Source organism: Schistocerca americana, chromosome 1, assembly GCF_021461395.2.
Source record: "Schistocerca americana isolate TAMUIC-IGC-003095 chromosome 1, iqSchAmer2.1, whole genome shotgun sequence".
Taxonomy (NCBI): Eukaryota; Metazoa; Arthropoda; class Insecta; order Orthoptera; family Acrididae; genus Schistocerca; species Schistocerca americana.
In genome coordinates, this window is record NC_060119.1 from 1,064,052,508 (window position 1) to 1,064,124,596 (window position 72,089).

General features: G+C 43.3%; 1 protein-coding gene across 1 annotated transcript; it reads left to right on the forward strand.

The window, feature by feature from the left end:
* Window positions 1–31,688: 31,688 nt before the first annotated feature.
* LOC124596324 (piggyBac transposable element-derived protein 2-like) lies at window positions 31,689–32,390 on the forward strand. The gene has a single exon (XM_047135428.1). The coding sequence runs from the start codon at window positions 31,689–31,691 to the stop codon at window positions 32,388–32,390; it is 702 nt and encodes a 233-aa protein (XP_046991384.1).
* Window positions 32,391–72,089: the final 39,699 nt, after the last annotated feature.

Here is a 72,089-nt window from a genome sequence, read left to right on the forward strand (position 1 = left end):
ATATCCATGCCCGAGGCAGGATTCGAACCTGCGACCGTAGCGGTCGTGTGGTTCCAGACTGTAGCGCCTAGAACCGCTCGGCCACCCCAGCCGGCTGCAAGGTGCTGATGGAGTCATTGGGTAAGAATAGTTTCAGACCTTTTTGCTAAAAACCGAGGTGATGCTGATAGGTCGATATGACGAGCTCTACGAGTGTGGTTTATCAGGTTTCGGGACGAGGAGGACTTTGGACGTTTTCCACTGCTCTGGAAGAAACTGTATACAAGATTGTATCGTAAAAAATGGCAAGGGTTTCGTGATGAGCTCTCAGACATTCCTTGAGGTGCTGTGTAAGTACTGGAAGCTAGAAGCGAGAGGTGGGATAGTTGTGTTAGCACGCTCATACACATAAGGGTCGATCGTGCGCTCAAAGTTGGGATCATGTGTGATGACGAATCTGTCCTCCAGGTAGGATGCGAAGGGTTGTCTTCGGTGAGGTTGCCTGGAAGCGGTCTGTAGTTATGGAAGATTGGATAGTTGGGAGTGGGGTTGTTTCTGTAGGGTCTACGGAATGCTCTCCAACACAGTATAGTGTTTGTAGGTGTTTCGTTTAGTTTAGTGAATGTCATATGTCAGTCCCGACGTCGTTTGGTTTGTAACTGCAAACGTATCTCTGGAGTTACCATGTCATCGTCACGAGTACGAAGGAATTCTCTGTAGATGCGACGGGATTCTTGGCGCAGGGTAAGAGCACGTGGGGGAGGTGGAAGGTCGTAGTAAAGAGCTCGGAGTGGATAATGTTGGAAATGGCATCCGAGACGGTGTGTGTAGGAAGTCAGTCTCACTTTGGATGTCGTCAAGATTGTTCCACAAAGATCTCTGGGTTTCCTGAAATAGCTATTTTCCAGGATGAGACGTTCTGCCTTCTAGTGACTCGTGACCGGACGTGAACGTGGTCTTGAGATGCGGCCAGTGACCTCTTGCTGTTGCTTGGCGAGGTGCCTGGTGGTCCGTAGTTCACGGGACGCCTACTGGATATCTGGAGTATACTTGAAAATCTCGCGTGGCTGCGACGGACCACGTTTCCGTGAAACGTCCGTTATAGAAGTCTTGTGTGTTGTGGTTGGTGGCCCTGGGCGAAACAGCACAACAGAATTCGTTGGAGTCAGCGACAGCCACTTCCGATCATTGTAGCGCAGAGGGTCACCGGGCGCCCAGAAAAAATGCAAGCCTCTCGTGGCAGGTCTCCGAACTAAGTGTCAGGAGCATTCCGGAGTTTCGGTGCCTGGACACTAGTAGAAAGAAAAAAATAAGATGCAGTTTGTGGGCCAAACGCCCCTTAGGAGTAGACCCTGAAGGATGGAAGAAGTGAAAGTAGTCCATCCTGAAAAATACGGGTTTGAGGAAACAGCGCAATCGTAAAATTACTTCGGGCAGTGCTACTGGATTTTTATTAAAGTAGGAGTCCGCCCCCGGTAGCTGAGTGGTCAGCGCGACAGAATGCCAATCCTAAGGGTCCGGGTTGGATTACCGCCTGGGTCGGAGATTTTCTCCGCTCAGGGACTGGGTGTTGAGTTGTCCTAATCTTCATCACTTCATCCCCATTGACGCGGAAGTCGCCGAAGTGACCATAGTCACAGGACATTTTTTTACTAGAGTAGGAACCAGTGGGTAGCATAATCCTACCAAAATTTTATTTATATATATATATATATATATATATATATAAATGGTTCAAATGGCTCTGAGCACTATGGGACTCAACTGCTGAGGTCATTAGTCCCCTAGAACTTAGAACTAGTTAAACCTAACTAACCTAAGGACATCACAAACATCCATGCCCGAGGCAGGATTCGAACCTGCGACCGTAGCGGTCTTGCGGTTCCAGACTGCAGCGCCTTTAACCGCACGGCCACTTCGGCCGGCTATATATATATATATATATATATATATATATATATATATATATATATATATATATATATATAAGGTCCCTGAAGAACAGTTAGCCCAGATATTTTGTTCGAAGAAAACGCATCGAGTGTCACCTAAGGACGGACCTACATCTGATGGTAATTCCAGCTCAGTTGCACAGTTCGTTTTTTAATTGTCCTTCTTACCCTGGCAAATTCAAAATACTATCAGCCTCGTAGAATGTGCATTTAAATGATGGTGTGATGGAAACTACAGACGTAGACGTTGTTAGCTTAAATGAACGTCGTTTATGATGCATCGTTTCGTCATCTCTCACCTTACTGATTTGTATGTAGCGCGAAGCATATTATCCTGTTACGAACGTTTCATTGTCGTGTTAAATAGTCACTGATGACTGGGGGAGTGCCAGATTTTATCGTCTTGAAGAATGTGTTGCATAGTGGCTATGCAGACTCAGAACTATCCCGGCTGTCCTCGTGCCAACAGCATCATTGTAATTTCAGGTGGGAATAGTTAACGAATTAAATTTAAAAATGTTTCTCGGTCATTCCAGTTAGCGACTACTGTATGAGATCCGAGATTTTTGGAGTGTGACAATGGTATCTTTGCATTTGTCTTGGAACTGCAGTACACCAAATTAATTCGACGACACAGGGTTTCGACATTATAGTATACTATGTTTTACCAGAGTAGTGTACTATTTATTTGATGGTGTACGAACATCCTCCTGAACTCTATTGGCTTATTGATAATAGTAGCTATGCCACACTACTTGTCGTGCAACGTACGAAAGACTGCAGACCGGCTAAAGATCGGGTAGGTTTTAACAGATAGAGGACGTGCGTATGGACTAAGAGTACTAATAAGCAGAAGGTAGGTCTCTGTTATCTGTAATCGATGACGTGTCCCCGTTAATACTCCGCTTATGCCTCCAGACAGCCCGTTCTATTACACTTCACTAACGTTTCAAATGTGAACTGCATAACACGATTTTTGTTTCATGACTGATTCAAGGTATCAAAACGAAGTTTTCGGCAAGTGAGGGCGTAGAGTGGGACACTTAATTTTCTTAACTCTTGTATAAAATGAGATAGTGAATCAAGTATGCTCTTTAAATGGTGCGCTGCACAGTTTTTAATGGGATTAGACAGCCCCTTAAAAACCAATGCGGTGATGTATTGCTTGTTACCTAGCGGTGTTTTTACCGGAACAACCGATTCCGAAAACCTTCAATTTCAGCTTTGGTACGTTTCTCGGATACATTTGGAAAAACTGTTACTTCACAGTACTTTCCCTATCAAGAACTCTCTACTGCCGTTAGAAACAGTCCGTCGTTCCATTAAAATAATATCTCCGTTGGCTGGTACAGGACTCACGAGGATTAAACGCAACTACCTCTCTCTCCATGCGATAATTTGCAGAAATCTTGAACCATTCACTATGTTAACCTTGTGTATTTAGAGATGCAGATATAGAGATAACAAGTCAGACAGTAGAGTGGGAGTAGTGCTATCTAGTACGTGCCAGCGTACCGATGCAAATGTGCTGTGATTACGTTGCTATCTCCGGCGGTACTCTGTTTATAGAGCCGTGTTTATAGCGTCGTGTTCCACAGTAGCCTCGGTCCCACATGTTGAACGACGCAGTACACGTAAGCCCATTAATACCGTGTCACTGCTTACGTACAACTAACAATGTATTGTCTACAGTGACTATGTTGAGTAAATGTAAAGGTAATCTTTACATCCATGTGATACATTCTGTACTACAAGGATTCACCGTGGTGTTCAGAAATTCTTCTTCCAGTGTAATTTAAGGGGACGGGAAAACTGGTAACATATTGTGACGGAATTTTCCTGCCGTTTCTTCTTTCTTTTCCTGTAATGAATGTTATGCTTGTACCTGAAAAGCGAAAAATTTCTGTAAATGCATGTGCTGTATATTTTCTGTTAGAGGGTGCTATGCCCAGAGGGATTAATATGTGTGTAAAATCAGACGGACAAACAGGTGAATGTAGGTGGAAACAAGGAAGGAAGGAGAAGGTTTTCGCGCGGTTTTTCTGGGTATCGAATCCTATAAGCATTTGAAAGACCCAATGACTAACAATTAAATAAAAATTGGTACAAAGGATTGAATAAAGAACGTTTGATACTGATTAAAGTTGTTGCAATTATGCAGTCAATTTATGAGCATTATAGAGTTAAAGTGTGAGCTATAAACGTTGGAAGAATGTTGAGTTCTACTGAATTATGGCAGGGAATGACCGCTTAGTTAATACTGCTACTGTGAAGGCATAAACATAGAATTGCTTTATGGATGGATGATGATGTTTGGTGTGCGAGGCGCTCAACTGCTCGGTTATCAGCGCCCATACAATTCCCAATATTTTCTCAGTCCAGTCTCGCCACTATCATGAATGATGATGAAATGATGAGTGCAACACAAACAGCCAGTCTGCAGGCGGGGAATATCCCCAACCCGGCCGGGAATGGAACCCGGGACCCCGTGATACAGAGGCAGCAACCCTAGCCACTAGACCACGATCTGTGCACTTTACTGATGGAACCCCAACACTTACGTTTCGGGCTATGCTGTCAAGTATTGTAAAACGGTATTGTGAGTAAATTGAAACTATTAATCCCAGCTGGATTCATACATTGCTCACAATTTATTTGTACTTTCGAGAAAAGTTGTTTTATTCAAACCAGTTTGTACCCCAAGAGCGTAAATAATTATTTTAGTATATATTCCCAGGAGCTCAAGAAAATCGTCACGCCATTTTCGCTGCCTCAGCGGAGGCAGTGCTTATAGCATCACTCGTCATCTTCACAAGTCACGAGGTAGGAGGGGCTTCTTTGTATAGATATATCCTAACGCATCGAACAACGCTGACGGTAAAAGTGGAAAAAATAAACAGAGTCAAGTGTGCATAAGGAGAGCCAACCTACAGTGTCATCTCTTAAGTGTATAAACTAAGTATATTTAGAAGCAAACACGCAGACGAAGCTAACTAACTCGACATTTTGCAAATTTACTTATAATGCAACATATGTGGCCACGAAACGTAACTAGCGACTAGTTAAATGATACAGGCTTTGGCGTTAATAACATAAGTATTTCAAGTTCGTTAACAATGTGAACCAGAAGATACGTGATCGCGGAAGCGTAACTAGCGACACGTTGAATGATACACTCAAATGGCTCTGAGCACTATGGGACTTAACATCTGAGGTCATCAGTTCCCTAGACCTTAGAACTACTTAAACCTAACTAACCTTAGGACATCACACACATCCATGCCCGAGGCAGGATACGAACCTGTGACCGTAGCGGTCAAGCGGTTCAAGACTGAAGCGCCGAAAACCTCTCGGCCACACCAATGATACACTCCTTGGTACCAATGACATATTTAATTCAAGTTTATTAATACGGTAATTCAGGAGATACGCGTGACCTATTAAGAATTTTCTTGTTTCTGTTAGGGAGGTACGGTACTGAATAGAACTGGGGAGTAGATGAATTTGTGGCACAAATTGACTAGAAGGGATCGGTTAGTAAGACACGTTTTGAGACTTCAAGGGATCATCAATTTAGCCTGCCTTAGTGGCCGAGCGGTTCTAGGCACTACAGTCTGGAACCGCACGACCGCTACGGTCGCAGGTTCGAATCCTGCCTCGGGCATGAATGTGTGCGATGTCTTTATGTTAGTTGGGTTTAAGTAGTTATAAGTTCTAGGGGACTGAATACCTCAGAAGTTAAGTCCTATAGTTCTCAGAGCCATTTGAAAAAATGGTTCAAATGGCTCTGAGCACTATGTGACTCAACTGCTGTGGTCATCAGTCCCCTAGAACTTAGGACTACTTAAACCTAACTAACCTAAGGACATCACATACCTCGGCCCGAGGCAGGACTCGAACCTGCGACCGTAGCAGCAGCACGGCTCCGGACTGGAGTGCCTAGAACTGCACGGCCACCGCGGCCGGCGAGCCATTTCAACCATTTGATCATAATTTAGTATTAAAGGAAAGCGCGGAAGGTTTAAATCGTAGAGGGAGACCAAGGTATGAATACACAAAACAGATTCAGAAGGATGTAGGTGCAGTAGTTATTCGGAGATGAAGAAGCTTGTAGAGGATATAGCAGCATAGAGAATTTCATCAAACCAGTTTCTGGTCTCAACAACAAACAATAGGGATATAAAGCCCAAGCAGTCAAGATCGAACTTGAAAATTTCTTTGCATGGATTGATTACTAGATTCATCAAATGATCCAGCCATTCTCAGATGTAAGACATAAAAAAAACTTTTTCCATGTTAGCAACATACAAGAACTTTAAGAACTGCACAATATAAGCCGTTGTATGTTGCCAACGTCGAGAAAAATTCGGTTCATATTTTAGATCTGAAGGTGACTGCATTGTTAGGCGATAGTAGTAACCGATCCTTAGACCTGAATATAGCTAGGTTATTAGCGTAAACTAATAATCAATCCAAATAAAGAAGCCTTCATGTGCGACCTTGACGTCTTGGGTTTTATATCCCTAACAGAAACAAAAATAATTTGCAGTAGATCGCTCATATTTCCTGATTTACAATGTCAACGAACTGGCATTAGTTATGTAATTGACATCAAGGTATGTATCATTTAACGTGTCGCTAGTTAAAAAATCCGCATAAACTGTTGTATGTTGGTAACGTGGCAGAAATCCATTTCGTATCTTATATTTGAAGATGGCTAGAGTTTTAGTCGAAATTAGTAATCAATCCAAATAAAGAAGAAGAAACTTTCATGCACGATTTTGACATGATTGGTTTTAAATCCCTAATGTAAATACATAATGAACGGTATGCAGTTTTAATTAGCAAAAAATCAATTTTTCGGTTTACAGGTATCGATTGAAGCATGTGTGATGTTAATTTAATCAACAGTGAGAGAATATTATCCGTGACAGTAAAGGAAGAATAGCCCAGTCATAAAGATATCCAACAGAGTGGAGTGATCCCCACAGACAGCGAGGTCGCAGAATTATTCGGCGTGATAAATGTGAAATGGGCGAGCATGCAGTGCGGAGTTTTTGTAGTGGAGCACTTGGCCAGCAACAGCACGCCAGGAAACGCCATATCAGGTCGTGGAGAGGCTGACTGACACTGACAGACACCGTTAACCACCCGAATAGGGGAAGGGGATACCAGTGACATTGGCGAGCTTAGTAGCACAGTGTGTCAGCCAAAATGTTCAACAATGAATCTCAATCTGCTGTTTAATTCCTTTTTAACGCATATACTTATAGAGAAATTATATTGGTTGGATAAAAAGTAGTAGCACCACTTCTGTAATTCATACGAGACTTTACTGATAGGCATTTTTAATATTCCCTCAGTATAATAGCCCCGCATCTCCGTCATGTTTCCCCACACAGATGGAAGACATCGTACACCGCCATTGCGACCATCTTTCTCGATGTCTCGGAAGGGCCGCCCTATTGCACGGATGATGTCATCATGTGCTGTAGCGCATGCTGCGAAGAGTTTTATTCATTTTGGCGAATAAGTCGTAACAACTTTGTCTCAGATCGGGTGAATACGGTAGACGTTCCAATATCTCCCATTCCCACACACGCGGGAACTCCTATACGGTGTTCAATGTGTAGCATCGTGTATTGTGGTGAAGGATGGTTGGACACAGTCCGTTGTCGACCCACATGCTGCAGGGAGGGAAGGAGCTCAATTGTCATGTTGTGCATGGGAGTACGTGCTGAATAGAGCCTTTCTTGAATGACATCCCTATCATCCCAAAACACTTCCAGCAATATCGGCGCCGTTTGGTATGGCAATGATGCATCACCGAAACCACACGCCGTGCTTGAAAACATTGTTGTGTGCTCCGACCACTAGCCACTTCTGTTTTGATCCATGCGTGTTCTTCTTGTTTCCTAAACGCACTATTAGGGAGCTTGAACTGACTTCCCGCTCTTTAAGACAATGTAGATTGCAACTGACTCAAACACAGCAGTTGTTGCCCACTGCACTATTTCAGCTGACCCACCATCAGCTACTGACAGTATGCATGTTATCGGATACACATCCCCCATGTAATGGCAGTGTTGCCACTACTTTTTATACAAACGTAGCATTAGTTCAGCCTAACTTAGGAAGCCAAGTTCTTCACGCGTTATGGGTATGTTTTCGTAGTTAGAAAATAATAATTTAAACAGAAGATACCGTCACAACTGTTGTGGGGGTGGAAAACAGCTTCGCCGCGCGGGATTAGCCGAGCGGTCTGAGGCGCTGCAGTCACGGTCTGTGCGGATGGTCCCGGCGGAGATTCGAGTCCTCCCTCGGGCTTGGGTGTGTGTGTTTGTCCTTAGGATAATTTTGGTTAGGTGGTGTGTAAGCTTAGGGACTGATGACCTTAACAGTTAAGTCCCATAAGTTTTTACACACATTTGAACTTTTTGAAGAACAGCTTCAGATTGAACACCATATGAAGCATTTTGCGAAATGTTGAATAACAAATGTAGCTTCAACGTTGGAAGAACTGTTGCTCTAGAAAGCATCTGGGAAGAGCTCTGCTTTTTCTGAGAGATATACGACTAAATGTACGTCTGTCGCAAGGATGATTATTATAAGAACTACTTCTGGTCTGTTGTCATGTCGCATAACAACCCTTTTAGTTGCTGACTAAAAGTGATAGTTTTTTGTGTACTAAGTATAATTTACCAATTTAAACAATATCGTGGTTGTTAAATGCAAAATATTTAAATGTCGTGTTTGTAGGGCCTCCCGGCAGGTAGATGGTTCGCCTGGTGCAAGTCTTTAGATTTGACGCCACTTCCGCGACTTGCGCGTCAATGGGCATGAAATGATGATGATTAGGACAACACAACACCCAGTCTCTGAGCGGAGAAAATCTTCGACCCAGCCGGGAATCGAACCCGGACCCTTAGGATTGACATTCTGTCACGCTGACCACCTTTTTTTTTCTTCGTATATCCATAATTAAAACGGACTACTTGGGACGTCAGCGGGTATAATATATGTTAAAAATGACGTAATTCCTCCAGCTGTGTTAAGGTGTTGGTCTTATTGGCAACTAGTTTCGATGTTGTTACAACATCATCTTCAGGCCCTAAATACAGCATACCATACATAAACAACCAATGCAACAACAGTAATTTATGAGTTGTTATGCAAAACAATTCTATTATAACCATATTACATAATGGATAATTTTTATGAAACTAATTAAATTTTTGGTCATTTCTGTTGAAATTCCATCCCTCTGGACGTAGCCATTTACGTGGTATCACAAAATACAAATGAAGCTGTATATGCAAAATCGTTTTATTATAAGGTAATATCAAGTATTAAAAAATGGGAGTGTATAAAAGATTAAGCGACAAGCCGTTGTTCTAATGGATAATAATATAGGCGCGGAACTTTGTATATTATTTTTTATTTTTATTTTTTTAAAATAATGAACTATATAAAGGCGAACATACGCGTTGACCATCAGACATATGTTAGGTAAACGTTGTTTACTAGAAGTGAACGGTGGGCAAGGTAGAGTTACGTTTGTAAAATTCTGTACTATTGTCATACTAAGGTAACAGTGGCGTAATTTACTTAGACAACTTCGTTCCTAACACCAAGAAAGAAATGATAAGGGACCTAAGTGGGTCAGCCAATGATAAGGCTGCTTTAGAATATATGTACGATAAATGTTAGAAGTTGATTCGGAGTAGTTTGCGTCGTATCTGTAAGAGTTACGTATGAATGCATCGAATATTCTGATCCTCGATACTATAAGTGGACTACTTCCACGATATCGTATCTTTGGCGCTGAAGTTGTCTTAGTTACGATCTTTGAACCACTAGTTTTAACTTCATATCAGTTACTACCTGCCTTCCGCATGGAACACGCCTATCTCACCACTGACCACTAGTGTTGAACACTTACGGTTACTTGTAAACAAGTATGCTGATTTACTTGTAAATGTTATCTACTTAGACGTCCTACATGTCGTAATAACGGAGCACAACCATTTCTCCGTTGCCTACTTAGACGTCCTACACGTAATAACAACGAAGCACGACCGTTTCTCCGTCCGCTTGCCGCGTGTTACTGTTACATTGCTTTAGAATGACGCAGCTTCCTTTTAGGTTTAATGTCAACAGGTTGACGGTACTTGAATTTTTTTCCCCTACGTGAAGATATTGTTCTGTTTTGTACTGATTACAAGTTATGGTTCACGTGATTATACCTACGTTGGAGTGCAATATGTTGTTTCTTCGATGAGTGTATGTATGCGTCGAAAAGTCTGGTTCTCGGTACTGTAGGTGGAACACTTCCACGATTTCGTATCCTTGGTGCTGAAGTTACCTTAGTTACAATTTATGAACCACTAGTTTTGATTTCGTACTTGTCACTACATGCCTTCCGCATGGAACACGCCCATCTCACCACCGACTACTAGTGTTAGCGACTTATGATCGCTATCCACAAGTATGATGAGTTACTTGTAAAATGTTGTCTACTTAGATGTCCTACGCCTCATAATAACGAAGTACGACCATTTCTCCGCCCGCTTACGACCTGTTACTGTTACATCACTTTTAGTATGACTTAGCTTTCTTTGTAGATTCAACGTCAACTTGCTTGCCGATACTTGAACTGTGTCCCCGCGTGTAGATATTCTGCTGTTTAATACTGATTATAAGATAGTAGTTCACGTGTTTATATCCGCTTATATGTTCTAACTTCGATGAGTAACTTGCCCTCCTTAGACAGATTTTATACTTGCTGCATTATCAACTTCCGTTATTATAGTCAGTCTGTCTTAATCAGTAAATTGGTCTTACAGTCAAAATAATTGTACTTCCAACTTTCATGCTTGTTTCTTGTAAATCAGTGGGTAACCGATATGCTTTAACTACAAAATATATAAAACTGAATTATAAAGATAAGTAAAATGAATGAGTCTCCATGTTGTAGTAGTGATTGGTCCAGTAGACTATTTGCCGATAGTAAATAGAGATTAAGCGCATCAATGATCGTAATTAACTGGAATTGACACTCGACGAGATCACATACTTAATACATAAGTTACACATCATGTATTTTACTGAGTGGCTGTGTTTGTGTGTATTTATTATAGGAACAACAAATAGGGTACATATATGACCGTTTATTTCATTACCTAGATTGCTTCTGTTTAGAGCATTGTCATGTACCTGATCGTGCTTTTGACCATGTAAACTTACTGGAATTGGTTATTTTAGACTTTCGTGATAGCCTTCGATAAGACACCGACATAGAAATTATTTCAGTAACGTTAACTTATACTTTCATTGGATTGAATAGTTTTTTAAATTGATTGGTTTGTATTTTACACTATTGACTACCTTGTGTTAACTGGGTTTCACACTATTTTTTTCGGTCCCTTATCATTTCTTTCGTGGTGTTAGGAACGAAGTTGTCTAAGTAAATTACGCCACTGTTACCTTAGTATGACGACAGTACAGAAATTAGCAAACGTAACTCCAGTCTACCTTGTCCACCGTTCACTACTAGCAAACAATGTTTACCTAACATATGTCTGATTGGCAGTGAGTGTGTTCTCATTTTTGTAGTTCATTATTTTAAAAAAATAAAAATAAAAAATAATAACATACCATGTTCCACGCCTATATTATTATCCATTAGAATAACCGCTTGTTGCTTAAGCTTTTATATACTCCATTTTTTAAAACCTGGTATTAACCTATAATAAAACGATTGTGCATATACAGCTTCATTTGTATTTTTTTCATTTTGTCCGTTGTTAATCGTTTTTTGGTCGTTGCGGACGTCACATGACCTCCGTTCAAGTTCGTTGTTCATCCTTTCACTCAGTTTTTATTACAAAGGCGAACCAGCTCTCTGACCGCACACGCTGAGCTACTGTGCCCGCGTCCACTCAGCTACTGGGGGCGCACCTTAAGAACTTAAACAAAATGATAAAGTGATCCTATTATTGTGAAAGACGCGCTCCTGCCGTCGTAGCGGAAGGAGCTCTCAGCCGGTGATGGCCGGTGCAACGGTAGCTATTGGGGTTTAGGCCTCGCTGACCGCTCTGCTCTACAGAGAGTTCCTTTCGAGGCGCCAGTAGCGCTCGGTTGATCGGCGGAAGGTTGAGCTTGCTCCCTTTCGTCGAGAAGCCGCGTAGCTCGCGGAGAAGCTCTATTGTCGTCAAGAGTCACTGACTCACAGTAACCCGTAACTTCGGTTACAAATCTAGCGAGACTCTCTCGTTCTTTGTTAGGGTTGATCAGTGCCAGGGGCCCGTTCACGTCGGACCACCCCGCGTACTGTAGGCCACTTCTCTTCCTCCGCACCTCCTTTAGGTGCCGCGCCACTGCACCAACGGCGCACGGTAGGCCGTAGGGTATTCCCCCTCTTCGTAGGACCTACTATTAGCCTTTTCTTCTCAGAAAAAGCATAATTGTCGTGCCCACCCACACCAAATAAAGCTCCTGCAAACACACGATGGCAGATTCCGCCGGTGTTTCCCCCGCCCTAACCCGCAGCAAGGCTGCAGCTAAAGAGGCGCGAGAGTCGGCTGTTCCCGTCGACGTCAGCGTCCCGCTTGCCGCTGTTGAGGAGGTGTTGGCCGACAAGGACCGGCAGATCGCTGCGCAAGCGCAGGAACTGCTGAGCCAGCGTCGATTAATAACCGACCTCTGCGGCACAAGTGAGTCCCCCACGCGGACAAGTACACTCCATATAACATTACATTCACCTGCATCTGGTGACTCATGCACCACTGTCCCACTGCGGCAACCGACTCCAACGGCGGAACCGGCAGCCGCAGATGCGGACACAGAACAACACTACACTGGGCCCTGGCAGGTGGAGGGCCCACGACGCAAACAAAGAAACACCACGCAAACAAGCGAGCAAACACCCTCGCAAGGTAGCCGAAAGGCGCTGCTACCTACACCAAAACCCGCGCTTCATGTTAGGAACACCAATGCTACAACAACAAACACGACCCGACCTGCGGTCAGCAACACCACACAAGCACCAACCGCAGCTACGCCCACACAACAGAAGACTGGTTTTCCCCCAGTCGTAATCCAGAACTACGGGGACCTCAGCGTCCTCAACACAACATTCGCGGAAAGGCACTCACCTTGCACGCTACACACGAAGTACTCTGGGGATAGGGCCTCACTGTACGTATCAACTAACAGTGAATATAAAGATCTCCTTATCTTCCTCAAAGAAAAGGAAATCGAGCACTATACGTACAGGACCGCCGAAGAACGGACACAGCAGTACGTGGTAAAGGGGGTGGACCCCAACACCCCAAACAACACAGTACAAGCGGCGCTTAACTTCCTTGGATTCGACTGCAAAAGTGCTTCCAGGATGACAGGCTTCCGCTCCCACCACCGTCTACCACACTACCTGGTTGAGATGGCCGATACGGCCGCCTCCCGCGGCCTTCTCCAGATAAAAAGCCTTCTGCGGATGGACGTAAGGGTAGAAATCTACGAACCGCCACAAGTCCCCCAACAATGTAACAACTGCCAGCGGTTCGGTCATTCGGGCCTCCGCTGCGGCCTGGCACCCCGTTGCCGCGGATGCGCTGGCAATCACGCTTCCAACGCATGTACACTAATACATGAAAACATACGCCGTTGCGCCAACTGTGGCCAAGCCCATGCGGCCAACTACAGGGGCTGCAACGTATACAGAGAGGCGCAGAGGCGCAAAAACCAACAGTCGAAGCCACCCAACGTCATAACACGACCAAGGCCCGCACCAAACCCTGTCAGGAACGGAGTGTCGTTCGCCATGGCTACACGCCCTGGAGGAGCAGTGCAGGCCGCGGAACCTCTGCGCCCAGCACACACACCTATCACAACCGCTGCGACAGCAACACAATTGTCTCAGCCAACACACGACACTGCACCCACACCGGTACCAACACCAGCCCCCAGAAACAACACGACCCCACCCCCTGTAGCCACTACCTGCGAACCTACACATGTCACACATGAAAACACACTAACACAGGGAGCCCCAGAACCGAAAACCCAGAGAAGGCGTAGGCGAACACGTGGAAACAGGAGCGGGAACACGCGCGCACCACAACAGAATACCCAGCGACAACAAAACGATGACATACAGACACACAGTCAGCAAGCCAGCAACACCAGCACACACACTACTCCTCCCCCCAACACATCTAATACACAGCCACCACAAAATGTTCCACGCAACAACACCACAAGCGCCAGCCCATCCATAACGCCAACACCCGCACCAGCGGCCGCTAACACCACAACTGAGCCACAGGCCGACACACACAACGCCAACACAACATCCGGGGGTTTATTGGAAACACTATTCCCCCGTCACACGACCACCCAGATCCTTCACAAGATCTGGGCGGCCGTCGCCACACTCCTTACACAGCTCACGACTGCCCAACCCGGGCAGTACTGGGCTGCCATACAAACAGCATTCACCACACTGTTTACACACATACATGGATAACACACCACACCCCGCCCCCATCGCAAACAACCAGACACTGACACAGATCCTGTTCTGGAATGCAGACGGGATCAATAACAAAAGGGCGGAATTCGCCGCGTTCATGGAGCGTAAGGGTATCCTTATCGCACTGCTGAGCGAAACTAAGCTCAAACCACGCAACCAACTAAACTTCACCGGCTACTGCGTCTATCGTACCGACCGACCAGACGGCTCCGGTCACGGCGGAACAGCCATCATCATACACAAAGACATAGAACACACAAACATAGTGCTCCCCGAACTCGAAAAACTAGAGGCAACCGCCGTCAGGGTCGTGTTCAACGGAGCCTACACTACACTGGTGTCAGTATACAACAGCCCTAAAAACATCAAAACACGCGACATCAGCACAATACTCAACACATCACCGCGCGTAATAGCCGCTGGAGATCTTAACGCAAAACACCCGGACTGGAACTCACGAATACGAAACTCCAACGGCAAGAAATTATACGAACATGCACTAGGACGAAACTACATCACACTAGCGCCGACCGAACCGACGCACATTCCCTACCGGAGGGGACACAGGCCAGACGTGCTAGACATGGCTCTCATCAAGGGCATAACAACGACACTCAACGTTGTCGTTGAAAACGATCTGCCCTCAAATCACCAACCCGTTATACTATACATTGAAGAAACACTGCAGAACATGGAACAACGCAGGATGTTAGACTACAGGCGCGCGAATTGGACCCAGTTCAAGGAAGCGCTTGACAGTCGCATCCCACCAACCCACGCGTTTAACGAGACAGCCCAAATTGACGAGGCAGTCGAAACCCTCACCGGCGCCGTCCAGGACGCAATAGCCAACACCATACCAATCCGCACGCCACAACAACACAGTGCTGCCCTGCCCCAGGAAATCCTGGGCCTAATCTCAATGAGGAACCGCCTCAGGAGACACTGGCAGCGTACCAGGCGCCAGCACTTCAAACGGCACATTAACAGGCTCCAGGGTATAATCCGGGAAAAAATACAAACATTCAAGACACAACAGTGGGACCAGAAACTCGAAGGGCTAGACACCACGCGGCCTGGCGTGTGGCAGCTAGCCCGACACTTCACCAGGGAGAAACTGTACACCCCCACGTTACAAGGGCCAGACGGACCAGCATATTCGGCGGAAGAAAAAGCGGAACTGATGGCCCTCACACTCGCAGCGTCATTCACACCGAACCTGGATCCCTCAGACCCAGCATTCACACTTGATACGGACCAGGAGGTCACACGCATCTTGGCCCAACCAGCGCGCAACAACATCCGACAAGCTAGTACAGCAGAAATCAAATGGGCCATCATGCACACCACAGCTAGGAAGGCCCCTGGTCACGATGGCATTCAAAACCGTGTCCTCCAGGAGTTCACGGACAAAGCTGTAGACTACCTTGCACACATTACGAATGCCATACTCAAACACCAACACTTCCCCGCCTTTTGGAAGACGGCCAAGGTCCTGATGTTCAGGAAGCCGGGGAAAGACCACTCCCTCCCACAAAATTACCGACCCATCAGTCTGCTGAGCGCGCTCAGCAAGATCGTTGAGAAGGTAATATTAAAACGACTCACCAGGCACTGCATCACAAACGACACCCTGAGACCGGAGCAATTCGGTTTCAGGAATCACCACTCAACAACACAACAACTCCTCCGCGTCGTTGAATACATAACACACGGATACAACACAAGCAAGGCAACTGGGGCGGTGTTCCTGGACATCGAAAAGGCTTTCGATCGTCTATGGCACAACGGCCTAATACGCAAACTCAGTGATGCAGGGTTCCCCGACGGGCTCGTACGTCTCATACACTCATATCTCACGGACAGGAGTTTCAACACTGACGTGCAGGGCAAACAATCGACACGACATGGTATACAGGCAGGAGTACCCCAAGGAAGTATCCTAGGGCCCTTACTGTTTAACCTCTACATCAACGACCTCCCAGCTACACATAACACGACGGTAGCAATCTACGCGGATGACACTGCCATCCTTGCGCAAGATTGGAAGCCGTCTAACATTAACTCACGACTACAGACCGCACTCAGAACGGCGGAGCCTTGGCTGGTGAAATGGCGTGTTAGAGTAAACGTCGACAAGTGCGAGGCCGTTCTGTTCACTAGAAGACCGAAGCAACTGCGCAAACATCAGCACTGCAACCCAATAACACTACACACACGCCCAATACGTTTCCGCGAGAAGGTCAAATACCTCGGTGTCTGGCTGGACAGGAAACTACTCTGGGGGGACCACATTCAACACGTGACCAACAAAGCTAACGCGAGGCTCAAACAACTCTACCCTATGCTTAACAGGCGTAGCACACTAAACAGGAGGGTGTCTAGGTCCATGTACATGACACTTATTAGACCCCTGATGACGTACGCAGCCCCTGTCTGGGGATACGCTGCGCCAACTCGCCTGCGCCGTCTGCAGCTCATACAGAACAAAGTACTCAAAATCATAAGCAACGCTCCGCGCTACACACGCATCGCGGATCTTCACCGGGAATACCGGCTAGATACTATCTTGCAGGTATTCCAAAAACTCTCCACACGACTGTACAATAACACGAGACACTCGCGCAACCCGTTTATCCTTTCTCTGGGTAACTACGACCACAACCATAGATGGAAGCATAACAGACCAAAGACATTACTGGCTAGGAACTGAACATCTATGGTCTATAGAACGCTAACACGACAGTACTGGCGAGCCCCTGCAACACAGTTATTACTGGAAACCCAGATGTGCGACTAGCCGAAAAACAGGCAACCGCAGGGAAACCGTACTGTACACAGCACGCAAACCAGCCACACACACCCCCCTACACAGTCCGTGAGCCGATCTATGACCGATCGCCCACTAATCCACAACGACCTTGAACTGTTGCAGGGACGCAGCAACCGCAGCAAGCGCCGCAACAAGCTCCAACAACGACAAAGGTAACGATGCACGATACCTCGAACTAACACAACCACACCTTGCATGCACTGTCGCAGATAGCAAGCCGCTACTGCCCTTACTACCCGTCCTACTGTCGCAGAGGTTTTTTCCCTTGGCGCTGGCCTTGGCACTTTTTTTCCTCTGCTCTTACAACCGCTACCCTTCGATCGCTTTCGACCACTTCTATCTCCTGATGGACCATGTTAATGAGTAGTCTTACCCAGACGCATGGATAACATCACAGCCTGCATCCTGTGACGCCTTGATTCAAAACTAACATGCATACGGAGGTGACAGTAGAACTTTTGTGTTGGTCACCACGTTGGTGCGGCGTGGAGGGGCCCCATCCTTGTGAAAAAAAATATTATTGTGACACGAAGGTTCTGAATAGTCCAATCAATAAGTTATTCCTTCTTCAGTTTCAACATTTCGTTGACAGGGTACAGCAACTATATTTAAATTCCTTAAAGCGTTTGTTAACGGTTCAGCCGACAGTTGCAGTATTAATTAGGCGACTAGATTCGATACCCAAAGATTTATTTTCAAGTCTGGCCAACTTGGTTTTCACTTCGTAAGATGAGTGTGTGGACTGTACCATCCATCCTCCAAAAATTTAAAGGGCATGTTGCCACTCAAGGTTTATTATTAAGATCAGGCGCTGTCAGTGCAGCCTCAGAAGGCCAGGCTTGAAAGTGAACCTGTGACGTTCGAAACAAGTCGCCTAATAAACACTGCAACGTTTCACAGACCCATTAATAAACGCTTTAAGAAAAGAAGACACTCCACTAAAATTCTTCACTCTGTGATCGCAAAACGATGTAATGCAACTATCGACTTTTAGGATACTATTGCAAGCATTACACTGATAAGCCAAACATTATGACCACCTCCTTAAAAGCGCGTTGGTCCACCTCTGAAAAGCACTTCAGTAGTGATTCTGCGTGTCATGGATTCGACAAGTACTTGGTAGGTTCCCAGAGGTTTCTGGCACCAGATCCATACGCACAGGTCAAACACTTCCCGCAATTTAAGAGTGGTTGGTTTGTGGCCGCTGAGCTGGCGGCCGACAGCGTCCCAGTTGGGTTTCATCGGATTTGGATAAGCCGAATTTGATAGCCAAGACATCAACGTGAGTTCAATACCATGCTTCTCAAACCATTGTAGCAAGATTGTGGCCTTGTGAAACGGACAACTATCCTGCTGGGCGATGCCAATGCTGTTTGCAAAGACATCAAACGGAAGAGGTTACAGGGGATCCCTAATAATGTTGACGTAGTCCATAGCTCTCAGGGTGTCTTCGATTACTACCCCAGGTCGTATGAGGCCCAGGTGAATGTTACCCCTAGCATAGTACTGCTCCCACGGGCCTGCGTCCGTGACGCGCAGGATGTTTCGAGAAGCCGCTCGCCTGGGCGACGGCGTTACGGGACACAACCATCGATCTGGCTTAACAATAAAATGGATTCACCCGAGCACACGACACGATTCCATTGATCCGCAGTCCAATCCTTATGACTCCGTGACCACTGTACTCGTAGCTGACAATGTTGTTGTTGAGCCAACACTGGGACTTGTACGGGCCATCTGTAGAAGTACACCCGACAACGCACAAGATTCTATTGATCCGCTGTCCAATCTCTACGACTCCGTGAACACTCTACTCATAACTGACGATGTTGTTGCGTCACCATTGGGACACGTACGGGTCGTCTGTAGAAGTACACGATGTTCAACACTGAGCGCTGAACGGTGTGTTCCAAAACACTTGTGCCTGCACCAGGTTTGTAGTTCGTCGTTAGATGTGCCACAGATCGCCGCCTATCCTGCCTTAGAGAATGGTCCAACCTTAGATCCCTCCACTCTGTGATCAGTATGGACGCCCTACATCTTGTAATCTAACTCGTGGTTTCATCATCCTTAAACCACTTTCCGCAGACGCTTACGACAGTAGCACGCGAACCACCGACCAGCTTCGCCGCTTCCGAGATGCTCGTTCCAGGCTCCGAGCCCCGACAATTTGGCTTTCGTCGAAATCGTTTATGTCAATGGATTTCCGAATTTTCGCACTTATCATCGCTACAACGATTCTCCATTCGTCCCAGTTCTGCTCATATTTCCCTTACCTGTGACGTTCCCTCAACGCCACCACGCAGCACTCAGTGTCGCGATGGGCAGTGGTCATAATGTTTTGGCTCATCATTATAGCCTGCTACATTATTGAAATAGATGGCTCATCTTACTAGATGCTTGTATAATTCATTATGCTTTCGATAATAACGATTCAGTAAAGCATATGACATTCACTTCAGCAGCCGTCGCTGTGATTTCCAACGTGACACCAATAAAAATTGGTACTAAGCAGCATCGTTTATCGAAAATAGTTCAGTAAATGTTTTATTGAACTGCGCATTCTTTATTATGGCTGTGCTACGCTGTGGCTGTTATGATGACAACTAAGTGTCCAACACGTATTTTAAACATTTTCTTATGCCTTCATCTCCCATCGGCGCAGCTTCGGTATGGTGATTAACGGATTGGGCACAGTTAATTTAAGGTGTGTTCGGGTGCCCTTCCTGTCCCATCCCATTAGCCCCTGCGATGGAATGCGTGTATATCAGTTGCCTACGTGCACTGTTAGTTATCTGAAATCGAGCGAGTGGTTTTTTTCATGTTTGCAAATCGCGTAATTGAGGTGGAACTTGAGTTCCAACTAGGTATTCATCTACTCGGGAGTGAGAAACCGACTAAAAATGGCATTTAGGCTGGCCCTCATACCGACCCGTCGCCGTTAATCCACCAGGCGTGTTAGATCCGGAGACGGGGACTGCTTAATACGCACGGCTATCCGGGCCAGACCTGGCGACCCCCCCCCCCCCCTCCCCCCTACAATATGTGAATATTAATGTCAGAGTCAGAGTTGAAGCTGGCTCTCTCGCATTGCGGGTCTGATACCCATATGCACATGGACTACGTCAGAACAGTTTTCTATTCCCCTCGTATAAAAGAGTAACGACGTTTTACATAGCACAAAACACTAATTGTACTCACACCATTGCATAGTACTACTAAGTTTAGTTTTCTAATGTGCCGCGAACGTGAAATCCGTAGTACGTCCTTCTTCCCAACTCGCCCAGTCGGCCCCTCCTACTGCTCTCGCACCGATGCGGGGTTCCCAGAACTTTTGCCACTGAATACCACTTGGCACTTTTAAATATCTGGGCATAACAATGTAAGTTTTTCACTTTTTAATGGGCCCCTAATGAGTGAGGGGATGGGAGGTTGCCGAAAGTTGAGCGACGGCTGCCGCAAGATTAAGAAACCTTGCTCAGTGTTGACAACTATTATCTGCGGCAGATATGTGACATCCATAAATAATAAGGTTTCGTTGAAGCGTATGGTACGTATCTGTAGCAAATAATATGAAATTAAATTAACCCGGTTCTCATACCAATATTCAAACAGAGAGGAATGACATTTCAAATACATATTAAAGTTGTACAGTAGCTTTCCTCATATCTGCTATTAGATGTTGGTCTAGGTTTTTTCTACAGCATTCTTGGGTGTAGAAGCTTCCTTGCTTAAAAACCGCCTCAAGTCAAGAATTCGCTCATTATAAATGCACACTCCCGTTTCAGTAGCAAGCTTTCGTCCTATCACTGTGCCTTTTAACGTAATGCCCAACAGAGCGTCAATGAGGACAAGAGACGGTTCACTGAGTAATATAGACACTGGTATCCTGCATACTTTGGCAGCAGTTGCAAAGCGGCACGAAAACATTCGAATAACCACAGACAAGTCCCGATGAAAATATCGCCACCATCAAAAGAATCTGAATCATTCCCTCCTAAGGCATCGACTACTAATGAAAGGAGAGGTGGAGAAGGTGCAGCCCGACCTTTCCAACCCTCCTGTATCCTGCGTGCAGTCCGAAACAACATCCAGTAAATCCATCTCTTTAACATATTTCAGATCTTCTTTTATCAGTCAGTTTTCTCACTATCAATTTATTTTGGAAATAATGTAACTTAAGGGATTAATTTCACTTATATCTGCCGGCCGGGGTGGCCGAGCGGTTCTAGGCGCTACAGTCTGGAACAGCGCGACTGCTACGGTCGCAGGTTCGAATCCTGCCTCGGACTTGGATGTGTGTGATGTCCTTAGGTTAGTTAGGTTTAAGTAGTTCTAAGTTCTAGGGGCTGATGACCTCAGAAGTTAAGTCCCATAGTGCTCAGAGCTATTTGAACCATTTTTCACTTATATCTGTAACTGTCTAGTTTACTGGTTCACGAGGACAGCAAATCCAAGAGATACATAGAGAAACCCTTCCGTATTACAGCAGGAGCAGTAACAGTCTGCTATAACCAATGGATCTGAAATAATGATTGGCTGATTTGATTCGAGTTGTGTTTAGTGTACAGTAAAGGGCACAAGCGATTTGTCAGTCGTTTTTCACACGGAAGGACCATTAGCCCAGCGTGGTATGTTGAAGTTACTGCCTTTGTTAGCATACTAGACGTACCTTTGTGTTCTCGAAACGAGAGTTATGTTAAAATTGTCTGTAATTACTACGCTGTGGACATGAGCATAACTGTATATGTATTCTACAGGGAATTGTAAATGCCAATATGATGTAGGTAACTGTTCTGCCGCGACAGGCTGGAGCTAGGTGGTGGAGTGGTGATGTGTTGGGTTAGCTAATAAACACGTAAAACTTTAAAGGTCATTTTTCTTTCAGTCATAAGTCCTGTGACTGGTTTGATGCGGCCCGTCACGAATTCCTCGCACTCTTTAAATTACAGAGACAAGCCAAAAAAGTATGACCTATTACTTAACGCAACGCAGCAGTGACTTCGCGTGGTACTGATTCGATAAGCGAATAGTAGGTTTTCGAAGGTATGTGGTCTAGGAGTTCCCATTAATGACAGGCCAGTGTTCAGTGTTAGTTGGAGTGGAACTATAGCCTGATTTCAGTCCCGGATGTGCTGTATCAAGTTCAGATCGTGTGAATTTGCTGACCACGACATCAAAGAATGTTCACTAACATGCTCCTCAAATTTCTGTGACACGATTCTCGCCCTTTGGCAAAAAGAGTTATGCTGGTCGGTTTCTTTGTTTGTTTCGTTTTGCTTTAGGACGCAAAAAACAACTGGGCTCGTACGCACCCAAGTCAAAACTATAGAACTCAAAGAAAGAGAGGAGTTGAAACATGACTATACGTCATTCCCGATTGACATACAATAATAGAAGACAGCTAAAAACAGGCAGGGGGAAAAGGGGCTAAAAAAGACACCACAGAGAAACAGAGGTCTAAAACTGAAAATTAAATGGCCTTCGCCATATTGCTTTGGCGATGAATAGAATAAGATACATTATCGGTAATTGGTGCTGTTACGCATCTCTGTGGAGTATGATTCAAGCCTCTAAAAAAGAAAAAAGAAGCATTTTCACGATTTTTCCCTGCACTTAATACTGCTGTCGAATGTATTTACAGCTAATTACCGAACAAGTATAAACCAATGACCATACTACTTACCTGAACGCACTTTAGTAGATAATTCCTTTCATTCGTCTTTCCTGAAGTGTTCTCATCATATAGTGTCGCTGTATCAGTTGTTTGCATGCCCACAAATTACGAAGTCTTGGCGTGAAATGTCATGAATGGGACAGTATCACCCTTCCATGCCACAGTATACTAAGCAAGCGTCAATTTTATAAAGATCTGTTGCGTTCTTCAACATATTACGCAAACCGTCAATACCGCTCTCAGACGGTCAATATTGCTGTGCTATACGAAGTATTGTGCAATTAATATTGAGCATATGAGGACCCCTATAGTTGCCAAGCCTTCCCTCACCACGTTCTGAGGTGAAACGTGATGCCCCAACATCTTGTCGCCTACTCCAAGATTAACCGTCCATCAGTTACTGTCATAGATGCTCACTACAGTAACACTCGTACAGTCGACGTATTTCGCCGTTTCTCAGTCGCTCGTTCTCCGTGTCGAGCCACAACAACCTGTCCATTGTCAAAGTCGCTTATGTCAGTATACTTCACCATTTGCGACCCTTGCCGCTGCTAGAATTGTTCCACATTAGTGTCTGCTCTGCTTATTTGTGCGTACTTCGCTTACCGTGAGACGTGGCTAAATCAGCGCCAGAGGCCATTGAATCTCGCGGTGGATTGTGGTCATTATACTTTGGCTCACCAGTGAATGTTCGAACGTCAGAAGACAGACGTCTTCGTATGATATCAGTAGCAAAGCATAAGAAGTGTTCTGCATTCCTTGACACACGATTATTGCTTTGTTATTCACTGGTGCTACACGACAGAGGTAAATTTGTCCCCAAGTTATGATATGCAACAAAGGGAATGCTTCTACATCTACAGCTACATCCGTACTCCGCAAGCCACCTGACGGGGTGTGGCGGTGGGTACCTTGAGTACCTCTATCGGTTCCCCGTCTATTCCAGTCTCATATTGTTCGTGGAAAGAAAGATTGTCGGTATGCCTCTGCGTGGGCTCTAATCTCTCTCATTTTATCCTCATGGTCTCTTCGCGAGATATACGTAGGAGGGAGCAATATACTGCTTGACTCCTCGGTCAAGGTATGCTCTCGAAATTTTAACAAAAGCCCGTACCGAGCTAATGAGCGTCTCTCTTGCAGAGTCTTCAACTGGAGTGTATCTATCATCTCCGTAATGCTTCGTGATTACTAAATGATCCCAGTTCTAAGCAAAGAGGGGAAAGCAGAAAGGTGGAAGGAGTATATACAGGGTCTATACAAGGGCGATGTACTTGAGGACAATATTATGGGAATGGAAGAGGATGTAGATGAAGATGAAGTGGAAGATACGATACCACGTGAAAAGTTTGACAAAGCACTGAAAGACCTGAGTCGAAACAAGGCCCCGGGAGTAGACAACATTCCATTAGAACTACTGACAGTCTTGGGAGAGCCAGTCCTGACAAAACTCTACCATCTGGTGATCAAGATGTATGAGACAGGTGAAATACCCCCAGACTTATAGAAGAATATAATAATTCCAATCCCAAAGAAAGCAGGTGTTGACAGATGTGAAAATTATCGAACTATCAGTTTAATAAGTCACAGCTGCAAAATACTAACGCGAATTATTTACAGACGAATGGAAAAACTGGCAGAAGCCGACCTCAGGGAAGATCAGGTTGGATTCCGTAGAAATGTTGGAACACATGAGGCAATACTGACCTTACGACTTATCTTAGAAGAAAGGTTAAGGAAAGGCAAACCTACCTTTCTAGTAATTGTAGACTTAGAGAAAGCTTTTGACAATGTTGACTGGAATACTCTCTTTCAAATTCTAAAGGTGTGAGTGGTAAAATACAGGGAGCGAAAGGCTATTTACAATTTGTACAGAAACCAGATGGCAGTTATAAGAGTCGAGGGGCATGGAAGGGAAGCAGTGGTTGGGAAGGGAGTGAGACGGGGTTGTAGCCTCTCCCCGATGTTATTCAATCTGTATGAACAAGCAGTAAAGGAAACAAAAGAAAAGTTTGGAGTAGGTATTAAAATCGAGGGAGATGAAATAAAAACTTTGAGGTTCGCCGATGACATTGTAATTCTGTCAGAGACAGCAAAGGACTTGGAAGAGCAGCTGAACGGAATGGACAGTGTCTTGAAAGGAGGGTATAAGATGATCATCAACAAAAGCAAAACCAGGATATTGGAATGTAGTCGAATTAAATCGGGTGATGCTGAGGGAATTAGATTAGGAAATGAGACACTTAAAGTAGTAAAGGAGTTTTGCTATTTGGGGAGCAAAATAACTGATGATGGTCGAAGTAGAGAGGATATAAATAGTTGACTGGCAATGGCAAGGAAAGCGCTTCTGAAGAAGAGAAATTTGTTAACATCGAGTATAGATTTAAGTGTCAGGAAGTCGTTTCTGGAAGTATTTGTATGGAGTGCAGCCATGTATGGAAGTGAAACCTGGACAGTAAATAGTTTGGACAAGAAGGGAATAGAAGATTTCGAAATGTGGTGCTACAGAAGAATGTTGAAGATTAGGTGGGTAGATCACGTAACTAATGAGGAGGTATTGAATAGGATTGGGGAGAAGAGAAGTTTGTGGCGCAACTTGACTAGAAGAAGGGATCGGTTGGTACGACATGTCCTGAGGCATCAAGGGATCACAAATTTAGCATTGGAGGGCAGCGTGGAGGGTAAAAATCGTAGAGGGAAAGAAAGAGATGAATACACTAACAGATTCAGAAGGATGTAGGTTGCAGTAGGTACTGGGAGATGAAGGAGCTTGCACAGGATAGATTAGCATGGAGAGCTGCATCAAACCAGTCTCAGGACTGAAGACCACAACAACAACAACAACAACAAATGATCCTGTAACGAAGCGCGCTGCTCTCCGTTGGCTTTTCTCCATCTCTTCTATAAGCCCTCTCTGGTACGGATCCCACAACGGTGAGCAGTATACAAGCAGTGAGCGAACAAGTGTACTGTAACCTACTTCCTTTGTTTTCGGACTGGCTTTCCTTAGGATTCTTCCAATGAATATCAGTCTCGTATCTGCTTTACCGACGATTAATTTTATATGGTCATTCCATTTTAAATCACTCCTAATGCTTACTCCCAGATAATTTATGGTATTAGCTGCTTCCAGTTGGTGACCTGCACCATGCGTCAAATCGTTGCAGATCCTTCTGCATTTCAGTACTATTTTCTATTGTTACAACCTCTCGATATACTACAGTATCATCCGCAAAAAGCCTCAATGAACTTCCGATGTCATCCACAAGGTCATTTATATATCTCGTGAACAGCAACGGTCCTACGACTCTCCCCTGCGGCACACCTGGAATCACTCTTAATTCGGAACACTTCTCTCCGCCCGCATCTCGTGGTCGTGCGGTAGCGTTCTCGCTTCCCACGCCTGGGTTCCCGGGTTCGATTCCCGGGGGGGTTAGGGATCTTCTCTGCCTCGTGATGGCTGGGTGTTGTGTGCTGTCCTTAGGTTAGTTAGGTTTAAGTAGTTCTAAGTTCTAGGGGACTGATGACCATAGACGTTAAGTCCCATAGTGCTCAGAGCCATTTGAACCATTTGAACACTTCTCTCCATTGAGAATGGCGTGCTGTGTTCTGTTATCTAGGAACTCTTCAATCCAACCACACAATTGGTCTGGTAGTCCATATGCTCTTACTTTGTTCATTAAACGAGTGTGGGGAACTGTATCAAACGCCTTGTGGAAGTCAAGAACCACGGCATCTACCTGGGATGGCCCTCTGAGTCTCGTGGACGAATAGCGCGAGGTTTCACACGATCGTCTTTTTCGAAACCCATACTGATACCTACAGGTAGATTTCTAGTTTCCAGGAAAGTCATTATACTCAAACATAATACGTGTTTCAAAATTCTACAACTGATCGACTTTAGAGATATAGATCTATCGTTCTGCACAAATATTATACGTACCTTCTTGAAAACGGGGATGACCTGTGCCCTTTTCCAATCTTCTGGAACGCTACGCTCTTCTAGAGACCTACGGTACACAGCTGCAAGAAGGGTGGCAAGTTCCTTCACGTACTCTGTGTAAAATCGAACTGGTATACCATCAGGTCCAGCAGCCTTTCTTCTTTTGAGCGATTTTAATGGTTTTTCTGTCCCTCTGCCACCTATTTCGATGTCTACTACTCTGTCATCTGTGCGACACTCTAGAGAAGGATCTACGGTGCGACCTTCCTCTGTGAAACAGCTTTGGAAAAAGACATTTAGTATTTCGGCTTTTAGCCTGTCATCCTCTGTTTCAGTACCATTTTGGTCACAGAGTCTCTGGACATTTTGGTTTTTTCCACCTACCACTTTGACATAAGACCAAAATTTCTTAGGATTTTCTGCCAAGGCAGTACATAGAACTTTACTTTCGAATTCGTTGAACGCTTCTCGCATAGCCCTCCGCAATACATTTCGCTTCGTGTAATTTTTGATTGCAAGGCTTTGGCTAAGTTTATGTTTGTTGCGAAAGCTGTAAGTATTTCATAGAGGAGTTATACTGAAGTTTGGAAACAGTTCGAAACTATGCTAACAGATGGTGCTATACACTGTGCACATCTTACAGTATCAGAGTCCATAATTAAACATGTTCTCTGCTAGCAGTCTTAAGATTCACATCAAAATCTTTTCCAGGTGTTGACCAGTCGCAGTACGGTGGAGCGCAAACGAACAATGAAATTTGCGTCACATCCTGTAGTGTCTCAACGGAATGGATTCAGGCGCAAAAAAGATCACTGATTCGAGCTAGTCCAGTGTGGTGAGATGTTTCCTGTAGATAGTGTCTTCTGATGTGCCCAAGGAGTAAGGTCGGGTGAATACGAAGGCTAGTGCACCCATCCACCAGTAAATTTACAATGACTTTGCTCCCGATGTTTTAATCAAGAAAGCGAAAAAAACTGCAAAGTAACGCTCACTAGTGACCGTTACCGAAAAAAAGGCCTATAACAGCTTTGCTGCATGCCGCAGCCGAACCAGTAACTATGAAAGAATATAGTGATTTCGCTTCATACAGATGGGGATTTTTGGAACCCCAAAGTCGCCAGTTTCTTCACGACTCCATACAGTTAGAAGTTTGCTTCACCTCTGTACCATTTGCAGCCAACATCAGAACCTTCAGTATCAATCATTATGAGAATATCGTTCACAAAGTCAGCCCTTTGTCGCACAGCTCGTACTGGTATGGCCAGGTGGCTTTGGATATTGAATGGAAATCTGTGTAGGCTTCTCTGTTTTCTACGTGCTGGAACACTTCAAACCAGTCTCTGCTGCAATTCTTTGGACGCATTTCCTTGGATTTTGCTGAATTACTAAAGAAATCATGGCGTCATTTTCAAGCCTAACTATAGTTTACTTGGGGCCTAAATTACCCAGTAGACTATCAGCCACGATACCTATCCCTTGGAATTTGGCCAAGAACTTGGGAATGGTTTTCGCCACAGATCCTTTTAGAACTTTAAATCGTTTTTGAAAACTGCAACTTGTTATCGTATTGCTGTGTTCTAACCTGTGGTATTCCAATACCAGAAAAACATGTCATTCAGCGCGGTCTATGAATTCAGTGCTTTCCTCCGGTACGTTAACCTCCTTTAACATTTCAACGGTGGAACTGGTGACTCCGGACTGTAGCGCACCATTTAGAAGCTCTATGTATAGCGATTACACCGCCATCTGTTAACAGCCTTTCGAACTATTTCAAAACTTTTGTGTAACGTCCGTACAACTTTGTTACAGCTATCACAAAAAAGTACCTTCAGTTCCACTTGTCTATCGTTCTTAGTTTTAGAGATATTTAATTTTCAAATCAGGTATTCCTTTGCTGAACACCCTGTACATTCCTGTTGTACAAAGTTTACGACGACTTTATGTATTTGGGTGATAGGTGTATAAATGTATATAGAACTGTAAATATAAAAATGATTGGGCAATGAATGCTGTTATGCACACGTACGTATTTTATTGATGACAATGTGTCTCCCACCGGTCTGGTGATTAGACAGAACATCGTTTGCCTTGCGTGACCTCAAACTGTTACTATAAATACGTTTAACGATCTTGACTAACAAAAGATTATTTATAAGAATTCAATAAGTTTTAAAATTCATGGATCGCTTATTTTCAACCTATGTCACGAAACAACAGAGGAGCAATAGATTCAACAACTGCATCGCACGATGCCCACGAGAAATACAGGCTGCTGCGTTTATTTCAAGAAGGCAGGCCTCAGCTCACTCGGTCGCTCAGTTCGACAGACAGTCAGCGTTTCTACATCAGTTAATTCGTAACTGGGTATTTACGTACAAACGAAAATTGCATTTCCTAGTGTAATCCGTTTTCATGGTGTCTTATTGCTCATTAGTCCTCCAATGATCGGAAGTCCATAGGCCTACTAACAATTTGTTACGCTGTACTGAGGCACAATACAATTAAAATAGTGCTAAAATCGTTATCGGTTGAATGAGGCACCACATCTTGTATGAAATGAGGACTGTTAAGCAGAAGAGACTAAATGCAATAAACAAGTCTTTATACTACTGATGTCACCATAGATATTAAATTGAAGCATAATGCCAAGTTGTTTAATTTGTTGTAGTACAAGTAATCAGTAAGATTTCAAAACGAAAGATTCCAGCGGAAGATGTAATTCAAGTTAACACGGAAACACCCAGCTGCGAGTTAACAGGTTTTGTCCGCTGAGCTGAGCGAACTATCTCTGGCCTATTCTCGTGCAGTAAACACCGCGGCCTGTCTTTCTTGTCAGCCCCGTGCGGGTGACGCTAAAGCGACACATTACGACATTACAGTGCCTGGGTTATTCTTATGACGACACAAAGTTCCTTTGGACATGTATGCTTATATAAAGGAATAGCCACTGCGGCGGCTACAGCAGTTATGAAACATATTAAATGAATTCGCAATTTCGAGTACTACAGCCATTATGAAACACATTAACTCATTAAATACCAGTGTCCTATTTTGAGGACAGAGCACATATTTATTTATAAATACACAATAAATTATTAATTTGCGACTATTACTGTTCTACGTCATTTGTTGGTGCTTTCTATAACAAATGTATGCTTACAGGAAATTAAAAGCAATAAATCCTACCATTAATTGATTATTGAATACTAAGGCACACTTTTCGTTATTACAGGTACTTACTTTATCGACAATTTAGTAATATTTGAAATATGTGGAAAAGATCTTTTTGTGATTATTTATAGTCAACAATGTGTCTTTTAAACTACTGGCACTGTTAGCTCAATTGGAGTCATATTCATTTTTGTCTGTTGTTATAAAATTTGGTGTACTCGAAATAGGACACTGGGACTTGGTGTTATCATTTCAGTTATTTGTATTGCTGCACGTTCGAATATGAAACGCTGCTACTACTGATGTATTTTATTTTTAGAACGTGGTAATTTTACCGGATTTTGTTGCTGAGGTAAATAACGAACCCTCTTTTATATATATATTACAGGTTATGAAGTTACTTTGAAATTTAGTGCGTATTATGAAAGTATATTTACGAAAACGTTACCCATTAGTAAATAATACAGTTCCAGATGGACAGAGGTATTTACACATTCCCTTTTCTGTAGTTTGTGCTAATGTATTATTCTTTCATTTCACTTTATTTTATTTCATTTCATTTTATATAGATCATAATGGCCTTCAGACGAGATAGATATCTCACTAATGAAGAAACAGAAGAAATAATAAACATTGACGCATTCTATAATGCGGTGTCACATGATCGGGACCATATTGCTATCAATGTATGTCCTCCTGAAGTAGACTGTATGACAGACGAAGAAGAAGGTCCAGACGATGTTACTGGAACCGTAGAAGTCTCAGATGTGCCAGGGGCTATTGAATTACATTATGTTGCATCAGAGAATAACGAAGAAACTGTATGTAAAACTTCACTGCCAAGTACTTCCCAAGTTTCCAGAAGTAAATCGAAGAAGAGACGTCTTACTGTTGAGAAAAGCAATTGAAAAAAGACAACTCCAGTTTATACAAAGCTGTCTCAAACTAGTGAGCATGACATCAGCACAAAGAGAGAGGAATTGAAGGAACAACTTTCTTCCTTGACTACGAAGGAGATGTTTGAAGAACTGATGAACGAAAACATATACGAGTTCATAGTGAAAGAAACTGTGAGATATGCAGTAAATATGAAGAATATGCAGGATTTTGTCCTCACAGTTGAAGAAGTTAAGGTCTTCGTCGGATTTCTTCTTTTTGCTGGATACCATAAGCTCCCTGATGAGAAGCTATACTGGTCTGAAGATGAAGATGTTGGCATACCAATTATAAAGACAGCTATGTCAAGGAATAAATATCAGAAGTTGAAAACATTGCTTCATTTTCAAGATACTGATTTAGCCAATGAAAACAAATACGATCGCAGATTCAAAATTAGACCTCTCTTGAAAATGATAAATGAATCTTTTCAAAAATTAGGAATATTTGAGGAAAATTTGTCAGTTGACGAAATGATAGTCAAATACTATGGACGAAGTGGGATGAAACAGTTTATCCGTGGTAAGCCTATTAGATTTGGCTATAAGTTGTAGTCTCTTTGTGGAGCAAGTGGCTACTGTTTCAAATCTGATTTATACTGTGGAAAGGATCCCGAAGATACTGCAAGGGATGACCTAGTATTGGGATCAAGAGTAGTCCTAAACATGCTGGACTGCATTGAAAAACCTGAGATTCATTGTGTGTACTTTGACAATTTCTTCACTAGTAGAGATCTTCTGATTCATCTGAGAAATTTGGATTTTCGAGCAACTGGGACTGTCAGAGAGAATCGAGTTGGTGACCGTCCACTACTGAGCAGCAACGAACTGAAAAAGACAGTTAGAGGAAACTATGACTACCAGTTCGACAGGAATTGTGAAGTCTTATTTGTTCGATGGCACGACAACGGATGCGTTACAATTGGTACAAATTTTGACAAAGTGGAACCTTCGGGAGCTGCTACGCGCTACAGTCGACAAGCAAGTAAGAAGACACAAGTGGAACAGCCTGTCGTTTTGAAGTCGTATAACGCGTACATGGGAGCTGTTGACCACCATGACTGGTTAGTTGGAAAATATGCGACGAAAATTAGAGGGAAAAAATGGTACTGCGTCCTATTTACACGTATACTGGAAATGGCCCTTGTAAATGCCTGGCTATTCTACAGACTAGTACATGGGGAAAGTGCACTGGATTTACTGGATTTCAGACGTGCTGTTACAGTTACATACCTGAAATTGGACACTGGAAGACCGAATATTGGACGTCCAATGGAATACCCATCAAGTCAGTTGAGAGTGATACCAGACATCAGATTTGATGGAATTGGTCATATGATTGACAAAAGCCGCCGAGAAGATGTGTAAGAGCTAAATGCAACGGGAAACCAAAAACATATTGTGTTAAATGTCGTGTATGTTTGAAGTGTTTTGTACCATTTCACAAGAAATAAATAGTTAAGACTTGAATACAGTTTAGTATGCGATACGATACTGTTAGATCCCATCGTCCTATTTTGAGGACGGCCATTATATCAGCTTGTATAAATATTCTATTGCTATTTTTGTACTTATTGTGGTTCATACATTATGTACTTCTTCTCTTCTTCTTTCGTTTCACCCTCTTTGAGGTACGCTGGATCAATCATTTCTTTGTGCGTTGTTCTTTTCTTAGGGCCCAGTATTTCTTCATTCTTTCTGATCTTCTTCTCCTCTCTTCTTCCGAGATGAAGGATTTGGACTTTTGTGTGGATTTGTCTTGGAACCTTATGTTTTCATCTTTAGTAATTAATTTAGCAGTTCGATCAATAAGTGAATTTTCTGAAATATTTAATTCCATTAGGTCTTTCTCAGTTTCTTTAAACCAGTTGGGCTTCGTTTTTCGGTTACAGAAGAAGTCAAAGATTTGTTTAGTTAATCTGTTGGCATTAATTCTGAGAAGATCATAAAAATTTATTCTCCTTTTTCGCATAGTATCTGAAAGTTTTTCAATTTTCTTGTAGAGAGTTTCATTATTAATGTATATAATCTTATTGTCTTGAAATTTTGGCCCAATGATTTTTCTTAAAATTTTTCTTTCCTTTATCTCAAGTTTTTCCATTTGGCCTTTGAAATTCATGTTAAGTGTTTCTGCTGCATACAGTGCTTCTGGCTTAATCACTGTCTTGTAAGGTGTAATTTTGGACCCCCATGAAAGGGATTTTTTGTTGTATGTATTTTTTGTTAGTTGGAAGGCCAATTCAAGTTTATTTTTTCTGGATTCCATTGCTTTGCTTTCCCCAGCATTCCAAGTAATCCATTCTCCGAGATATTTGACTTCTTTTACTATTTCAATCTTCTGTTCTTGAACTTTGAGGTATTTACATGAGTGCTTGATGTTTGTCAATATCTTAGTTCTTTCAGAGGAGATGTGAAGACCAATTTTAGCTGCTTGTTTCTTCAGTTCAAGGATTCGCTCCCGTGCTTCTTCCATTGTTTCAGCAAACAGGGCCATATCATCTGCAAAAGCAATGCAATTTACTTTAAGGTTCTTCTTTTTGCAACCCAGTCTTATACCACTCTTAATATTTGTGTTCCATTCTCTGACTACTTTCTCCAGGGCACAATTGAACAGCAACGGTGAGAGCCCATCGCCCTGTCGCACTCCCGTTTTTATTTCAAAGGGTTCCGATAGTTCGCCCATAAATTTAACTTTCGAAAATGTATTTGTAAGGGTCGCTTTTATAATATTAGTTGTTTTCTTATCCAAACCCATTTCTTCCAGGACTGATAACAGAGATTCTCTATCAATCGAATCATATGCTTTTTTGAAATCAATGAAGGAGATTGCGTATGTCTTTGCCCTTGATTTTTGGTAAGCCATGATGTTTTGAGGTTTAGTATTTGTTCCGAACATGATCTACCCTTTTTAAAACCTCCCTAGTATTCCCCGATTTGCGGATCCAATTGCGGCTCTGCCCTGTTCAAAAGGACTTTAGAAAGAATCTTGTACGTTATATCCACCAGTGATATTCCTCTGTAATTGTTGGGGTCTGTCTTCAAACGTTTCTTGTGGATAGGGTGGATGAGAGCTGTTCCCCATTCTGCGGGGATCTCTTCTTCTTTCCAGATTTGATCGAAAACACACTTTAGGGATGTAACTGCATTTTTGTCAGCCTTTTTCCATAGTTCGGCCACTATTTGATTTTCTCCGGACGCCTTGTTGTTTTTAAGTTCTGAGATGACCTTCTGTAGTTCTTCAGTCGTCGGTGGTTCTGAATCCGGCTTCTCACGGTTGTTTGGAATGGATTCAAATTTTTCAAGGATGGGTTCACAATTCAAGAGTTTCTCAAAGTAGCCTGCTAGTATTTTGCAGTTTTCCGTGTTGTTGTGAGCGATGGTCCCATTTACATCTCGAAATTGGAGGGTGAGTGCTTTGTATCTTGATAACCTTTGTTTGAAAGTTCTGTAAAAGCTCCTTGTGTTGTTTTTAGCAAATTCTTCATCAATTTGGAGGAGAGTTTTGTTTTCATGTGTCTTCTTAATCCATTTTATATTTTTATCTACCAGTTTTCTAACTGTAATGAAATTCAGTCTACTTTCTTCTGTTTTCTGTGATTGCCAATTTTGCCATGCCTGTTTTCTCGTTTCAATGAGGGCATCACATTCCAGCGACCACCAGACATGTTTTTTACTTTTTTTGTTAGGTGCTATCCGTTCAGCTGTAGTAATGAGGTTTTCCTTGATATCCCCCCAGCTTTGTGTCTGAATGGTTTCTGTTGCTTTTGTGAATTCATCTGATTTTAATATCTTTTCTGTGCTATACTTCCGACCCTTAATTTGTTTCATGCTGCGTTTCCTGTTTGGAATGACTTTGAACTTAATTTTAGAAAGGTAATGGTCTGAATCCAAGTTTGCACCCCTGAGTACCCTAACATTCATGATTTCTTTGCTAGAAATCTTCTTAATTGCCACATGATCAAGTTGAAATTCCCCAAGGCTGGGATTTGGGGATACCCATGTTTTTTGTCTTCGTGGTAGTTTTTTGAAAGCTGTGGATTTAAGAATTAAATTGTGTGCTTGGCAAAGTTCTGTTAGTCTCACACCATTTCTGTTTGTTCTCTTGTGTGCAGGATAGTTTCCAACTATTTTCTTATATCTTTTTTCTTTACCAATCTGTGCATTAAAATCTCCAAGAAGAATGGTGATGCTTTTATCTGGAATTTTCTGAATAATGTCATCTAGATGATTCCAAAAGGCCTCCACTTTTTCTTTGTTTTTCCTATTATCCTCGTTTATAGGGGCATGTGCATTGATAATTGTGTAGATTTTGTTTGTGCTTGTGAATGTAAGACTTGAGATTCTTTCTGATTGGGAATCAAAGCCAACTATTGAGTTCAAGATTTGTTTGTTGATTATAAAGGCTGTACCAAGATGTGGTACATTTTTCATTACTCTCGGTCCCACTTTCCCTTTGTATATCCTAAAACCTTCGGAATGGAAGGTATCTGTATCCATGTATCGTGTTTCGTGAATGGCTGTTATGAGTATGTTGTGGTTCTTTAGCGTATCTGTTAGATGTTTTAGTTTTCCGGTTTTCAACAATGAGTTTGCATTGAAAGTTGCTAGGTACGTTGATTGCCTGTATTGAAATTTGGATGAGATTCCAAGACACTCCGACTTGTCTTTGTGCAATGTTGCAGACTCCCCAGAATCCGAATGTCTGCTGACGTACTGGCGTACGGTGGATCGTCCACCTGGGGTAAAATAGTTTACATCACACACTTCCATGATTGATGAAAGTTATTTTGGGTGTGGCCCAAAGGCCACAAAATGTACAACCAAGATTGTGAGTCCTGGAGGTAGTTCTTCCGCTCTCTTCGCCGTTGGGAATCTGAACTTTCTCTTCCGCCTTTGAGACCGTTGACCAGGTTTCACCTAGTAACCCTAGGCAGGGGCCCTTACAGGGTGCTACCATCCGGAGCCAGATGGACACAGGTTTTTTTTAACGAGGTGTTACTCCTCCCCCTCCTCCTTCGTCATCACTTGCGAAATGAGGCCCCGGACTTGGGACCGGCAGTGGTGGAGTTATACATTATGTACATTATAATAAAGAAATAAAAAATTCGATTTAAAAAAAATTAATTTCGGAGTTAATGGGTTAAATGAATTCGCAACTTCGAGTAAGGACAACAATCAATGGAATGACGACAATGAAAATTTGTGCCTGACCGGGACTGTAACTCTGATTACCCTCTTATCGCGAGCGGTCGCCTTACCATTTGGCTATCCGTGAACGAGTCACAGCCAGACCTAAACTTCCGTATGTCGTCAACCATACGTCTACTACCGGTAGTCGTACATCCATTATGGACACTGAAGCGCCAGAGAAACCCGTATATGCATTCGTATTCAAATACAGAGATATCTAAACAGGCAGAATAAGGCGCAGCGGTCTGCCACGGCTATATAAAATAACAAGTGGTGCAGTTGTTGGAATGGTTACTGCTGCTAAAATGGCAGGTTATTAAGATTTAAGTGAGTTTGAAAGTGGTGTTTTAGTCGGCGCACGAGCGATGGGACACACCATAGCGAAGTAGCCATGAAGTGGCGATTTTCCGGTACGAGCATTTCACGAGTGTACCGTGAATATCATGTATACGGTAAAACAAATCTCCGACATCGGTCAGGTCGGAAAAATATCGTGCTAGATCGGGACCAACGACGGCTGAAGAGAATCGTTCAACTTGACGGAAGCGCAACTCTTCCGCATATTGCTGCAGATTTCAATCCTGGGCCATCAAAAAGTGTCAGCGTGCGAACCATTAAATGAAACATCATCGATATGGGTTTTCAGAGCCGAAAGCCCACTGGTGTACTATTGATGACTGCACGACACAAAGCTTTACACCTTGCTTGGGCCCGTCAATCTGTCATTGGACTGTTAATACCTGGGAACTGGTTGCCTGGTTGGACGAGTATCGTTTCAAATTGTATCGAGCGGATGGACGTGTACGACTGTGGAACAACCTCATGAATCCGTGGACCCTGTATGTCAGCAGGGGACTGTTCAAGCTGGTGGATGCTCTGTAATGCCGTTGGGAGTGTGCACGTGCAGTTATATGGGACCCCTGATACTTCTAGATACGCCTCTACCAGTTGATACGCACGTAAGCATCCCGTCTGGTCACCCGCATCCATTCATGTTCATTGCGCATTCCGACAGACTTGTGCAATTCCAGCAGGACAATGCAGCACACCACACGTCCATAATTTCTACAGAGTAGCTCCAGGAACACACTTCTGAGTTTAAACACTTCAGCAGGTCACCGAACTCCCCAGACATGAACATTATTGAGTGTATCTGGGACGCCTTGCAACGCGCTGTTCAGAAGAGATATCCATACGGATTTACGAACAACCCTACATGATTCATGGTGTCATTTCTCTCCAGAATTACTTCAGACATTAGCCGAGTCCATTTCACGTAGTGATTCGGCATTTATGAGTGCTCGAGGGGGCTCTACACGGTATTAGAAAGGTGTACCAGTTTCTTTGGCTCTTCAGTGTATGTTCTCATACATTGTACTTAAAGGTGGCTTGCCCGGTATCGGAACTTTGCATCGTAATCAGAATAACACAGGCGCTGCAATATCCTGTTTATCTGCCGATACCAGGCAAGCGACTTTCAAGTACAACGTCTGACCTGTACGGGAATATACACAATGGATGTACGAGTACTGGTCATAGACGCATGGTTGACGACTTATGGACATGCAGTTGTGTCCAAAGAAACTCTGAATCGGAATCGAATAACACAGGCATTGAAATAACGTATTTATCTGCCGATAGGTGGCAAGCGACTTTCAAATACAACGTCTGACCTGTACTGGTCTATACATAATGCATGTACGAGTAAGGGTAGTAGATGGATGGTTGACGACATATGGAAGTTTGGGTCTGGCAGTGTGTCGTGCACGAATAGCTAAATGGTAAGACGACCGCTCGCAAAAAGCGGGAAATCAGGGTTTGAGTCCTGGTCTCGCACAAATTTTCATTGTCTTCATTCCATTCTACAGCTGATCGTTGTCCTTACTAGCAATTGCGAATTCATTAAATGCACGACGCTGAAGCAGTCAATCGCAGTTCAAGCTTCTGGAGGGCTGGTAACATCCATTACTCAATACGGAATCCACATGATGTCCTCACCAGACTCACATCAATCCAAGGAGCGTGCTGCAGATTACATGAGCCTTAGGACTCAGCACACACAAGAGGGAAAAAATTCGCAACACCAAGAAGGAATTTCAAGACATAAATGAAAGCTGATAGTTGTGTTTCTACTTCTGAAATGTAATGTCCATTCACATTTCGCGCCAGTCGCGGAAGAGTGGCGCTTGTTGATTTAAAAATACGCCGTGACGTTCTTGGACAATGTTACCTTTCAGACTGGAAGTGGTGAGTTTATGCTAGTGAGGAATGGCTTTAAGGCAACAGAGACAATATTATCAGCAACTCACTGAGTATGATCGTGGTCGTATAATAGGGCTAGAAAAAGTTTAGCGTTCCTTCCGCGATATTGCAGAAAGACTTGGCAGGAATGTAGTGCCGCTAAAGCGGAGTTATTGAACGCAGTTTTCCGAAATTCCTTCACCAGGGAAGACGAATGGAATATTCCAGAATTTGAAACACGAACATCTGCTAGCATGAGTTTCTTAGAAGTAGATACCTCAGGGGTTGCGAAGCAACTCAAATCGCTTGATACGGGCAAGTCTTCAGGTCCAGATTGTATACCGACTAGGTTCCTTTCAGATTACGCTGATACAATAGCTCCCTACTTAGCAATCATATACAACCGCTCGCTCACCGATAGATCTGTACCTACAGATTGGAAAATTGCGCAGGTCGCACCAGTGTTTAAGAAGGGTAGTAGGAGTAATCCATCGATCATTGACGTCGGTTTGCAGTAGGGTTTTGGAGCATATACTGTATTCAAACATTATGAATCACCTCGAAGGAAACGATCTATTGATACGTAATCAGTATGGTTTCAGAAAACATCGTTCTTGTGCAACGCAGCTAGCTTTTTATTCGCACGAAGTAATGGCCGCTATCGACAGGGGATCTCAAGTTGATTCCGTATTTCTAGATTTCCGGAAAGTTTTCTACACCGTTCCTCACAAGCGACTTCTAATCAAGCTGCGGGCCTATGGAGTATCGTCTCAGTAGTGCGACTGGATTCGTGATTTCCTGTCAGGAAGGTCGCAGTTCGTAGTAATAGACGGCAAATCATCGAGTAAAACTGAAGTGATATCAGGTGTTCCCCAGGGAAGCGTCCTGGGACCTCTGCTGTTCCCGATCTATATAAATGACCTGGCTGACAATCTGAGCAGTTTTCTTAGGTTGTTCGCAGATGATGCTGTAATTTACCGTCTAGTAAGGTCATCAGATGACCAGTATCAGTTGCAAAGCGATTTAGAAAAGATTGCTGTATTGTGTGGCAGGTGGCAGTTGACGCTAAATAACGAAAAGTGTGACGTGATCCACATGAGTTCCAAAAGAAATCCGTTGGAATTCGATTACTCGATAAATAGTACAATTCTCAAGGCTGTCAATTCAACTAAGTACCTAGGTGTTAAAATTACGAATAACTTCAGTTGGAGAGACCACATCGATAATATTGTGGGGAAGGCGAGCCAAAGGTTGCGTTTCATTGGCAGGACACCTAGAAGATGCAACAAGTCCACTAAAGAGACAGCTTACACTACACTCGTTCGTCCTCTGTTAGAATACTGCTGCGCGGTGTGGGATCTTTACCAGGTAGGATTGACGGAGGACATGGAAAGGGTGCAAAAAAGGGCAGCTCGTTTTGTATTATCACGTAATAGGGGAGAGAGTGTGGCAGATATGATACGCGAGTTGGGATCTAAGTCATTAAAGCAAAGACTTTTTCGTCGCGGCGAGATCTATTTACGAAAATTCAGTCACCAACTTTCTCTTCCGAATGCGAAAATATTTTGTTGAGCCCAACCTACATAGGTAGGAATGATCATCAAAATAAAATAAGAGAAATCGGAGCTCGAACAGAAAGGTTTAAGTGTTCGTTTTTCCCGCGCGCTGTTCGGGAGTGGAATGGTAGAGAGATAGTATGATTGTGGTTCGATGAACCCTCTGCCAAGCACTTACATGTGAATTGCAGAGTAGTCATGTAGATGTGGATGTAGTCACTGTACATGATTGCTGGCAGTGTTGCGCAGGAGGATGTACGGTCGCGAGAAGACAGAGCTCTGGACGGCGACGTGATATTAGTGAGAAGGAACGCCATCGTGTTTGTGTACGATTCTGTAGCATAATACTGTATCTGCAGCAGCAAAATGAGCAGCAGATGGCACCTCAGTGATAAAACGAACTGTTACAAATCATTGACTTCGAGGATAGCTCCGAACCAGACGCTCTTGTACCGGGAATTCCACTGACCCCAAACCTCCACCATCTGCTCGGAGCGAGAACTTGCTAGACTAGAAGTCGGGGTCTCTTGTGTTTTCTGATGAAAACTGCTTCTGTCTAGGGGACTGATGACCACAGCTGTTGAGTCCCATAGTGCTTAGAGCCATTTGAGCCATTCGTTTATGTTTAGGTTGTAATTTATATGTTAAAGTCCATTAAGTGTTTCTAAGATCTGCTGCAGGGGGTAGTCAGACAGGGCCAAATCTTCATTTTAGTTTTTATTATTTTCCATTGCGCACATTCATTTTACACCCGCCTGAAGTAGTATCTTGGAACTTTACCTACTGAAATCTATTCCCGAATTTATATTACTCTACATTATTTACTTTTTGGTGTTGCGATTTTTTTCGTCATTGTATTTCATATGGAACTATTTGTCAATGATTAATTTTTGCAATACTGACTAATAAAGTATTATTTGTAAGATTACAACAAATTTCAGTATTCATAGATCGCTATGGCAGGAAACAACACAGGTGCAATAGATTCAACATTTGTATGGCTAAAGTGACGCTGAAGCAGCTAATCGCAGTTCAAGTATCTGGAAAGCCGGTGGCTGCCGTTAGTCGATACACAACACGCTTGATGCGGTCGTCTGGTGTGCAGCGATGCAAGCTGCGTGCTGCAAGTTAAATTCGCCTTTAGAGTCATCGTATTTGATCATCGCCGGCCTATACCATCGACGTGAAAGCAGCGATCCTGTGGGTTAAATGCACCTTTAGTTCAAGCCATTATGTTCGTTAGAGAGCACCATTTCATCACTAACTCGTACACATCTCATGAAAATATTATCTTAATTTGAAATTTCCCTCGGAGTAAATTTAAATTTCCACCCTTCCGGCCTGTGATATACCACGCGAGCAAGCCAGGCGGCTGCAGAGTGGCAGCCAGGTAACAGTGCAGCAGCGCGCGGCCGCTACCCGCTGGCACCGGCGCAACTGGATGGCAGCGGCTCGTCCCAGCTCCCGGCGATGCCAGCGCCGCCACGCGGCCATTACTCGTGGTTACGCCGCGTCAGCCACCCCGCCGCCCTAATCATCGTAAGTCACGCCCGCCGCGCGCGCGCCTGCACCCGACGTTATTCTCAATTACCCTGCATTATGTCTTCGCGCTGCGGATTATCTGCCTAAAATATGATTACTTCGCTGGCGTGGGTATTAATATCGATATTGAGATTAACGTACATTGGAAAGAGAATGTCGATTTTGTGGTAAATTCTGTCCGTGTGTTTGCAACAATGCAATACGTTTAGTTGCTTCTACATAGCCAGAGCCATGACTCGCCCACACCTTTAAAAAGAAAAAAAATACTCCAAGTGAACAGAGCGGTCGATGCGGAACACTGATCTCAACAAAACTAAACACGTTTTATAAAACAGGCTACCGGCAGTCAGTCCAGACAAACTTAACCTGTCTGCTTTGGGGGGAGGGGGGTCGACTACTCTCTTGATTTGGTGGTATTTCTGTTATCCTCATAACATCACAGTAAAAATTAACGTCTGTAGCCAGTTTTGCCGCTGTAAAAAAAATTGCACTGCCTCTCCGATTACGCTTGTTTCTCATTACATCTGTCAGTATTCCTCATTAACTGTGTTCCCATCACGTTCCTCTTTCCTTCTTCCATCATGTCCATTGCTTTGTTCCTGTTTTTAATCCACCTTCCTGTAATTTACGAAGACGACAAAAGTCATTAGATGCCTCCTAATATCGTGTCGGGCCTCCTTTTGCCCATTGTAGTGTACCATCTCGACGAAGCAAGTATTCCATAAGTAGTTTGAAGTCCCCCTCCAGAAATATTGAGTCATACTGCCTCTATAGACGTCCATAATTCAGAAAGTGTTGGCGGCCGCAGTGGCCGAGTGGTTCTAGGCGCTTCATTCCGGAACCGCGCCAGTGCTACGGTCGCAGGTTCGAATCCTAGCTCAGGTATGGATGTGTGATGTCCTTAGGTTTAAGTAGTTGTAACTTCTAGAGGACTGGTGACCTCAGAAGTTAAGTCCCATAGTGCTCAGAGCCATTTTTGAACTGATGACCTCAGATGTTAAGTCCCATAGTGCACAGAGCCATTTCAACCATTTTTTGAACCGAAAGTGTTGCCGGTGCGGGACTTTGTGAACGGACTCACCTCTCGAAAACATTTCATAAATATTTGATGTGATTCGTGTCGGACGATCTGAGTGGAAAAATCATTCGCTCGAATTGCCCAGAATGTTCTTCAAGCCAGTCGCGGACTATTTTGTCCCATTGTCGTGCTTGTGGTCCAGTGCGTTCTTTTCTATAAATAATTCACCGTTGTTTCGGGACAAGTAGTCAATGATCGGTTCATTTCTACCAGACGACCCAATCCAATCCACGTAAGCCGGCCGGAGTGGCCGTGCGGTTCTAGGCGCTACAGTCTGGAACCGCGTGACCGCTACGGTCGCAGGTTCGAATCCTGCCTCGGGCATGGATGTGTGTGATGTCCTTAGGTTAGTTATGTTTAAGTAGTTCTAAGTTCTAGCGGTCTGATGACCACAGCAGTTAAGTCCCATAGTGCTCAGAGCCAATCCACGTAAACACAACTCACACCATTATGGAGGCACCACCAGCTTACATACTGCCTTATTGACAACTTTGGTCCATGGCTTCCTGGAGTCTGCGCTACACTCGAATCTTGCCATCAGCTCTTACCATCTGAAATCGGCACTCATCTAACCAGGCCCCAGTTTTCCAGCCGTCTAAGGGCCTTCCGATATGGTCACGAGCCCAGGACGGACGCTGCAGGCGATGTCGTGCTGTAGGCGAAGGTACCCGCGTCCGTCGTCTGCTGCATTAGCCAATTGATGCCAAATTTCGCCGCACTGTCCTAACGAATACATTCGTCGTAAGCTGCGCATTAATTTCTGCTGTTACTTCACGCAGTGTTGCTTGTCTGTCAGCACTAACAACTCTACACAAACGCCGCTGCTCTTGGTCGTTAAGTGATGTCCGTCGGCCACTGTGTTGTCCGTAGTGAGAGGTAGTGTCTGAAATTTGATATTCTCTGCACACTCTTCACACTGTGGATCTCGGAATATTGCATTTCCTAATAACTTCCGAAATGGAATATCCCATGCATCTAGCTCCAAGTAGTATTCTCTGTTCGAAGTCAGTTAATTCCCGTCGCACGGCCGTAATCAAGCCAGAAAACTTTTCACACGAATCATCTGAGTACAAATGAGAGCTCCGCCACAGTACGGTGCTTTTATACCTTTCGTACGCTATACTAACACCATTTTTGTATGTGCATATCGCTGTGTTTTTCATCTCAGTGTATTTCTCATTGCACCTGTAGTAATTTCTAGTAGTTTTATCTTACGTTATATGTAACTTATAAAAACTTTATCGTAGTGAGCGTCACATACAATAAGAAGAAGATGTGATTAGATGGAAGAGAAGGCCTGATTAGCCTTAACTCGCCAGGCTAAATAAATTGTTAATAAAAAGTATTACAGGAAGATACAAGATTTGCAGGCAGAACGAATCAAAGCAACTAAACTCAGAGGAAGATCGCAGTAGTGTAGCTCTTGATTCATGTTTCAGACAAAGGGCGCCATACACAGACTCAAATGAACTGACTCTTTTGTAACTGTGCGTAAAGTTGTTATTTCAAGCTTGATTGTAATTACCTGTCAAATAAAGCCTGAACGTGAACACATGGGGCAAATACAATTAGATGTTATTTGCTAGTCGTTGTACCACACCATAGAAGGATAGCACCTATCGACAAATTAACGTAAGATGTGCAATCTATTAGAGTGGTCAACGACAAGGAGTGAAATGAAAACCTTAAATATTTTTGTAAATTTTTTATCGGACTGAAGCGGAACGAAAGTCAACCATTTTTCGACATGCTCTTCCGGAAGTGCATGGATTCTTATATACAGGGTGATTCAAAAAGAATACCACAACTTTAAAAATGTGTATTTAATGAAAGAAACATAATATAACCTTCTGTTATACATCATTACAGAGAGTATTTAAAAAGGTTTTTTTCACTCAAAAACAAGTTCAGAGATGTTCAATATGGCCCCCTCCAGACACTCGAGCTATATCAACCAGATACTCCAACTCGTTCCACACTCTCTGTAGCATATCAGGCGTAACAGTTTGGATAGCTGCTGTTATTTCTCGTTTCAGATCATCAATGGTGGCTGGGAGAGGTGGCCGAAACACCATATCCTTAACATACCCCTATAAGAAAAAATCGCAGGGGGTAAGATCTGGGCTTCTTGGAGGCCAGTGATGAAGTGCTCTGTCACGGGCTGCCTGGCGGCCGATCCATCGCCTCGGGTAGTTGACGTTCAGGTAGCTACAGACAGATAAGTGCCAATGTGGTGGCGCTCCATCCTGCTGAAATATGAATTGTTGTGCTTCTTGTTCGAGCTGAGGGAACATCCAATTCTCTAACATCTTCAGATACTGTAGTCCAGTTACAGTAGCACCTTCGAAGAAAAAGGGACCTAAAACTTTATTGGCTGAAATGGCACAGAAAACGTTCACCTTAGGCGAGTCACGTTCATACTGAGTTGTTTCCCGCGGATTCTCAGTGCCCCATATACAGACATTGTGACGGTTGACTTTCCCGTTAGTGTGGACAGTTGCTTCATCACTAAACACAATCTTTGAAACGAAAGATTCATCTGTTTCCATTTGAGCAAGGATAAAATCACAGAAATCGATACTTTTAATCCTATCAGCTGCAGACAGTGCTTGAACCAATTTCAGACGATAAGATTTCATAACTAACCTTTTTCGTAGGACTCTCCATACAGTTGATTGTGGAATATGCAGCTCTCTGCTAGCTCTGCGAGTCGATTTTCCTGGGCTGCGAACAAATGCTTGCTGGATGCGTGCTACATTTTCATCACTCGTTCTCGGCCGTCCAGAACTTTTCCCTTTGCACAAACACCCATTCTCTGTAAACTGTTTATACCAACGTTTAATACACCACCTATCAGGAGGTTTAACACCATACTTCGTTCGAAATGCACGCTGAACAACTGTCGTCCATTCACTTCTGCCGTACTCAATAACACAAAAAGCTTTCTGTTGAGCGGTCGCCATCTTAGCATCAACTGACGCTGACGCCTAGTCAACAGCGCCTCAAGCGAACAAATGTACAACTAAATGAAACTTTATAGCTCCCTTAATTCGCCGACAGATAGTGCTTAGCTCTGCCTTTTGTCGTTGCAGAGTTTTAAATTCCTAAAGTTGTGGTATTCTTTTTGAATCACCCTGTATAAGGCTTTTCGTCGTGTGCGTAGCCACTCGTGCGCCTCCTGCTGCACTTCTTCATCGGAACGAAATTTCTTTCCTCCCATCACCTCTTTGAGTAATCCAAACACGTGTTAATCACTCCGTGCGAGGTTTAGTGAGTGTGATGAATGTGGTAGAGTATCGCTATTCCAGCTCTGAAGTCACCTTCTGTGACACCCGCCTTGCAGACACTTTGCGAAGCTGTAACACTTGATCACTGTAGTTATGTGCCAAGCCATGACTAATGTGAAGATCTGTGGCTATTTCATCCAACGTCTCACGGAGATTTTCCATCATAATAACTTCAACTGCTGCCGTCTCTCCGGTATCACGACGCGGTGTGCCTGAGTACATCATTTCCGAACTTTCTACTCCGCTCATATTCTTGCTGCAGTGATAGACATGCATCACAAAACTGCACATTCATTCGCCGATGGATTTCAATAGGTTTTGTACCTTCACTGCTCAGAAAACTCTGTTTATTCTTGGTGCATGTCACAAGCGTGGCAGCCACTTTGAGTTAGTTTATTGCCGAGTCTGTAGTGTGCTGTAGCCCACAGAGCGGTCCTTACATCATTGGTAACAGTACTGCTAACCTGCAGAACAACGGCGCGAAATGACGATTTTTTATTTACACTTTTAAGGTTTACACTTGACTCCACTTCGTAGAAGAGCCAGCTAAGCTCATCGTCGTAAAACTGAGAATAAAATACTGGTCATAAGCAACCATTGCCTTCCATTCGCAAGAATTACTCACAATTTCGCCTGACATGTAGGACTAATAGAAATCTAAATACGTTCAAATTTCCTTCCAAAGCAATAATAATTCCATGTTATAAGATTCTGAAACACATCTACATCAAATTCCCTATTTTTAGAGATCGCAGTAAAGTGCTCTTAATGATCCAGGTGGCGCAGTGGTAAATACTGGACTCGCATTCTGAAGTTCAGGTGTTCAAATTCCCGTCTGGAATTCGAGATTTAATTTTTCCGTGGTCTCTCCAAATCGTTTGAGGCATCTACCCAGATAGTTTCCTAATGTGGGTTTTTGCTTCTTTTTTGACGTCGTGGTTGACACGCCGTTAAACCTTAACTGAGCCATGGTAAAAATTGCGGTTTTGAATAGCGCGCCGCAGCGCGTAGTGTGAAGCAGTCGCCCTCAGTTTCTGGCGGTGGCACCGCTGTGGTAATCGCAGCTTTGGTATCTCCCTCTGGTGGAAACGGGGAAAGGTTGCCTGTTCATGTACATTTAAGGGGCTCTATGAGCTCGCCAGTCGGTCAGTGTGGGTCAGTCTCTCGTCCACATTTGTTAGGCAGTTAGTGTCTGTCTGTCGTTCGGAGTGCTAGTATGTCTGTCGTTCGGATCAACCTTTAAAGCCGGCAAAATGAGAGTCCTTCCACTCCGCCAGTAAGAGCACTCAGCGAGTGGTCGCCCGGTCTGGGCTTAGTTCCTGCATCTGAGTCTGCGCGTTAGGCCGCCAGTCTGCTCGAGTTTGCTCAGGCAATGGTCATTGGCGGTTGGATCGATCGGTTGGTCGGTCGCGCACTGAGACACGAGATGACTTGTCCGTCTTGAAGGTCAGCGCATGTGAGGTCGCCACGTGAGTCCAGTGGGCCGCGGCGTATAGCAAGGGGTAGTGACTTCGCGGTCGACACGAGAGCAACAGGAGTCAATCCACGACATCGGTCTGGCCGGTGCTAGCTGCGACGCCGTGAGACGGGAGATCGGCGCGCCTTCCTGCGTCCGTTGAAGCCGCTGGCAGAGGACGGTTCTGGAGAGCGATTTGTGGGTGCTGCGCCAGGTCTTCTCGAGAAATCGCAGTTTATTAGAAGTTTGGTGATATGTTGTTTGATTTACTCTTGTTAAATTCTACTTGTTTTCTTGGCGAGGTCACCAGCCGTTTTGCTTTGGGGTCGTCCCACCATTCTTCTCCGTTTGCCCACCCGTGGTAAGGTGGTTGTTTATAAATTAGGTGGTCCCTTTTTCCCTTGTGAAGTAGAGGCCGGTTAGAGCAACCTGCGGTTCGGTTTGTTCGGTAATCTCCCTATCAATCTACCGTACGTTAGTAGCTGCCTCTGCCATGTTTGTCGGATTTGGTGTGTTAACGAATTAATTGCTTGGAGTGTAACGGCCTAATACCTGAAATATGTTTTTATCTTTGGAAACTTTGATATTATTGCCTATGATTTTGAGAGGTGGTATCTGTGTACTGTAGAGCATCTTAACTATTGTTTGGCCAACCTTGTAGAATTTTATATAAGATTGCATTTCATGGGCTTTTATTTAAACTATCATTTTAGTATATAAAGTTGCCACCCTTTCACCGTAAGACTTATCTTAGAAGTTAAAATCAAGTTGCACCTTCGGTGGCGAGGTTAATATTTCAATTAGTGTTTAGCACCATTTCTATCCCTCCTACAGGGGGTGGATGGTTTGTGTACTTCCGTAAATTGTTAAAACTCTTAGTTTAAAGTAATCTGGTGTGTTGCAGATTTGTACCAGTGTAGTCTTTCAGAGGCTGTTGTGAGCGTCGTAACTACGGCCGTGTCAAAAGGGAGCGGCAAGGTTCTCTGCCCGAAAGCTCATACAGTCAAAACTTGTTTCTTTCTGCCTCTGAATATATTGTAACTTTGATATTTTGGGGGTGCTTTCTGATTATAATTTTAAATCTGTTTCTTTTAAAACATGCTTGTAGGCTCTATTAAAATAAATAAAATTTCCATTTGTTAAGAGGAATTTGGTTGTGATTTCATCAGTTACTCCCTGGCAACTACTTCCATACTTACATAGTGTGATTAAATGTGTTAATGTTCTTGATGAATCGCTAGTAAATAAAATAAATTCTTAAGAATATTCTTTGGAAATAAATCACGGTTCAAATATTACACTTTTGTATTTATGTTAATGGGATGATATCGTTGATTCGGAATTGCAAGCCGATCGCAGCTAAGGACAACCGTCTTGTTTCGATTGGCCATTTCGGAACCAGGAACCATCATAAACCGAAATATATGAGCGGGTCGAGGAAATAATTACGCACAAGACAGCTAGCGAGAGGTATAAATCATTTTTGTGCAAACGAACTTGTGAAAAGTGGACGCAGCAGCTTATGGAGTATCAAGATTTAGGACGGAGTGGGAGGCTGACACTAAAGGCAGCAGAATCAGAAATTATCCGTGGCATTTGAATGTAGAGGCACATGGAAAGCACAGCTTTAAAGGTGCAAAACACGGATCCAGAGGATATGCAGTCTGGAAAAGAATCTAATAAAGACCACTTCATTCAATAAACAATGCGGAGTTAATCTGGCCATCCATTCGGATCTCCAGCTTCGTAAAGCCCAGGAGGAGGTTATCATTAGCAGTAACAGAATCACTGGATAGTGACGTAGGTAGGTAACTGAAGGAGTTGCTATGGAAGTAGTAAACGAGGAGTGAAAGAAAGACAACGTCAATCACCTCTGTACACGTTTACAGAGTGTATAGAGGAATTAATAACACGAGTATAGGGGAGCGAAAATCTGACAGTAGTATATGACACAAACGATAATAGAGGACGAAAATATTTATTATGGTTACTAGAAAATACATGCCGTTTACAAATTGGTTATACTGACGTAGCCTTTTGTTGTGAAAAGGGTAAATAACTTACAGATATGCTTGGTACAGTGCTGGATGCAGTATATCTTCAAGTTTTACTCCTGCCTAGCACTATTAGTTCCTGATGTTCCCACGGAGTCATACGTGAATGAGTTATTCCAACACTGATCATGGAGACGTATAACTGTGCAGAGCGTGCGCAGTGTTGTTTATGGTTTCTTCAATTCAAATCCTCTTCTACAGTTCGGTGAGAGTTCATGATTATATATCGCAGACCACCTGCTCCAAGACAAATTATAATTAATTTATACAATGCTTTCACCGAAAGTGGCTGTCTCACAAAGGATGAGTTTCAGCGTCGGACAGCAGTCGCTGACAGGGCAATTGAACAAGCTCAGCAGTCTTAAATTCGTAGTACGAGTAAATCAACGAGACATGCCAGCTTAGAATTCAATATGCAGTGGTAGCGTGTGGGCAGTGTTACAGAAACGACTGTCATTCACACCCTACAAACTGCAAGTGTTGCAAACTGTAATAGAAAGTGACAGAGAAACACAACCTGAGTTTCGTGTAGTAATGTTTAACAAAATGTAGACTGAAGATTATTTTCTTGGTGAAACTGTGTTCACTGACGAAAGCACCTTCCACAGTGAATCGACGTAATGTTCGGATATGCAGTGAGCAGAAACCACGGCACATAATGAAACATGTGAGGAACTCGAATGAGGTAAATGTTTTCTAGCCGCTATAAGCTATAACAAGATTTAGGATCATTTCATTTGTACCGAGTCACTGTAACTGGAATTTCGTACCTGAACATGTTTGAACATTATATAATGCATCAATTACGTCAGGTTATGGTCACAGAATTTATTTTACAGCAATATGGCGCGTCAGGACATTTTCACTCTGCAACTATCGCCTATCTCCGCAGGAATGCGCCGACTTAGATTGAACGTGGCGGAATTATAACGTAGCCACCACGATCACCTGATTTAACACCAATGGACTTCTGTACATGGGGTTACACTGAAGACAGAATGTTTGTTCCTCCACTTCCGGTAAACGTTAACGAGCTGTGATAACAGATAACACAAGCAGTTTCTCTATACACGATGAACTGCTTCATAGGATTTGGCATGAAACTGGTTAAAGGTAGGACATTTGTCGTATTACAAGACGTAGCCACATTGAATGTTTGTAAATAAAACTTGAAGATATTTAGCATTCAGTGGTACGCTACACATTATTTACCTTTTTCATAATTAAATGTTACTTTTCCATAACTGGTTCATAAACGCCCTGTATTAGGAGGGTGTGTGGGAGTATGAGATAGCAGAGAGGCTGGTTGTGCCATATGCTTCAACTGGTTGTAATTCCAAATCCATAAAAGCAGGTGTTCTTGTAAACGACCAGGAGACGCATGGAGATATTGACTGGAGCAAATGGAAATTGCTTGTGGCGCCGACGTGTGGTCTACGTAAGCAGAGAGTATTTGAATAGAATATGAGTGAACCGGCCGGCTGTGTTGGCCGAGCGGTTCTAGGCGCTTCAGTTTGGAACCGCGCGACCGTTATGGTCGCTGGTTAGAATCCTGCCTCGGGCATGGATGTGTGTGATGTCCTTAGTTTAGTTAGGTTTAAGAAGTTCTAAGTTCTAGAGGGCTGATGACCTCAAATGTTATGTCCCACAGTGCTCAGAGATATTTGAATTTTTTTTTGAGTGGACCGTGACCCGTGGAATAGAAGTCATTTCCGCGTCGTGTGTCGGGCGAACAGGTCCTGCCTGTTCCTGCCTGCCACTGCGAGAGATTCCTTGTTTCCCTTCAGTGTCGTATGAGTCCTTGTGTGCCTCACTTCATTGTTTGCCTGTCAGTGACTCGTGTTTGTGACTCAATTCTGACGCAGAATTGTCTTCCAACATAATGTCGTCCATGTCTCAGGAACGTTCTGCCCCCAGATGGGGAAAGCATGCCACAGACCGCTGCTGATCAGACCCGTATCGGCGCAATTGTTCCGTCAGTTTTCGTTTCTGGTGACTCTCAGGAGCCGCACCGTCCACATGTCGAAGAGTGAGGAGTGTCCTCTGCACTTTTTACTAAATTTCACAGGATCTCTCCACAGTCCCCCATGCGGCAGTCGCCTTCCCGCAACAACCAGCGTTTCCAACCTGAGCGGAGGCGTCTCAAGAAAAGAAGGGACATGAAGAGGGTGGAAGAGAGGGATCCAGCACTTTACATTCAGATTAGATTCATCCGTTGACTTTGCCATGGACTGTGAAACACGCCCTTGAAGGCCTCTTGCAAGTAATCACCTGAGTTATTTTAGTAGTAACTGGATTCCGGCCTATACCTTTCTTACCTTGAATATGAGCAGAATTAGTTTCGATTTTAGATGTTCGGTGCTGCAACAATTTATTTAATAAAAATTAATAAAAACTGTATGGACCGCGTTTTCAGAGTTTTTATTTGTTGTCAACCGGTTTCGGTCCTTTCCTCGGACCATTTTCAGGCTTACATCGCCGTTATGGCTGTTGGTGGAGGCAGGCGGAGCGAGATCCGTAAAAGTAGAACAGTGACAGCCGTACCTCTACGGATCTCGCTCTGGCTGGTGCCACCAGCAGCCATTATGGCGGTGTAAGCCTCAAGATGGTCCGAGGAAAGAGCCGAAACCGGCTGCCAGCAAATAAACATCTGAAAACGCAATCGAGACTGTTTTTATTGATTTTTAACATTTTACATCGATCGATGCGCTCGAGTCAAGAATGCTTATAAACATTTTAGATTATTTACGATTAAAACGGGGAGATGATTTTTTTTTTTTTTTTTTTTTTTTTTTTTGCACGAAGTATTATTTGATCATTTTCTGTTCTCAGTTTTCTGCTTTCTTTAATGAGGCTCCTGAGCTACTTACTAGTACTGCTTTATTTTACAGAGGAAATACCGCTGTCTTCTTTCGATGTTCTTGGTAACGGTCGAGGGATAGGCTGCATTTCTTGTATCTTACTTTGATTCTTGTGTGTGCCCCTTCAGGATCTGACTATCGCACATATCGGGCGCTTTTGGCGGAGATTTGGGTTCTGTGGATCGGTCCACCAGTTTCAATTTCGGCGAGGAAATAGACTATTTGGCGCGCTCTTCGCAAATATGTGATTCGTGGACCTGTCACTGTCACACTCTCGTCAAGTACAAGCATTCTACAGCTTCTTCGAGCGGCAGACTCGATCGTTTTCATCTTTCCGATTCCTTATATGGGCAACTGTTAGCGACAATCATGATATCCACTTATTTCACTGATCACTGTGACGTTGTACTAACCGAACCGCAACCAATTACACTGTATCGCCTCCCCTGGATGTTGAACACATCGCTCTTCAAGGACCCATTCCTTGACATAATCGTTCGAGAGATCTGGACCCGTAGCTTGCGTTCCCATGACCGTGTCCTTCTCCACTGGAATGGCGATCAGAGAAAGCAAAACTGTTGCTTTTGCAAGCGTTAATGCGTTACGGCGATGAGAGGGTGTGGGATCACCGCCAGACCCAGGGATGTTATTAATCTGGCTTACAGCTTCATGAAGGTGCCAGACATGCTCCGTTTTGGATTATGGATGTCCTGGATGTCCGCCATGTTAAAGCGAAGCTTCTTCAGTTAAATAAACAACAAACAGAAGGATGTAGGTGCGATGAAAACCCCGCTTTTTGCTACAGGCACGTCGGAAAAGGTCATGTATCGTACCCTTCACCCACACCAATGTTCACGTACTGATGTCTCAACGTGGCAATTCCAGAGTCAACCATACTTACTTTACCGACCTTTATGACGTCTGTGCTACTGATACGGTTTTCCATGATGCACTTACTCCTCTCCTGGATTGCGTGGTACATTTTTGGCCTCTTAAGGGTGACTCATTACGTCACTGGTGAATGAGGTGGCACAAGAGGAAGGGTTTGATTCCTGTCTTTTTCACGATTGGTAAAATCATTCTAATTCCTACGAAAACTGGACAGACATTGATAAATTCCGCCCGATGACATTCCTTAATTTCGATTGCAAAACTGCCGCCCTGGCGGTTAACAGCCTTTTGTCGATATTGCCAGAGAAAATATTTGCTGCTCACCAAAACTGTGTGCCTGGGCACTCGATCCTGACCTCTATTATTGAATGCCAGGACGTCGCCTCGATGTCTGTAGCCACTCCTGTTTCTGAAGCCTTCCTTGACATTTATTTTAGTGAGGCAGTTAATCGGTTCAAATGGTTCAAGTGGCTCTAAGCATTATGGGATTTAACATCCGAGGTCATCAGCCCCTAGACATAGAACTACCTAAACCTAACTAAACTAAGGACATCACACAGCCGGCCGGAGTGGCCGATCGGTTCTAGGCGCTACGGTCGCAGGTTCGAATCCTGCCTCGGGCATGGACGTGTTTGATGTCCTTAGGTTAGTTAGGTTTAAGTAGTACTAAGTTCTAGGGGACTGATGACCTCAGAAGTTAAGTCCCATAGTGCTCAGAGAAATTTGAACCGTTTGAATCACACACATCCATGCCCGATGCTGGATTGGAACCTGCGACCATAGCGGCCGCGCGGTTCCGGACTGAAGCGCCTAGAATTTCTCGGCCACAGCGGACGGCCATTTAACCGTATCAATCATGGTTTCTTAATACAAGTGCTCGAGACCACCGGTGTCAATCATACTGCATGTCAGGTTTGTTGGTTGGTTTATTTAGGGGAGGGGACCAAACAGCGAGGTCATCGGTCCCAGCGGATTAGGTAAGGAAATCAGCCCTGCCCTTTCAAACGAACCATCCCGCTATTTGCCAGAGGCGATTTAGGGAAACCACGGAACACCTAAATCAGGATGGCCGGACGTGGATATGAATCGTCATCCTCCCGAACTCGAGTCGAGCGTGCTAACCACTGCGTGAGCTCGCTCGGTGCGTGTCAGGTATTAGTCTTTTTACTGGTATTCAACCATCTGTCGTGGTCCACGACCACAATCCGACGGGGCTTGCTACGGTGGGAGCCCTCTCGCCATGTCGCTTATTGTCTTGTCCATAGAACCCCTGCTACGTCGTACTCCTGATCAAGAACATGGTTGGAAGAGAAACCTTCTCAGAGCAAGCGTACGCGGGTAACGTCATGGTACCATCGAAGACATATCATTGCTTAAGATCATATAGGATTACTTTTGTTCTGTCTCTGGGTCCAGGATTGATGAACGAATATATACCCTGTTACCACTGCAGGGTTATCATCAAGCTGTCATTCCATGGGCAACGGCCGCTGCTCGACAGAAATAGTTAGGGACCACGGTGGATCACTGCTCGTTTAAAACAGATTCACTCAGTTGAGTGGTTCAAATGGTTCAAATGGCTCTAAGCACTATGGGACTTATCATCTGGGGTCATCAGTCCCCTAGACGTAGAACTACTTAAACCTAACTAACCCAAGGACATCAAACACGTCCATGCCCGAGGCAGGATTCGAACCAGCGACCGTAGCAGCCGCGTGGTTCCGGACTGTAGCGGCTAAATCGCTCCACCACAGCGGCCGGCTCAGTTGGATGGAAGTGATAAATCGAATTCAAATGATAATTCGTAAACACGAGCGCCGTTTCCTCAGCCTTCTTCATAAAGTACGGATTTTATAATCCTACATTTTCAATGAAATTTGTTATATTGCACATATACACCCGCTCCCAGTGAAAATGGTATGCCAATTGAAGCAGTTATCTGGTCATTTCCTATGGAAAAGTTATATTTTTTGACTCCGGTATAATGTCGTAGCGACGTCCTGTCTCATTGGAAGATTTGACATTCCAATATTAAAGCAAAGGCTTCATCAACATTTATACGGCACAATGTCATAACATGCACTCGAGCTACTCATTCCATTATATTTCGCTTATTTATGTATCTTCGACTAGACAGCCTGACGCCTCCTGAGATGTTGGCCGGCGCGCACAGCTGAATTAGACATTATAGTAAGTTTTCTGGGGCCCACATCTTGTCAGTGGCACGCCTTACGAGTACATCGTCGCTTTGTCGTTGCGGTGTACAATCATCCCTTTTCCCAGTTGAAATGGCCGCGACTTTGGTGTTTGGATAACAGTGTGATTTTACGTTAGTCTTCCTGCTCTCCCGATGAGCGTCACCTCGTCGTGGTGTAAGGTCATTCGCAATCTGATCCCGACCGAAGAACGCGTCCATCGCATTAGTCTTTGGCTGGTCTTTACGACACATGTCATCAATCTGATGCATTTCCATACGGCTTGGCTTTTGCGTACGAAAACACTGGAACTGGATTCGTGACAACTGGCTTTCCTTACCCCATAAGCTGAAGCTGCTTTCTCGTCTGACCGTTTTCCCCACACAAGAACTATTCCGATCGTATGGTACCTCGAACATAAGGCCCAATAAGTAGTTGGGCGTGACGACGACCCGGACCCCCATGTTTTCCGCCAATTTCTGAATATGCATTGGAAATGGCAGATGCTTCCGTGATATAGTGTTTTATTTGCAAATATGTTGCACTCTGCTTTCAATCGTCAAGGACCGGCAGTTGTTGCCGAGTGGTTCTAGGCGCTTCAGTCCGGACCCACGCTGCTGTTACGCTACGGTCGCAGGTTCGAATCCTGCCTCGGGCATGGATGTGTGTGATGTCCTTACGTTAGTTAGGTTTAAGTAGTTCTACGTCTAGGGGACTGATGACCTCAGTTTTTAAACCCATAGCGCTTGGAGCCATCTGAACCATTTGAACCAATCGTCTAGGTTTTTTGTTTTTGCTTCTGGAGCCTAACCTCATTGTGTCCTTCCTAACGAAAAAAATTGCTGTCTTTTGAGCCCCGGAATTATGAAATTTATCTCTATCACGTTGTAGTTTCACAAAAAAAAAAACGAAATATAAAATAAAAAAACAATCCAATAACACATGCGGAACTAGCACAGTGACATGCGAGGTTCCTGGCCGGAATTGCCAATCTTGTCTCCACACAGCACAAACCTGACTTTGAATGTCTCCGTTCTTGCCTCAAACGTAACAAAAGAAAACGAACTAAGGGAAACAAGCCCTAGTTTCAAAATTAACGTGGTATTACAAAATGTCTACAATAAAAACGGGCTCAGACACCGATACTGATAAAATTCTGAATAAAAATCGACAGGAATGGTGGCCGAAGACTTCTGACATTCGACTTTACCCTCGGTCTACCAACGGCCTTGTCAAAGAGGGTGGAGGAGCGGGAAGATGTTCAGGGCACTCTCTTGCCCCTGAGTTATAAAACTGCCGCTAAAAGGAGGATGAATCAGCAGTGATCAATGGCGTAAGGACGTAGAAGGATGCGGAAACCACTGGATTAAAGACACTTAATGACTATCCACAGGAAAGGTGGACTGAAGTTGGAAAAGTATTGTGATCATCTCTCCATTGGTAAAAGTTACCGGACTAGTCTCTCATTCGGATCTCGGGGGAGAACTGCCAATCGGGAGGTGACCATGAGAGAAAAATTGAATAGCCAACGAAAGCACAACGTTCTAGGAGTCGGGACCTCGAATGTCAGAAGTCTGTACGTGGGCGGGAAGCTAGAAAATTTGAAAAGGGAATGCTAATGCTCTATCTAGCTGTAGTGGGGGTCGGTGAAGAGATTCAGAAAGAAGAAAAGGATTTCTGGTCGGATGAGTACATGGTAATATCAACAGTGGCAGAAAATGGTGTAATGGGAGCCTGATTCTTTATGAATAGGAAGGTACGGCAGATATTAAGTCCAGTGATATTCTCAGCAGAATCGACAGCAAACCGACGCCGACAACGATATGTGAGGTATACATGCCCACGTTGCAAGCAGAAGATGAAGAGACAGAGAAAGCAGCTGAGTATATTCAGCGGGTAATTCAGTACTTAAAGTGAGATGAAAATACACTAATCATCGACGATTGAGATGCTGAGACGGTAATAGGAAAGCCTCAGTTCACCAATTACAAGAAAAGGAGGCATACTTGAAAAAGGCCGTGAGACATGGGACGAATTTAGTTAGATAGTCATGGCCAGGCTGAGATTCTGAAATCAGATGCTGAATGGTAAGGCATCCCAGGAGCAGACACAGCCTTAGAAAACGCTTTAGTAATGCTGAAAACTAGGCTGAAGTCTGAGAGACTAGTCAGGAAGAATCAATGCGCAAAGAAGTGGATACGGAAGTACAAAGGAATGAAGAGATGCGCTTGAGGTTGTCTGGGGCTACAAATATTGCCTTGAGAAACATCTCAGTAGGCAGTTCATGTGAAGAGGAATGGACATCTCTAAAAAGCACACTCACAGAAGTTGCAAAGAAAAACATGAGTACAAGGATGGTAACTGCGGAGAAACCATAGGTCACAAAAGAAATACTACAGTTAACGCAAGTCACTTAGGAACGAAATAAATAAAAAGTGGAGGGGAGTCGAAATAACTGCATGAAAAGAAATGGAAAAAGAATCGAGTGTTATAAGGACTGACTCAGCTTACAGAAATGTCAAAACAACCTTCGATGAAATTAAAAGCAATGGCGGTAACATTAAGAGTCCTATAGGAATTCCATTTTTAAAAGCAGACAAGAGATTGGATAGGTGGAAAGAGTACATTCAAGTAACGTACGAGGGGGAAGACTTGTCTGACAACGTGATAGAAGAAAAAGCAGGAGTCGAAATAGAAGACATAGTTAATCGAACATTAGAATCAGAATGTAAAAGAGCTTTGAAAGTTTTGAGATGAAATAAGGCAGAAAGGATGATAACATCTCATCGGAGTTTATAAAATAGCTGAGGGAAATGGCATCGAGATGACTACTTACATTGGTGTGTAAAATGTGTGAGACTGACGATATACCATCAGGATTTCGGAAAAACGTCGTCGATACAGTTCTGACGACTGCAAGAGCTACAAGTGCGAGGATTATCTCACAGTGAGTTTAAAAGCTCATGCATCAAAGTTGAAAACATAGTATACAGAAGAATGGAAAAGGATATTCAGGTTCTGTTACACGAAGATGAGTTTCGCTGTAGGAAATGTACAGCACCAGAGACGCAGTTCTTACGTTCTGGGTGATAATAAAAGCAAGATCGAAAAATAAAATTCAAGATACGTTCTTAGGATTTATCGATGAGGAATAAGCGTTCGACAATGTAAAATGGTGTAAGACGTTCGAAATTCTGAGAAAAATAGGAATAATTTATCGTATAGTTGATCAGATAAGTGATCAGTTAGTCTAGCAATGAAATGATCAGCACTTGCCATGAATACATGGAGGGCAGTATAAAACCATTCGAAAGATTTATGACTTCAAAAAGTTACAAAATTACACTAATCCTCGGTCTCTTCTGTGAGGGTTAAGTTTTCCACGATCGCAGATCAACTTCCATACTCAGAAATACCATATATTCATATGAGAGTCCTCGTGACATGCCTCCGTGTGCTATTACGAAGTAATATTAATGTACTCAGCAGCTTGTGATTGTTTCTGGCGAGAATGTTGGACGATTTGAACGTATAAGTCCGAGTGATTCGTAATGCAGTACCTCGCGTCAGACGTACACACTGTTAAAGTTGTTCTCACATTAAGACAGTTGCAACATCGCTACTTTATAATAAAACTAGTTACAGGACAAAACAAGGAGGAAGAGATATACATTATCATAAAGGTTATTGTGGCTGTCTCAGTATTATTTCAGGCTATGGCAGAGTTTGGTTTGCCACAGCTGTTTATCTCAGTTTCTCGCCTCTGTGTAATTTGGTGGCTGCAACAGTGAAAGAAAAAACAAATGTCTTATTTAGGTAAGTCAAAATCTGACGAAATGAGTTTTCAGTTTACAGACTATGCGCACTGAAACTATGCTCAGAACGATTTTTGAAATAATGAGAAGTTCGCTCTTCACTTTGCGTGTGGTGTATCTCACTTTTCCCAATTACAGTGGAACAAAGGTGTCGACCAAACATAAGATGGAAAATATTGCCCATTACTTATTAAACAGTTTAATGATAGTAGACAAAAAGTAAGATTGCAGCACGTTACCCTTTAGCAACAGACGGATAATAGTGAAAAATTATGTCCACATAAGGATGGTTGTGTACGTGATTCGCACAACGTTGAATACAATAGACTGTTACTAGTTTACTGTTGTTCACGTTGGCATCTGGCGTTTCAGCCACAGGGACTGATCGCTTTGTTGGGCTCCTCTGCATGCAAGGTCTGGACGCCGCACGTGTCGGATGCACCAGCCTGGGTCATTAGTGGCAGGGCGTGGCCACGCGCTCTCATTTCCTACGCCACCTAGACACTTGTTAGCAAAACAATATGCTTACGACGCCACCTTCACAGGATGTAATCTTAGTGCCGACGCTTCTTTTCATCTTGGTTTTACAAAGCAAACGGGAATTAGTCTGATGAATTCCGCTCACGATATCTCGGAGCAGCGGTGCACGTGGTGCTCTCCAAAGATTACATTGTCAGCATGACAAGGGAATAACAACACCGCAAGTATTTTACAAGTAGTTCATTTTATTGTTTTCAAATGGTGTCCCACGAAAGAGGACTTTTGTGTGAATCCAATATTCGAGAACTTACAAACTAAAATGAGAAACTCACGGAAACATTGAAATGAAATACAGTGTTTCACTAATGTGCTTAGTGTGATGTTACTGCCTTAGTGTGACAACTGAAAGTCAGTGCCAGACCAAGAACTGTACTAGGATCTAGTGCAGCGACTCACAGCGGTCTATTGTGGGCTGTATTTATTGTATGGCAGCAAAAATTGGGCGGTATTTTGATGAATTAATACGGAACCGATTTACTCTGAAAAAAATTAGGTCCAGTTTCGGCCAGCAGGTGTCAATCTGACGCTATGAATGCAATAAGTGTCGAGATGTTTCCATACGTAATGATTAGGAACGAGGCGTGGATTTGCGCCTGGTAGATAAAATTGGAACTAATGTTTTTTCAGCGTCATTGGTTCTACATTAACGCATTAGCATAACTACCACGTGTCGATTCCATACGATAGTCACACCCCACCCTGGATGACCGTGGGTAGTTGCACAGTAATTATAACCACGTGGTATTTGTAGGGAGGAGTTACCTTAAGTAACTTAAGCATCGAGCCCCAATTTCTATGTCACTAATATCTCCCACTCATTACTTGCTATCACTACAGCAAAAAAGCTCTGTCACATGGTAAGTGAGAATAGTACCATTGATGGAACTTCCTCTGTTCTGTGGTACAACTTGGACTTTTCACCAAATCCACTCCCTCACTGTTATTGCACCCACAATTCCAGAAAATACGCAAAACACTTGATTCTAGTTTCTGAAGCAACAGGAGTGATACACGTTTCACATTGAACTTTTGCGTCGCTTTGTTAGCAATCAAATTACTGTAAGTTTTTGGGTAGCGATAGCAGATGGCGTTCCATGTACGTGTAATTTATACAACAGACACTGAACATCGTTTTACGATCTGTAAGTTTTTGGTTCGAGAAATTTTTTGTTTTTACTTTAAGACATATCTGAACTGGTAATGTATACCGAACACCTCTCATTCTCACGTAATTTAAATTTTATTACGGTTCTGATGATGACTACTGCCAAAAATTCGTAACCAGTAAATGTAAAAACATTAACAATTTGACACGCAAGAATGCACATTGACAACAGACTTATATACGGAATTTATCCATTAACTTTATATGATTAATTAGGATTAAAAAATGCAGTATGCGTTCGTAAGTTTTGTTAGCCTAGAGAAAGCAAGCTACAATGGCTCTGAGCACTATGAGACTTAACATTTATGGTCATCAGTCCCCTAGAACTTACAACTACTTAAACTTAACTAACCTCAGGACATCACACAACACCCAGCCATCACGAGGCAGAGAAAATCCCTGACCCTGCGGGGAATGGAACCCGGGAACCCGGGCGTGGGAAGCAAGAACGCTACCGCACGACCACGAGATGCGGGCGCATGCTACAATGTAAAATGGTGCAACACTTTAGAAATTAAGACGAAAGTAAGTATAATACCCCATATGTAAAGGAATGAAGAAAGGACAAAAACAATGGATGACCAAGAAGAAGGTCCTCAGATTAGGTAGTGAAGACGACAGGGTTGTTCATCTATACATCTGAGAAAAAATGCTGGATGTAAAAGAAAGGCTATCGACGATAAGATTCTCCGATGCCATTGCTGTCCTCAGTGAAAGTGACGAAAGGTTGCAGCACATATTAAGTGATTTGAACCATCCAATGAACACACACCATGAGCTGCCAGAAAACCGAAGAAAAACGACAGAATTCAAGAGTGGCACAAAAATGATTTGATATATTTAACATCAGAACTGGGGTTGACGAAGTGAAGACTTCTGCTGCTTTGGTAATAAAGTAACTCATGACGGACGATGCAAAGAGGACATCAACACAGGTTAGCGCGGCAAAGAGGACATTCCTGATCCAAGGAAACCTGCTGGCATCAAACATTGGAGTTAATTTGAAGAACACATTCTTAAGGATTTATGATTGGAAAACAGCATTGTGTGGCAGTGAATCATGAACAGTGGCAAAACCGAGACAGAACAGAATTAAAGCACTTCAAATGTGGTGTTACAGAAGAATGTTGATGGGCAAATAAGATAAGAAATGAGGAAGTTCTCCGCTGAACCGACATGAAACCGCTGACAAGACGGAGGGACAGGATGATAGGAAAGTTATAAGACGCTGGTGAATAACCTCCATCGTACTAAAGGACTGATGTAGGTGGTAAAAACAGTAGTGGAAGACACAGGTTGGAGTAAGTCTAACAAGTAGTTGTGGACTTATGGTGCAAAGCCGCTCTCAGATGTAAGAGTTGGCACAAGAGAGGACTTCGTGGCGGTCCATGTAAAGCCAGTCAGAAGGCAAATAACTCAAAAACGGCACTGCGTTATTGCAGAGATTTCATCAATATTGCTAATTTCAGTTTCCTAATAAGTAAATCTGTCTTAAAGCCAGCCTCTCGTGCGAGTGTGTTCTTATTGTTATGTCGCATTATTGGTACATATGCTGTGGCAGTGGTTCTTGTTGTCGTATTCGAAAACAATGCTCATGAAATATCTCATTGGTTTCATGGAATATTTGCGTCACCCTCATAGGAACGCTCCAATTGCCTAACTGGCAAAGGAGACTGTACTCGATCAAGTAGAAGAACAGGGTTCGAATTTCAGACTAGCATAGAATTTCAGTTGTCACAATACATTAATCAGCAGTACCATATTTCACAAGAAAAAATGGCATGACTATCGTAAATATTATATTTAATGTAGAAGGCATAGTGTGGATTCAGTTCCTTTGGTACGGACCATCATCACAAGTATTAATTTCTTTGCGTAAGATGTTTAGGACATTCTTTGAAGATGTAGGGAGGCTGGGGGCACAGGATATTGCTTAGGGAATGTGTGCTTCTCTTCTTCTTCCCCGGCCATAGTCTTCTGATAGTAGTTTAGTCTTTCAGAAGGTGGTTCAAATGGCTCTAAGCACTATGGGACTTAACATCTGAGGTCATCAGTTCCCTAGACTTAGAACTACTTAAACCGAACTAACCTAAGGACACCACACGCATCCCTGCCCGACGCAGGATTCGAACTTGCGACCGTAGCAGCAGCGCGGTTATGGACTGAAGCGCCTATAATCTCTCGGCCACAGCGACCGGTTCTTTAAGAAAACTTCAAAACGTTTTCTCCTGTTTTTTAACACGACGATGGCATCAAATGTTGCGTCTTTGTTTGCGTTGGCTAGTATAAAAATAATGAAATACAAAACCTTTGATTCCCCAACACACATTTCTTGAACTTAATAGACTTTGGGATTGAAAAAGTCTACCTATGGGACATCGGTGTTGTATGAAAGTAAACTTAGGCACAGAAAAGTGTAGACAAGGAATTTCATCACATGTAATATGAGCGTTTCGGACTCGATAGATGGTGAATGTACAAAAAGTCGCATGAAGGACATGAGTTCGCTCTCAACCTTTGACATAATTAATCCAGTTGGGACTGTGTGTACATTTAAGTGGTTTTCACGTTTTGACTTACATTTACTGCTCTAAAAATGGACACCCAGTGACCGATATCTTGATTTGTAATAAACATTATTTGCGACCGATAGCCGTACCCTTTACTAAGTGAAATTTCGGAAGAGTTGCCACCTCACAGAGTTTGTAATACGTCAAGAACAAATACCTCCCGTCACACTCTTGCTGAGGCGCAGTGAATGCTTTATATTGCCACAGCTTGCTATCGAGCTGACGTGAATGACAGCTCCTTTCAAACATCAGCCACCAGCGTTCCACTGAGCTAGCGTTTACAGAGGACGCGCTACGCCAGCTCCACATTTTCGTGCTTTTTATGTCCCAACGCCAGCTGGGATACGCAGTAGATACGTGAATAAAGTGGAGTTTGTGCAGCTGGTGACGTTTAGTATTGCTTCATTTAAGTACAGTAGCTCTCAATCTTGTAGGGCTGCACGGAATAATGGAGACTACTTAGTAGCAGAATTAAACATGCAGCCGATAACGCTAACAATAAATAAATTTATGGTGTGGACATCATTAGTTCTTTTCCGACGTGCAACTACAAGAAAACACGTATTTTCCTGAGCTGACGTGTTTATTAAAGTAAAGTTCCATCAGGGGTATTTAATTAAAGATATTTATAGTTTGATTTGTTTTCTATATCGAAAACCAGTTGGATTTTACTTACGTTAATTTCAGCTTGCGTTTTCGCCCACATTAGGAAATGTCGTCTACTAGCACGTGTTTGGTTCCTGTGTTCATTAAGCACTCATAATTGTGGTCTAACATTGCACAGATTTGCAAAACTACGCATTTTTACTTTTAACACAGACAGCTTCGTGCACCACTATTCGCTGTTTGTTAGTATCGTGTTTTGTAGTGTTGCCAACATTGCCCCTAGTTTTCTGATCATAAATCATGGTTTCCTTTCCATTTCACTTCACTGACCACCACTTTATCTCTATTGACCCTCACAACCTCTCCTTTACGATTTTCTAGCTTCCCTACCAGGTTCAGACTAGTCACATTCCACGCTCTGCACGCTCTGACTCGTAGAATGTCGTCCTTCTTTCTTCTGCCAGATCTTGCCACCTTGTCGTCCAATGCGCAGTAGACTATCATATTTTCCAACTACAGATTCAGCTGAGTAGCAGCCTTGTGTTACATTTTATCCTAATTCTCTCCAGTTGATCTAGGGGTAGCGTCTCTGATTAGTAATGAAAACGTTTACGATTCCAGGTTCGAACCACGTCACCGCCTAAATTTCGAATTAAAATTATCAGCAGTGGTGGCTGAAGACTTTCGGCATAAGATTTCACCCTCATCCTGTCAACGGCTTTGTCAAAGAGAGTGGAGGAGCGGACAGAGCTTCAGAGCAATCTCTTGTCCTTGGAGTTGGAAGCAGCTCCTAAAGGTGAAAGAATCAGCACAACGGCATGAGGATGCAGAAGGCAATGGGAAACACTGTTTTAAAGACACATAGTGCCTATTCTCGAGACATGAGCACTGTAATTGAAAAAGTCGTGATATCTTTATTGGAAAAAGATTCCGGATTAATTCAGCATTCGGATATCCGGAAGCAGACTACCATAGGGTAGAAGACCATAAGAAAAATAATGAAGAACTGACGAAAGGATAACGTTCTACGAGACAGGGCGTGGAATGTCAGAAGTTTGAACGTGGTAAGGAATCTAGAAAAGCTGAAAAAAAAGTGCTAAAGCTCAATATAGATACGGCGGGAGTTAATGCAGTGAAATTCGAAGGAGGCAAGATTTCTGGTCAGATGACAATAGGGTAATATCAGCAGTAGCAGAAAATGGTATAGGAGGCATGGCTGAATACATATGGAAGTTTGGGGCTAGCCGTGACTCGTCTACGGATAGCCAAATGGTAAGGCGGCCGTTCGCGTTAAGCGGGAAATGCGGGTTTGCGTCCCGGTCCGGCACTAACTTTAATTGTTGTCAGCTGATGGTTGTCGTTATTCGCCACTGCGAATAGAGGGACTTTTCATCGTTAGCAGAATAACACAGGCACTCCTATATCGTATCTGATTACAAATGTGATCTGCCAATTAATTAAAGCATGACGCTGCCTTTAATTCTCGTGTTCTGTTTTCTTGTATAGAGATCTTTGTTACGAAAGTGAAAGACAAGCTGCTCTTTGGTATCTTCTTGTAAAGACTTCATTTATAATTGTTAACCAGCTTACTGTGATATAGGCGAATGTCCTTAAATGAAAGAATTTACGAACGAATTACTTGCTGATCAATCTCCCCTGTGACGAATGGCAAATTAGCAACTGATAACCGACTGCTACAAACAGTATTAATATTAGAGTGTACTGGCAGAGTAGATTAACTATAGTCTATAGGTGAATTTAAATGTGTTGTAGGTAGCAGATGCCTTGAAAAGACTCTCTTGTTCATTATTAGGTGATGTTAATGACTATATTAACGTACTTGAAACGCAGCGTGTGATTTACAGCACGTATTTTCCCACGAACCTAGACTTTATCTGATGACTATATTAACAAGCTTGTAGCTGTTATAAAAACGTGTGATGACCGCATAAATTTCACCACGAACGTGGACTTTATCTGTCAACAAACAAAATGAATTACTCCGGAGATTTCTTTGGAAATATAATCTGAGTCCGCTGACACGCAGAAAGCAATGAACGCCGACGTTTATTGCTTACAGTCACGAATGTACCAGCACCCAACAACAGAGAAGAAGTTTTACAAGTGATCAAAGGCGTATATGAATATATGTACATTTCAAGGGAGGAGTGAGAAACGAAAGTAGTCGATAATGATAATAAAGTCATTTTGCAAATAATACAAGATAGTGCGCCCAAACTATTTGAGAGGTAAGGAAAGTAACATTCTGGACATAACAGTGTTCGTATGGATACAGATAAAACTGAAAGCAAAGTAATACAAATGTAACCAGTACAGTTGTTTATAAAAGAATGTAGATGGAAACAGTCCCTATGACATTGTATAATTGTTATAATTCAGACATAGAGAACGACACTGAGGCGACGAAATTCGAGAGATACTTCTTAAAACCGCGAAGGACCTCCTTTTGCTCGATGTCGTGCAGCAACTCGAAGTGGCATGGATACAACAAGTCCAAGGATGTCCCCTGCAGACATAATGAGTCATGGTGCATCTTCATCCACCCATACTTTCGAAAATGTTGCCGGTGCACGATACTTTACACGAAGTGACCTCCTTATTGGTTCCCATAAATATCCTATGGGATTCATGTCGAGCAATCTAGGTGCCCATATCATTCGCTCGAACTATCCAGAATGTTCCTCAAACCAATCGCGGACAACTGTGGCCTGGTGACATGGCGAATGGTGATCCATATAAATTGCTTTGTTGTTTCGGAACATGAAAGCCATGAATGGCTGCAAATGGTCTCCAAGTAGCCGAACGTAACCATTTCCAGTCAATTATGGATTCAATTGGACCAGAGGACCCAGTTATTTCCTTGTAAACATAGCTCATAACATTATGGAGCCACCGCCACCTTGCACAACGCCTTGTTGACAACTCGGGTACAAGCCTTCGTGGGGTCTGTGACAGACTCGAAACTTACCATCAGATCGTACCAACTAATATCAGGACACACCTGACGAGGCAACGGTTTGCCGGTTGTCTAGGGTCTGACCGATATGGTCACGAGCCCAAGAGTGGCGCTGCAGGCGATGTGATGCTGTTATCAAAGGCACTTGTATCGGTCGTGTGATGACATAGTCCATAGCCAAATTTCGCGGCCCTGTCATAATGGACACGTTCATCGCAGGTCCCACATTGATTTCTGCGGTTATTTAACGCAGTGTTGCTTCTCTGCTATCACTAACAAACTCTACGCAAACGCCTCTGCTCTTTGTCGTTAAGTGATGGCCTTTGGCCACTCTGTTGCCCGCGGTTAGAGGTAATGCCTGAAATGTGATATTTTCGGCACGCTCTTGACACAGTGAATCTCGGAATACTGGATTTTCAAACGATTTCCGAAATGGAATATAGCTACAACTACCATTTTGCGTTCAAAGTCTGTTAATTCCGGCCATGCAGCCACTTACACATCGGATGCCTTTGCACATGAATCACCCGAATACAACTAACAGCTCCGGCAGTGCACTGTACGCGATAGTACCACCATCTGTATATGTGCGTTTCGCTATCCCAAGACTTGTGACACCTCAGTGTACATACCAGTCACACTCCCCTTTAGAAGTCGTTACTTACTCATTATACCGTTATCACTTGGTAAGACATTCGATGTTAATCGGACATGGGGGACAGCGAAAGGAGGAAGGTGGAACTGGAGGTGAATATAACACGGTGGAACATTTCAAGTACTTAGCAAAATTATACTAAGAAGGCTTCATCATGGTTTACCACTTGATTTGAGAGTCATAAATTTAAATAAAGAAAAAGATTTTGACTCTGTTTAACCAAGCCTGTACCACAAGACCACAGATCTCTGCATGTATTGAAGTATATATACAGCGGCACTACAGATTATATCAGAGTTCATCAAGATAGTAAGATGTTTCTAATTGACAAATGAGTTCAGCAATGAGACTCCATATTACCAACATAATTCTCACCAATTATTGCAGAATTTTTCGCATCCTAGAACTGAATAATTCGGGAAACGAAGAAGGAAAGCGTTTCAGTGGAAAATACCTCAATCACCTTGTTACCGACTTAAAAAAAATGTTCAAATGTGTGTGAAATATTATGGGACTTAACTGCTAAGGTCATCAGTCCCTAAGCTTACACACTATTTAACCCTAAATTATCCTAAGGACAAACATACACACCCATGCCCGGGGGAGGACTCGAACCTTCGCCGGGACCAGCCGCACAGTCCATGACTGCAGCGCCTTAGACCGCTCGGCTAATACCACGCGGCGTTACCGACTTAAATACTGTACTTTTTGCATCTAGTATTATGAAGTTCAAGATGAGTGGCCAAATATGACAGAGCTATTTTGAAAGTAAGCTTGAAAATTTATTCTAATAAGTGTAGAATGATGTACAGGTGACGTTCTGAGGAAGCAGCAATCCGAGTAAATGAATTCATACAATTAGTTGATGAGTGTTGGTGATTTGGGACAACTGAAGCAAAAGACACAAGGAAAGTAGTTCAAATGGCTCTGAGCACTATGGGACTTAACATCCATGTCATCAGTCCCCTAAAACATAGAACTACTTAAACCTAACTAATCTAAGGACATCACACAACACCCAGTCATCACGAGGCAGAGAAAATCCCTGACCCCGCCGAGAATCGAAACCGGGAACCCGGGCGTGGGAAGCAAGAACGCTACCGCACGACCACGAATTGTGGACAAGAAAGTAGTAAACAACTGTTTGGAGTACATGGAAATATATATATAAATCATTGTTTATATGTATGTAAGTTCCTAATCTCGTCCTAAACCAGTGGGTCGATTTCAGCCAAACATGTTGTTCATATCACTTATTATCTAGAATGAAGCAATGTGGGCATAAGAACCACCTACCCTCCGAAGGGGCTGACATGGAAGTATAGCTCTAAACTAATGGAGAAGTTCAGCTGAATTTTGTGTACCAATGACTCATTATTTGTGTCATTAGTATAGTTACTTGTATAAAAATAATCACAGGGTGTCCGCTTTCGTATCTGAATGACCAGTGCAGCTGTCTTGCAGAGGACCGGGGTCCGATTCCTAGCACTGGCACTGATTTTTCCTTGGTGGGAAGACTGACAACAGCCGGGAGAGTGGTGTGCTGCCCCACCCCCCCACCACACACACACACACACACACACACCGCCACCACCATATCGCATCCATAAACACCATTGGCGAAGGATAACACTGCCGGTGGTCGTCGACAATACACTTGCTTGGACCCATGGTCGGAGTTTACATTTCAGGAACGCTTTATTTTATATTACACGTCTAGTTTGGTATGACCAAAGTGAGGAGCAAATCTCCAATATCATGGAACGTGTCAGTACATGAAATTACAACATAAAAGTAAAAGAGATAAAATAAAATGTTTATGAATCCAAAAAAAGACAATACAACACAGAAATCAGCTTAATTTTTCAAGGAAATCCTCGACAGAGTAGAAAGTGACAAATTAGGGTACCTTTAGTTTCGATATCAAAGCACGTGGATTACTGCTAAGATCTTCGAATTCTTGTGGCAGCTTACTGAAAAAGGATACAGCAGTACACTGCACGCCTCTCTGCACAAGAGTCAAGGAGGTGCGATCCATATGCAGACTGAATTTCTGTTTAGTATTAACTGTGTGAAAGCTACTAATTCTTGGGAATAAGCTGATATTGGTAATGAGAACCGTCAGTAAAGAATATATGTATTGACAGGAAAATGTCAGAATACCAATACTAAAGAACAGGGGTCGACTAGACATTCGCGAAATTACACCACTTATTGCCGAGGCGCCCTTTTCTGAGCCACAAATGAAGGGTTTATTTCAATAGGGGTACAAGTCCATTACCTCCACTTTTCTGCTTATGACGCTTCTGAAATTGATGATCCAATCAAACAGAAAGAAACGTTCATCTCTAGCAAGGAGCCATATGCTTGAATATTTCGGTATCTCAACCTCAGATTTTTCAGCGCTCATTTAACTTTAGGACTCTGTATCTCAATATGAACATAAATGGACTTGTGCCACTCTTGAAATAAGCCCTTCAAATATCCTTTGAGAAAAGGAAGAGCTACCCCAAAATATAACACTATGCCTGATAAGCGAATGAAAGTAAGTAATGTAGACTACTTTTCGTTCGAACTATCACTTGCTTCAGTTACCGTTAGAATAGTAAAAATGGCAGCGATAAGTCTCTGAACAAGAGTCTGAATGTGGGCTTTCCACGACAGTTTACCATCTATCTGAATACCTAGAAATTTGAACTGTTCAGTTTCACTGACCATACGCCCATACTGTGAAATTAAAACGTCGGATTTTGTTGAATTGTGTGTTAGAAACTGTCTTACTGTGATCTGGCGTTAGTTTATTTTCTACAAGCCAAGGACTTAAGTCATGAACAGCACTATTTGAAACATTCCCAGTGTCACACACAACATCGTTTACTACCAAGCTAGTGTCATCAGCAAAAGGAACTATTTTAGAAACACCTGTAATACTAGAGGCCCCAGTACTCCACCTCCATTTGACCGTTCCCTTCTCAGACCCTTCATAATAGCCGTTCTCAAGACTGTGGATAATGATCTCTTGCTGTCTGTTTTTAAAGTAAGAGGTGAACCAATTGTGAGTTACACCCCGTATCCTGTAATGGTCCAACTTCTGGAGCAATATTGTAATCAACAGAATGAAATGCCTTAGTAAAACCTAAAAAGATGACCAGCCTTCTAAACCTTTTGTTTAATCCATCCAGTACCTCACAGAGAAAAGAGAATATAACATTTTCAGTTGTTAAACCCATTCTAAACCCGAACTGTACATTTGACAGAAAATTATGTGAAATTAAATTATCAATTATCCTTACATACACAGCCTTTTCAATAACTTTAATAAACACTGATGGCACAGAAATAGGTCTAAAATTGTCTACATTATCCCTTTCCCGTTTTTGCAAAGTGGCTTTACTACTGAGTACTTTAATCGTTCAGGAAACTGGCCATTCTTAAAGGAAAAATTGCAGATATGGCTCAGTGCAGGGTTAACATGTGCAGCACAGCAATTCAATATTCTGCTGGGCACTCTATCATATTCATGAGAGTCCTTAGTCTCAGCGATATAACAATTGGCTCAATACCCCCTTCGTAAGTGTAACAGAGGAATTATTCAGACATCAATCTGGGAAGGGCATATTCCATGAGAGCTATAAGCTTCCCGGTAGAGATTAAGTTTTTATTGTATTTACCGGCAATGCTCAGAAAGTGATTATTAAGTACGGTACATATAACTGACTTATCACTAACAGAAATACTTTCTCTACGAATTGACTCTATATCGTCGACCTTGTGCTGCTGACCAGATACTGCCGTCACGACTGACCACATAGTTTTAATTTTATCCTGTGAATTAGCTGCTCTATTTGCGTACCACATACCCTTCGCCTTCCTAATAACATTTTAAGCACCTTACAGTACTATTTGCAATGGTCTACTGTAGCTTTATTGTGACTACGTCTAATATTTTGACATAATTCCCATATTGTTCTACATAATACTCTTATCCGACTTGTCAGCCACCCAGGCTGCCTTTTACTGCTAGTAGCCTGCTTAGAACTTTCTAATGGAAATCAAGTTTCAAATAGCATTACAAATGTGATAACGGAAGCATTTTATTTGTCATCAATGTTATTAGCACTGTAAATATACTGCCATTCTCGTTCATTAACGATGTTCCATGGTTCAAATGGCTCTGAGCACTATGGGACTTAACTTCTGAGGTCATCAGTCCCCTAGAACTAAGAATTACTTAAACCTAACTAACCCAAGGACATCACACACATCCATGCCCGAGGTAGGACTCGAACTTGCGACCGTAGCGGTCGGGTGGTTTCAGACTATAGCGCCTAGAACCGCTCGGCCACTCCGGCCGGCAACGATGTTTAAAAAAACTCTCTATTGCCACT

Bases quoted from the DNA above. Each gene is read 5' to 3' on its own strand.
- LOC124596324 (XM_047135428.1), top strand. From the start codon at position 31,689: ATGCTGGACTGCATTGAAAAACCTGAGATTCATTGTGTGTACTTTGAC.